Consider the following 65,188-nt stretch of genomic DNA (forward strand, 5'->3'; position numbering starts at 1 on the left):
TGTTGTTGTTGTTGTCCTTGTCCTTGTTGTTCTTGTTGTTGTTGTCCTTGTTGTTCTTGTTGTGCTTGTTGATCTTGTTGTTCTTGTTGTTCTTGTTGCTCTTGTTGCTCTTGTTGCTCTTGTTGTTCTTGTTGTTCTTGTTGTTCTTGTTGTTCTTGTTGTTCTTGTTGTTGTTCTTGTTGTTCTTGTTGTTGTTCTTGTTGTTGTTGTTCTTGTTGTTCTTGTTGATCTCGTTGTTCTCGTTGTTCTCGTTGTTCTCGTTGTCCTCGTTGTCCTCGTTGTTCTCGTTGTTCTCGTTGCTCTCGTTGGTCTCGCTGTTCTCGTTGTTCTTGTTGTTCTTGTTGTTCTTGTTGTTCTTGTTGTTCTTGTTGTTCTTGTTGTTCTTGTTGTTGTTGTTCTTGTTGTTCTCGTTGTTCTTGTTCTTCTCGTTGTTCTTGTTGTTCTTGTTGCTCTTACTGTTCACGTTGTTCTTGTTGTTGTTGTTGATGATGTTGTCCTTGTTGTTCTTGTTGTTCTTGTTCTTCTTGTTGCTCTTGTTGTTCTTGTTGTTCTTACTGTTCATGTTGTTCTTGTTGTTGTTGTTGATGATGTTGTCCTTGTTGTTCTTGTTGTTGTTGTTGATGATGTTGTCCTTGTTGTTCTTGTTGTTGTTGTCCTTGTTGTTCTTGTTGTGCTTGTTGTTCTTGTTGTTCTTGTTGTTCTTGTTGTTCTTGTTGTTCTTACTGGTCATGTTGTTCTTGTTGTTGTTGTTGATGATGGTGTCCTTGTTGTTCTTGTTGTTGTTGTTGATGATGTTGTCCTTGTTGTTCTTGTTGTTGTTGTCCTTGTTGTTCTTGTTGTGCTTGTTGTTCTTGTTGTTCCTGTTGATCTTGTTGCTCTTGTTGCTCTTGTTGCTCTTGTTGTTCTTGTTGCTCTTGTTGTTCTTGTTGTTCTCGTTGTTCTCGTTGTTCTCGTTGTTCTCGTTGTCCTCGTTGTTCTCGTTGTTCTCGTTGTTCTCGTTGTTCTCGTTGTTCTCGTTGTTCTCGTTGTCCTCGTTGTTCTCGTTGTTCTCGTTGTTCTCGTTGGTCTCGCTGTTCTCGTTGTTCTCGTTGTTCTCGTTGTTCTTGTTGTTCTTGTTGTACTTGTTGTTCTTGTTGTTCTTGTTGTTGTTGTTGTTCTTGTTGTTCTCGTTGTTCTTGTTCTTCTCGTTGTTCTTGTTGTTCTTGTTGCTCTTACTGTTCACGTTGTTCTTGTTGTTGTTGTTGATGATGTTGTCCTTGTTGTTCTTGTTGTTCTTGTTCTTCTTGTTGCTCTTGTTGTTCTTGTTGTTCTTACTGTTCATGTTGTTCTTGTTGTTGTTGTTGATGATGTTGTCCTTGTTGTTCTTGTTGTTGTTGTCCTTGTTGTTCTTGTTGTGCTTGTTGTTCTTGTTGTTCTTGTTGTTCTTGTTGTTCTTGTTGTTCTTACTGGTCATGTTGTTCTTGTTGTTGTTGTTGATGATGGTGTCCTTGTTGTTCTAGTTGTTGTTGTTGATGATGTTGTCCTTGTTGTTCTTGTTGTTGTTGTCCTTGTTGTTCTTGTTGTGCTTGTTGTTCTTGTTGTTCCTGTTTATCTTGTTGATCTTGTTGTTCTTGTTGCTCTTGTTGCTCTTGTTGCTCTTGTTGCTCTTGTTGTTCTTGTTGATCTTGTTCTTGTTGTTCTTGTTTATCTTGTTCTTGTTGTTCTTGTTGTTCTTGTTGTTGTTCTTGTTGTTCTTGTTGTTGTTCTTGTTGTTCTCGATGTTCTTGTTGTTCTCGTTGTTCTCGTTGTTCTCGTTGTTCTCGTTGTTGTCGTTGATCTCGTTGTTCTCGTTGATCTCGTTGTTCTCGTTGTTCTCGTTGTTCTCGTTGTTCTCGTTGTTCTCGTTGTTCTCGTTGTTCTCGTTGTTCTCGTTGTTCTCGTTGTTCTCGTTGTTCTCGTTGTTCTCGTTGTCCTCGTTGTTCTCGTTGTCCTCGTTGTTCTCGTTGTTCTCGCTGTTCTCGTTGTTCTCGTTGTTCTCGTTGTTCTTGTTGTTCTTGTTGTTGTTGTTGTTCTTGTTGTCCTCGTTGTTCTTGTTCTTCTCGTTGTTCTTGTTGTTCTTGTTGCTCTTACTGTTCATATTGTTCTTGTTGTTGTTGTTGATGATGTTGTTCTTGTTGTTGTTGTTGTTCTTGTTGTTCTCGTTGTTCTTGTTCTTCTCGTTGTTCTTGTTGTTCTTGTTGCTCTTACTGTTCACGTTGTTCTTGTTGTTGTTGTTGATGATGTTGTCCTTGTTGTTCTTGTTGTTCTTGTTCTTCTTGTTGCTCTTGTTGTTCTTGTTGTTCTTACTGTTCATGTTGTTCTTGTTGTTGTTGTTGATGATGTTGTCCTTGTTGTTCTTGTTGTTGTTGTCCTTGTTGTTCTTGTTGTGCTTGTTGTTCTTGTTGTTCTTGTTGTTCTTGTTGTTCTTGTTGTTCTTACTGGTCATGTTGTTCTTGTTGTTGTTGTTGATGATGGTGTCCTTGTTGTTCTAGTTGTTGTTGTTGATGATGTTGTCCTTGTTGTTCTTGTTGTTGTTGTCCTTGTTGTTCTTGTTGTTCTTGTTGTTCTTGTTGTTCTTGTTGTTCTTGTTGTTCATGTTGTTCTTGTTGTTCTTGTTGTTCTTGTTGTTCTTGTTGTTCTTGTTGTTCTTGTTGTTCTTGTTATTCTTATTGTTCTTGTTGTTCTTGTTGTTCTTGTTGTTCTTGTTGTTCTTGTTGTTCTTGTTGTTCTTGTTGTTCTTGTTCTTGTTGTTCTTGTTGTTGTTGTTGTTCTTGTTGTTCTTGTTGTTGTTGTTCTGGTTGTTCTTGTTGTTCTGGTTGTTCTTGTTGTTCTTGTTGTTCGGGTTGTTCTTGTTGTTCCGGTTGTTATTGTTGTTCTTGTTGTTCTTGTTGCTCTTGTTGTTCTTGTTGTTCTTGTTGTTCTTGTTGTTCTTGTTGTTCTTGTTGCTCTTGTTGCTCTTGTTGCTCTTGTTGCTGTTGTTGTTCTTGTTGTTCTGGTTGTTGATGTTCTTGTTCTTCATGTTGTTGTTGTTCTTGTTGTTCTTGTTGTTGTTGTTGTTGCTCTTGCTGTTCTTGTTGTTCTTGTTGTTGTTATTGTTGTTGTTGTCCTTGTTGTTCTTGTTGTTCTTGTTGTTCTTGTTGTTCTTGTTGTTCTTGTTGTTCTTACTGTTCATGTTGCTCTTGTTGTTGTTGTTGATGATGTTGTGCTTGTTGTTCTTGATGTTCTTGTTGATCTTGTTGATCTTGTTGTTCTTGTTGTTCTTGTTGTTGTTCTTGTTGTTCTTGTTGTTGTTCTTGTTGTTGTTCTTGTTCTTCTTGTTGTTCTTGTTGTTCTCGTTGTTCTCGTTGTTCTCGTTGTTCTTGTTGTTCTTGTTGTTGTTCTCGTTGTTCTTGTTGTTCTTGTTGTTGTTCTTGTTGTTGTTCTTGTTGTTCTTGTTGTTGTTCTTGTTGTTCTTGTTGTTCTTGTTGTTCTCGTTGTTCTCGTTGTTCTCGTTGTTCTCGTTGTCCTCGTTGTCCTCGTTGTCCTCGTTGTTCTCGTTGGTCTCGTTGGTCTCGTTGGTTTCGTTGTTCTCGTTGTTCTCGTTGTTCTCGTTGTTCTCGTTGTTTTCGTTGTTCTTGTTGTTCTTGTTGTTCTTGTTGTTCTTGTTGTTCTTGTTGTTCTTGTTGTTCTTGTTGTTCTTGTTGTTCTTGTTGTTCTTGTTGTTCTTGTTGTTCTTGTTGTTCTTGTTGTTCTTGTTGTTCTTGTTGTTCTTGTTGTTCTTGTTGTTCTTGTTGTTCTTGTTGTTCTTGTTGTTCTTGTTGTTCTTGTTGTTCTTGTTGTTCTTGTTGTTCTTGTTGTTCTTGTTGTTCTTGTTGTTCTTGTTGTTCTTGTTGTTCTTGTTGATCTTACTGTTCTTGTTGATCTTGTTGTTCTTGTTGATCTTGTTGATCTTGTTGTTCTTGTTGTTCTTGTTGATCTTGTTGTTCTTGTTGTTCTTGTTGCTCTTGTTGCCCTTGTTGTTCTTGTTGTTCTTGTTGTTCTTGTTGTTGTTCTTGTTGTTCTTGTTGTTGTTCTTGTTGTTCTTGTTGTTGTTCTTGTTGTTCTCGTTGTTTTCGTTGTTCTCGTTGTTCTCGTTGTTCTCGTTGTCCTCGTTGTCCTCGTTGTTCTCGTTGTTCTCGTTGCTCTCGTTGGTCTCGCTGTTCTCGTTGTTCTCGTTGTTCTTGTTGTTCTTGTTGTTCTTGTTGTTCTTGTTGTTCTTGTTGTTCTTGTTCTCGTTGTTCTCGTTGTTCTCGTTGTTCTCGTTGTCCTCGTTGTTCTCGATGTTCTCGTTGTTCTCGTTGTTCTCGTTGTTCTCGTTGTTCTCGTTGTTCTCGTTGTTCTCGTTGTTCTCGTTGCTCTTGTTGTTCTTGTTGTTCTTGTTGTTCTTGTTGTTGTTGTTGTTCTTGTTGTTGTTGTTGTTGTTGTTGTTGTTCCTGTTGTTCTTGTTGTTCTTGTTGCTCTTGTTGCTCTTGTTGTTCTTGTTGTTCTTGTTGTGCTTGTTGTTCTTGTTGTTCTTGTTGCTGTTGTAGTTCTTGTTGTTCTGGTTGTTGTTGTCCTTGTTGTTCTTGTTGTTCTTGTTCTTCTTGTTGCTCTTTTTGATCTTGTTGTTCTTACTGTTCATGTTGTTCTTGTTGTTGTTGTTGATGATGTTGTCCTTGTTGTTCTTGTTGTTGTTGTCCTTGTTGTTCTTGTTGTGCTTGTTGTTCTTGTTGTTCTTGTTGTTCTTGTTGTTCTTACTGGTCATGTTGTTCTTGTTGTTGTTGTTGATGATGGTGTCCTTGTTGTTCTTGTTGTTGTTGTTGATGATGTTGTCCTTGTTGTTCTTGTTGTTGTTGTCCTTGTTGTTCTTGTTGTGCTTGTTGTTCTTGTTGTTCCTGTTGATCTTGTTGCTCTTGTTGCTCTTGTTGCTCTTGTTGTTCTTGTTGTTCTTGTTGTTCTTGTTCTCCATGTTGTTCTTGTTGTTCTTGTTGTTCTTACTGTTCATGTTGTTCTTGTTGTTCTTGTTGTTGTTGTTGTTGTTGTCCTTGTTGTTCTTGTTGTTGTTGTCATTGTTGTTCTTGTTGTGCTTGTTGTTCTTGTAGATCTTGTTGTTCTTGTTGCTCTTGTTGCTCTTGTTGCTCTTGTTGCTCTTGTTGTTCTTGTTGTTCTTGTTGCTCTTGTTGCTCTTGTTGCTCTTGTTGCTTTTGTTGCTCTTGTTGCTCTTGTTGCTGTTGTTGTTCTTGTTGTTCTGGTTGTTGATGTTCTTGTTGTTCATGTTCTTGTTGTTCTTGTTGTTGTTGTTGTTGTTGTCCTTGTCCTTGTTGTTCTTGTTGTTGTTGTCCTTGTTGTTCTTGTTGTGCTTGTTGATCTTGTTGTTCTTGTTGTTCTTGTTGCTCTTGTTGCTCTTGTTGCTCTTGTTGTTCTTGTTGTTCTTGTTGTTCTTGTTGTTCTTGTTGTTCTTCTTGTTGTTCTTGTTGTTGTTCTTGTTGTTGTTGTTCTTGTTGTTCTTGTTGATCTCGTTGTTCTCGTTGTTCTCGTTGTTCTCGTTGTCCTCGTTGTCCTCGTTGTTCTCGTTGTTCTCGTTGCTCTCGTTGGTCTCGCTGTTCTCGTTGTTCTTGTTGTTCTTGTTGTTCTTGTTGTTCTTGTTGTTCTTGTTGTTCTTGTTGTTCTTGTTGTTGTTGTTCTTGTTGTTCTCGTTGTTCTTGTTCTTCTCGTTGTTCTTGTTGTTCTTGTTGCTCTTACTGTTCACGTTGTTCTTGTTGTTGTTGTTGATGATGTTGTCCTTGTTGTTCTTGTTGTTCTTGTTCTTCTTGTTGCTCTTGTTGTTCTTGTTGTTCTTACTGTTCATGTTGTTCTTGTTGTTGTTGTTGATGATGTTGTCCTTGTTGTTCTTGTTGTTGTTGTCCTTGTTGTTCTTGTTGTGCTTGTTGTTCTTGTTGTTCTTGTTGTTCTTGTTGTTCTTGTTGTTCTTACTGGTCATGTTGTTCTTGTTGTTGTTGTTGATGATGGTGTCCTTGTTGTTCTTGTTGTTGTTGTTGATGATGTTGTCCTTGTTGTTCTTGTTGTTGTTGTCCTTGTTGTTCTTGTTGTGCTTGTTGTTCTTGTTGTTCCTGTTGATCTTGTTGCTCTTGTTGCTCTTGTTGCTCTTGTTGTTCTTGTTGCTCTTGTTGTTCTTGTTGTTCTCGTTGTTCTCGTTGTTCTCGTTGTTCTCGTTGTCCTCGTTGTTCTCGTTGTTCTCGTTGTTCTCGTTGTTCTCGTTGTTCTCGTTGTTCTCGTTGTCCTCGTTGTTCTCGTTGTTCTCGTTGTTCTCGTTGGTCTCGCTGTTCTCGTTGTTCTCGTTGTTCTCGTTGTTCTTGTTGTTCTTGTTGTACTTGTTGTTCTTGTTGTTCTTGTTGTTGTTGTTGTTCTTGTTGTTCTCGTTGTTCTTGTTCTTCTCGTTGTTCTTGTTGTTCTTGTTGCTCTTACTGTTCACGTTGTTCTTGTTGTTGTTGTTGATGATGTTGTCCTTGTTGTTCTTGTTGTTCTTGTTCTTCTTGTTGCTCTTGTTGTTCTTGTTGTTCTTACTGTTCATGTTGTTCTTGTTGTTGTTGTTGATGATGTTGTCCTTGTTGTTCTTGTTGTTGTTGTCCTTGTTGTTCTTGTTGTGCTTGTTGTTCTTGTTGTTCTTGTTGTTCTTGTTGTTCTTGTTGTTCTTACTGGTCATGTTGTTCTTGTTGTTGTTGTTGATGATGGTGTCCTTGTTGTTCTAGTTGTTGTTGTTGATGATGTTGTCCTTGTTGTTCTTGTTGTTGTTGTCCTTGTTGTTCTTGTTGTGCTTGTTGTTCTTGTTGTTCCTGTTTATCTTGTTGATCTTGTTGTTCTTGTTGCTCTTGTTGCTCTTGTTGCTCTTGTTGCTCTTGTTGTTCTTGTTGATCTTGATCTTGTTGTTCTTGTTTATCTTGTTCTTGTTGTTCTTGTTGTTCTTGTTGTTGTTCTTGTTGTTCTTGTTGTTGTTCTTGTTGTTCTCGATGTTCTTGTTGTTCTCGTTGTTCTCGTTGTTCTCGTTGTTCTCGTTGTTGTCGTTGATCTCGTTGTTCTCGTTGATCTCGTTGTTCTCGTTGTTCTCGTTGTTCTCGTTGTTCTCGTTGTTCTCGTTGTTCTCGTTGTTCTCGTTGTTCTCGTTGTTCTCGTTGTTCTCGTTGTTCTCGTTGTCCTCGTTGTTCTCGTTGTCCTCGTTGTTCTCGTTGTTCTCGCTGTTCTCGTTGTTCTCGTTGTTCTCGTTGTTCTTGTTGTTCTTGTTGTTGTTGTTGTTCTTGTTGTCCTCGTTGTTCTTGTTCTTCTCGTTGTTCTTGTTGTTCTTGTTGCTCTTACTGTTCATATTGTTCTTGTTGTTGTTGTTGATGATGTTGTTCTTGTTGTTGTTGTTGTTCTTGTTGTTCTCGTTGTTCTTGTTCTTCTCGTTGTTCTTGTTGTTCTTGTTGCTCTTACTGTTCACGTTGTTCTTGTTGTTGTTGTTGATGATGTTGTCCTTGTTGTTCTTGTTGTTCTTGTTCTTCTTGTTGCTCTTGTTGTTCTTGTTGTTCTTACTGTTCATGTTGTTCTTGTTGTTGTTGTTGATGATGTTGTCCTTGTTGTTCTTGATGTTGTTGTCCTTGTTGTTCTTGTTGTGCTTGTTGTTCTTGTTGTTCTTGTTGTTCTTGTTGTTCTTGTTGTTCTTACTGGTCATGTTGTTCTTGTTGTTGTTGTTGATGATGGTGTCCTTGTTGTTCTAGTTGTTGTTGTTGATGATGTTGTCCTTGTTGTTCTTGTTGTTGTTGTCCTTGTTGTTCTTGTTGTTCTTGTTGTTCTTGTTGTTCATGTTGTTCTTGTTGTTCTTGTTGTTCTTGTTGTTCTTGTTGTTCTTGTTGTTCTTGTTGTTCTTGTTATTCTTATTGTTCTTGTTGTTCTTGTTGTTCTTGTTGTTCTTGTTGTTCTTGTTGTTCTTGTTGTTCTTGTTGTTCTTGTTCTTGTTGTTCTTGTTGTTGTTGTTGTTCTTGTTGTTCTTGTTGTTGTTGTTCTGGTTGTTCTTGTTGTTCTGGTTGTTCTTGTTGTTCTTGTTGTTCGGGTTGTTCTTGTTGTTCCGGTTGTTATTGTTGTTCTTGTTGTTCTTGTTGCTCTTGTTGTTCTTGTTGTTCTTGTTGTTCTTGTTGTTCTTGTTGTTCTTGTTGCTCTTGTTGCTCTTGTTGCTCTTGTTGCTGTTGTTGTTCTTGTTGTTCTGGTTGTTGATGTTCTTGTTCTTCATGTTGTTGTTGTTCTTGTTGTTCTTGTTGTTGTTGTTGTTGCTCTTGCTGTTCTTGTTGTTCTTGTTGTTGTTATTGTTGTTGTTGTCCTTGTTGTTCTTGTTGTTCTTGTTGTTCTTGTTGTTCTTGTTGTTCTTGTTGTTCTTGTTGTTCTTGTTGTTCTTACTGTTCATGTTGCTCTTGTTGTTGTTGTTGATGATGTTGTGCTTGTTGTTCTTGATGTTCTTGTTGATCTTGTTGATCTTGTTGTTCTTGTTGTTCTTGTTGTTGTTCTTGTTGTTCTTGTTGTTGTTCTTGTTGTTGTTCTTGTTCTTCTTGTTGTTCTTGTTGTTCTCGTTGTTCTCGTTGTTCTCGTTGTTCTTGTTGTTCTTGTTGTTGTTCTCGTTGTTCTTGTTGTTCTTGTTGTTGTTCTTGTTGTTGTTCTTGTTGTTCTTGTTGTTGTTCTTGTTGTTCTTGTTGTTCTTGTTGTTCTCGTTGTTCTCGTTGTTCTCGTTGTTCTCGTTGTCCTCGTTGTCCTCGTTGTCCTCGTTGTTCTCGTTGGTCTCGTTGGTCTCGTTGGTTTCGTTGTTCTCGTTGTTCTCGTTGTTCTCGTTGTTCTCGTTGTTTTCGTTGTTCTTGTTGTTCTTGTTGTTCTTGTTGTTCTTGTTGTTCTTGTTGTTCTTGTTGTTCTTGTTGTTCTTGTTGTTCTTGTTGTTCTTGTTGTTCTTGTCGTTCTTGTTGTTCTTGTTGTTCTTGTTGTTCTTGTTGTTCTTGTTGTTCTTGTTGTTCTTGTTGTTCTTGTTGTTCTTGTTGTTCTTGTTGTTCTTGTTGTTCTTGTTGTTCTTGTTGTTCTTGTTGTTCTTGTTGTTCTTGTTGTTCTTGTTGTTCTTGTTGTTCTTGTTGTTCTTGTTGTTCTTGTTGTTCTTGTTGTTCTTGTTGTTCTTGTTGATCTTACTGTTCTTGTTGATCTTGTTGATCTTGTTGTTCTTGTTGATCTTGTTGATCTTGTTGTTCTTGTTGTTCTTGTTGATCTTGTTGATCTTGTTGTTCTTGTTGTTCTTGTTGCTCTTGTTGCCCTTGTTGTTCTTGTTGTTCTTGTTGTTCTTGTTGTTGTTCTTGTTGTTCTTGTTGTTGTTCTTGTTGTTCTTGTTGTTGTTCTTGTTGTTCTCGTTGTTTTCGTTGTTCTCGTTGTTCTCGTTGTTCTCGTTGTCCTCGTTGTCCTCGTTGTTCTCGTTGTTCTCGTTGCTCTCGTTGGTCTCGCTGTTCTCGTTGTTCTCGTTGTTCTTGTTGTTCTTGTTGTTCTTGTTGTTCTTGTTGTTCTTGTTGTTCTTGTTGTTGTTGTTCTTGTTGTTCTCGTTGTTCTTGTTCTTCTCGTTGTTCTTGTTGTTCTTGTTGCTCTTACTGTTCACGTTGTTCTTGTTGTTGTTGTTGATGATGTTGTCCTTGTTGTTCTTGTTGTTCTTGTTCTTCTTGTTGCTCTTTTTGTTCTTGTTGTTCTTACTGTTCATGTTGTTCTTGTTGTTGTTGTTGATGATGTTGTCCTTGTTGTTCTTGTTGTTGTTGTCCTTGTTGTTCTTGTTGTGCTTGTTGTTCTTGTTGTTCTTGTTGTTCTTGTTGTTCTTACTGGTCATGTTGTTCTTGTTGTTGTTGTTGATGATGGTGTCCTTGTTGTTCTTGTTGTTGTTGTTGATGATGTTGTCCTTGTTGTTCTTGTTGTTGTTGTCCTTGTTGTTCTTGTTGTGCTTGTTGTTCTTGTTGTTCCTGTTGATCTTGTTGCTCTTGTTGCTCTTGTTGCTCTTGTTGTTCTTGTTGCTCTTGTTGTTCTTGATGTTCTTACTGTTCATGTTGTTCTTGTTGTTGTTGTTGATGATGTTGTCCTTGTTGTTCTTGTTGTTGTTGTCCTTGTTGTTCTTGTTGCTCTTGTTGCTCTTGTTGTTCTTGTTGTTCTTGTTTTGCTTGTTGTTCTTGTTGTTCTTGTTGCACTTGTTGCTCTTGTTGCTCTTGTTGCTCTGGTTGTTGATGTTCTTGTTGTTAATGTTGTTGTTGTTCCTGCTGTTCTTGTTGTTGTTGTTCTTGTTGTTCTTGTTGTTCTTGTTGTTCTTGTTGATCTTGTAGTTCTTGTTGCTCTCGTTGCTGTTGTAGTTCTTGTTGTTCTGGTTGTTGTTGTTCTTGTTGTTCTTCTTGTTCTTGTTCTAGTTGTTCTTGTTGTTGTTGTTCTGGTTTTTCTTGTCGTTCTTGTTGTTCCGGTTGTTCTTGTTGTTCTTGTTGTTCTTGTTGTTCTTGTTGTTCTTGTTGCTCTTGTTGTTCTTGTTGTTCTTGTTGTTCTTGTTCTCCATGTTGTTCTTGTTGTTCTTGTTGTTCTTACTGTTCATGTTGTTCTTGTTGTTCTTGTTGTTGTTGTTGTTGTTGTCCTTGTTGTTCTTGTTGTTGTTGTCATTGTTGTTCTTGTTGTGCTTGTTGTTCTTGTAGATCTTGTTGTTCTTGTTGCTCTTGTTGCTCTTGTTGCTCTTGTTGCTCTTGTTGTTCTTGTTGTTCTTGTTGCTCTTGTTGCTCTTGTTGCTCTTGTTGCTTTTGTTGCTCTTGTTGCTCTTGTTGCTGTTGTTGTTCTTGTTGTTCTTGTTGTTGATGTTCTTCTTGTTCATGTTCTTGTTGTTCTTGTTGTTGTTGTTGTTGTTGTCCTTGTCCTTGTTGTTCTTGTTGTTGTTGTCCTTGTTGTTCTTGTTGTGCTTGTTGATCTTGTTGTTCTTGTTGTTCTTGTTGTTCTTGTTGCTCTTGTTGCTCTTGTTGCTCTTGTTGTTCTTGTTGTTCTTGTTGTTCTTGTTGTTCTTGTTGTTGTTCTTGTTGTTCTTGTTGTTGTTCTTGTTGTTGTTGTTCTTGTTGTTCTTGTTGATCTCGTTGTTCTCGTTGTTCTCGTTGTTCTCGTTGTCCTCGTTGTCCTCGTTGTTCTCGTTGTTCTCGTTGCTCTCGTTGGTCTCGCTGTTCTCGTTGTCCTTGTTGTTCTTGTTGTGCTTGTTGTTCTTGTTGTTCTTGTTGTTCTTGTTGTTCTTGTTGTTCTTACTGGTCATGTTGTTCTTGTTGTGGTTGTTGATGATGGTGTCCTTGTTGTTCTTGTTGTTGTTGTTGATGATGTTGTCCTTGTTGTTCTTGTTGTTGTTGTCCTTGTTGTTCTTGTTGTGCTTGTTGTTCTTGTTGTTCCTGTTGATCTTGTTGCTCTTGTTGCTCTTGTTGCTCTTGTTGTTCTTGTTGCTCTTGTTGTTCTTGTTGTTCTCGTTGTTCTCGTTGTTCTCGTTGTTCTCGTTGTCCTCGTTGTTCTCGTTGTTCTCGTTGTTCTCGTTGATCTCGTTGTCCTTGTTGTTCTTGTTGTTCTTGTTCTTCTTGTTGCTCTTGTTGTTCTTGTTGTTCTTACTGTTCATGTTGTTCTTGTTGTTGTTGTTGATGATGTTGTCCTTGTTGTTCTTGTTGTTGTTGTCCTTGTTGTTCTTGTTGTGCTTGTTGTTCTTGTTGTTCTTGTTGTTCTTGTTGTTCTTGTTGTTCTTACTGGTCATGTTGTTCTTGTTGTTGTTGTTGATGATGGTGTCCTTGTTGTTCTAGTTGTTGTTGTTGATGATGTTGTCCTTGTTGTTCTTGTTGTTGTTGTCCTTGTTGTTCTTGTTGTGCTTGTTGTTCTTGTTGTTCCTGTTTATCTTGTTGATCTTGTTGTTCTTGTTGCTCTTGTTGCTCTTGTTGCTCTTGTTGCTCTTGTTGTTCTTGTTGATCTTGTTCTTGTTGTTCTTGTTTATCTTGTTCTTGTTGTTCTTGTTGTTCTTGTTGTTGTTCTTGTTGTTCTTGTTGTTGTTCTTGTTGTTCTCGATGTTCTTGTTGTTCTCGTTGTTCTCGTTGTTCTCGTTGTTCTCGTTGTTGTCGTTGATCTCGTTGTTCTCGTTGATCTCGTTGTTCTCGTTGTTCTCGTTGTTCTCGTTGTTCTCGTTGTTCTCGTTGTTCTCGTTGTTCTCGTTGTTCTCGTTGTTCTCGTTGTTCTCGTTGTTCTCGTTGTCCTCGTTGTTCTCGTTGTCCTCGTTGTTCTCGTTGTTCTCGCTGTTCTCGTTGTTCTCGTTGTTCTCGTTGTTCTTGTTGTTCTTGTTGTTGTTCTTGTTGTCCTCGTTGTTCTTGTTCTTCTCGTTGTTCTTGTTGTTCTTGTTGCTCTTACTGTTCATATTGTTCTTGTTGTTGTTGTTGATGATGTTGTTCTTGTTGTTGTTGTTGTTCTTGTTGTTCTCGTTGTTCTTGTTCTTCTCGTTGTTCTTGTTGTTCTTGTTGCTCTTACTGTTCACGTTGTTCTTGTTGTTGTTGTTGATGATGTTGTCCTTGTTGTTCTTGTTGTTCTTGTTCTTCTTGTTGCTCTTGTTGTTCTTGTTGTTCTTACTGTTCATGTTGTTCTTGTTGTTGTTGTTGATGATGTTGTCCTTGTTGTTCTTGTTGTTGTTGTCCTTGTTGTTCTTGTTGTGCTTGTTGTTCTTGTTGTTCTTGTTGTTCTTGTTGTTCTTACTGGTCATGTTGTTCTTGTTGTTGTTGTTGATGATGGTGTCCTTGTTGTTCTAGTTGTTGTTGTTGATGATGTTGTCCTTGTTGTTCTTGTTGTTGTTGTCCTTGTTGTTCTTGTTGTTCTTGTTGTTCTTGTTGTTCTTGTTGTTCTTGTTGTTCATGTTGTTCTTGTTGTTCTTGTTGTTCTTGTTGTTCTTGTTGTTCTTGTTGTTCTTGTTGTTCTTGTTATTCTTATTGTTCTTGTTGTTCTTGTTGTTCTTGTTGTTCTTGTTGTTCTTGTTGTTCTTGTTGTTCTTGTTGTTCTTGTTCTTGTTGTTCTTGTTGTTGTTGTTGTTCTTGTTGTTCTTGTTGTTGTTGTTCTGGTTGTTCTTGTTGTTCTGGTTGTTCTTGTTGTTCTTGTTGTTCGGGTTGTTCTTGTTGTTCCGGTTGTTATTGTTGTTCTTGTTGTTCTTGTTGCTCTTGTTGTTCTTGTTGTTCTTGTTGTTCTTGTTGTTCTTGTTGTTCTTGTTGTTCTTGTTGCTCTTGTTGCTCTTGTTGCTCTTGTTGTTCTTGTTGTTCTGGTTGTTGATGTTCTTGTTCTTCATGTTGTTGTTGTTCTTGTTGTTCTTGTTGTTGTTGTTGTTGCTCTTGCTGTTCTTGTTGTTCTTGTTGTTGTTATTGTTGTTGTTGTCCTTGTTGTTCTTGTTGTTCTTGTTGTTCTTGTTGTTCTTGTTGTTCTTGTTGTTCTTGTTGTTCTTGTTGTTCTTACTGTTCATGTTGCTCTTGTTGTTGTTGTTGATGATGTTCTGCTTGTTGTTCTTGATGTTCTTGTTGATCTTGTTGATCTTGTTGTTCTTGTTGTTCTTGTTGTTGTTCTTGTTGTTCTTGTTGTTGTTCTTGTTGTTGTTCTTGTTCTTCTTGTTGTTCTTGTTGTTCTCGTTGTTCTCGTTGTTCTCGTTGTTCTTGTTGTTCTTGTTGTTGTTCTCGTTGTTCTTGTTGTTCTTGTTGTTGTTCTTGTTGTTGTTCTTGTTGTTCTTGTTGTTGTTCTTGTTGTTCTTGTTGTTCTTGTTGTTCTCGTTGTTCTCGTTGTTCTCGTTGTTCTCGTTGTCCTCGTTGTCCTCGTTGTCCTCGTTGTTCTCGTTGGTCTCGTTGGTCTCGTTGGTTTCGTTGTTCTCGTTGTTCTCGTTGTTCTCGTTGTTCTCGTTGTTTTCGTTGTTCTTGTTGTTCTTGTTGTTCTTGTTGTTCTTGTTGTTCTTGTTGTTCTTGTTGTTCTTGTTGTTCTTGTTGTTCTTGTTGTTCTTGTTGTTCTTGTTGTTCTTGTTGTTCTTGTTGTTCTTGTTGTTCTTGTTGTTCTTGTTGTTCTTGTTGTTCTTGTTGTTCTTGTTGTTCTTGTTGTTCTTGTTGTTCTTGTTGTTCTTGTTGTTCTTGTTGTTCTTGTTGTTCTTGTTGTTCTTGTTGTTCTTGTTGTTCTTGTTGATCTTACTGTTCTTGTTGATCTTGTTGATCTTGTTGTTCTTGTTGCTCTTGTTGCCCTTGTTGTTCTTGTTGTTCTTGTTCTTGTTGTTGTTCTTGTTGTTCTTGTTGTTGTTCTTGTTGTTCTTGTTGTTGTTCTTGTTGTTCTCGTTGTTTTCGTTGTTCTCGTTGTTCTCGTTGTTCTCGTTGTCCTCGTTGTCCTCGTTGTTCTCGTTGTTCTCGTTGCTCTCGTTGGTCTCGCTGTTCTCGTTGTTCTCGTTGTTCTTGTTGTTCTTGTTGTTCTTGTTGTTCTTGTTGTTCTTGTTGTTCTTGTTGTTGTTGTTCTTGTTGTTCTCGTTGTTCTTGTTCTTCTCGTTGTTCTTGTTGTTCTTGTTGCTCTTACTGTTCACGTTGTTCTTGTTGTTGTTGTTGATGATGTTGTCCTTGTTGTTCTTGTTGTTCTTGTTCTTCTTGTTGCTCTTTTTGTTCTTGTTGTTCTTACTGTTCATGTTGTTCTTGTTGTTGTTGTTGATGATGTTGTCCTTGTTGTTCTTGTTGTTGTTGTCCTTGTTGTTCTTGTTGTGCTTGTTGTTCTTGTTGTTCTTGTTGTTCTTGTTGTTCTTACTGGTCATGTTGTTCTTGTTGTTGTTGTTGATGATGGTGTCCTTGTTGTTCTTGTTGTTGTTGTTGATGATGTTGTCCTTGTTGTTCTTGTTGTTGTTGTCCTTGTTGTTCTTGTTGTGCTTGTTGTTCTTGTTGTTCCTGTTGATCTTGTTGCTCTTGTTGCTCTTGTTGCTCTTGTTGTTCTTGTTGCTCTTGTTGTTCTTGTTGTTCTTACTGTTCATGTTGTTCTTGTTGTTGTTGTTGATGATGTTGTCCTTGTTGTTCTTGTTGTTGTTGTCCTTGTTGTTCTTGTTGCTCTTGTTGCTCTTGTTGTTCTTGTTGTTCTTGTTTTGCTTGTTGTTCTTGTTGTTCTTGTTGCACTTGTTGCTCTTGTTGCTCTTGTTGCTCTGGTTGTTGATGTTCTTGTTGTTAATGTTGTTGTTGTTCCTGCTGTTCTTGTTGTTGTTGTTCTTGTTGTTCTTGTTGTTCTTGTTGATCTTGTTGTTCTTGTTGCTCTCGTTGCTGTTGTAGTTCTTGTTGTTCTGGTTGTTGTTGTTCTTGTTGTTCTTCTTGTTCTTGTTCTAGTTGTTCTTGTTGTTGTTGTTCTGGTTTTTCTTGTCGTTCTTGTTGTTCCGGTTGTTCTTGTTGTTCTTGTTGTTCTTGTTGTTCTTGTTGTTCTTGTTGCTCTTGTTGTTCTTGTTGTTCTTGTTATTCTTCTTCTCCATGTTGTTCTTGTTGTTCTTGTTGTTCTTACTGTTCATGTTGTTCTTGTTGTTCTTGTTGTTGTTGTTGTTGTTGTCCTTGTTGTTCTTGTTGTTGTTGTCATTGTTGTTCTTGTTGTGCTTGTTGTTCTTGTAGATCTTGTTGTTCTTGTTGCTCTTGTTGCTCTTGTTGCTCTTGTTGCTCTTGTTGTTCTTGTTGTTCTTGTTGCTCTTGTTGCTCTTGTTGCTCTTGTTGCTTTTGTTGCTCTTGTTGCTCTTGTTGCTGTTGTTGTTCTTGTTGTTCTTGTTGTTGATGTTCTTCTTGTTCATGTTCTTGTTGTTCTTGTTGTTGTTGTTGTTGTTGTCCTTGTCCTTGTTGTTCTTGTTGTTGTTGTCCTTGTTGTTCTTGTTGTGCTTGTTGATCTTGTTGTTCTTGTTGTTCTTGTTGTTCTTGTTGCTCTTGTTGCTCTTGTTGCTCTTGTTGTTCTTGTTGTTCTTGTTGTTCTTGTTGTTCTTGTTGTTGTTCTTGTTGTTCTTGTTGTTGTTCTTGTTGTTGTTGTTCTTGTTGTTCTTGTTGATCTCGTTGTTCTCGTTGTTCTCGTTGTTCTCGTTGTCCTCGTTGTCCTCGTTGTTCTCGTTGTTCTCGTTGCTCTCGTTGGTCTCGCTGTTCTCGTTGTCCTTGTTGTTCTTGTTGTGCTTGTTGTTCTTGTTGTTCTTGTTGTTCTTGTTGTTCTTGTTGTTCTTACTGGTCATGTTGTTCTTGTTGTTGTTGTTGATGATGGTGTCCTTGTTGTTCTAGTTGTTGTTGTTGATGATGTTGTCCTTGTTGTTCTTGTTGTTGTTGTCCTTGTTGTTCTTGTTGTGCTTGTTGTTCTTGTTGTTCCTGTTTATCTTGTTGATCTTGTTGTTCTTGTTGCTCTTGTTGCTCTTGTTGCTCTTGTTGCTCTTGTTGTTCTTGTTGATCTTGTTCTTGTTGTTCTTGTTTATCTTGTTCTTGTTGTTCTTGTTGTTCTTGTTGTTGTTCTTGTTGTTCTTGTTGTTGTTCTTGTTGTTCTCGATGTTCTTGTTGTTCTCGTTGTTCTCGTTGTTCTCGTTGTTCTCGTTGTTGTCGTTGATCTCGTTGTTCTCGTTGATCTCGTTGTTCTCGTTGTTCTCGTTGTTCTCGTTGTTCTCGTTGTTCTCGTTGTTCTCGTTGTTCTCGTTGTTCTCGTTGTTCTCGTTGTTCTCGTTGTTCTCGTTGTTCTCGTTGTCCTCGTTGTTCTCGTTGTCCTCGTTGTTCTCGTTGTTCTCGCTGTTCTCGTTGTTCTCGTTGTTCTCGTTGTTCTTGTTGTTCTTGTTGTTGTTGTTGTTCTTGTTGTCCTCGTTGTTCTTGTTCTTCTCGTTGTTCTTGTTGTTCTTGTTGCTCTTACTGTTCATATTGTTCTTGTTGTTGTTGTTGATGATGTTGTTCTTGTTGTTGTTGTTGTTCTTGTTGTTCTCGTTGTTCTTGTTCTTCTCGTTGTTCTTGTTGTTCTTGTTGCTCTTACTGTTCACGTTGTTCTTGTTGTTGTTGTTGATGATGTTGTCCATGTTGTTCTTGTTGTTCTTGTTCTTCTTGTTGCTCTTGTTGTTCTTGTTGTTCTTACTGTTCATGTTGTTCTTGTTGTTGTTGTTGATGATGTTGTCCTTGTTGTTCTTGTTGTTGTTGTCCTTGTTGTTCTTGTTGTGCTTGTTGTTCTTGTTGCTCTTGTTGTTCTTGTTGTTCTTGTTGTTCTTACTGGTCATGTTGTTCTTGTTGTTGTTGTTGATGATGGTGTCCTTGTTGTTCTAGTTGTTGTTGTTGATGATGTTGTCCTTGTTGTTCTTGTTGTTGTTGTCCTTGTTGTTCTTGTTGTTCTTGTTGTTCTTGTTGTTCTTGTTGTTCTTGTTGTTCATGTTGTTCTTGTTGTTCTTGTTGTTCTTGTTGTTCTTGTTGTTCTTGTTGTTCTTGTTGTTCTTGTTGTTCTTGTTGTTCTTGTTATTCTTATTGTTCTTGTTGTTCTTGTTGTTCTTGTTGTTCTTGTTGTTCTTGTTGTTCTTGTTGTTCTTGTTGTTCATGTTGTTCTTGTTGTTCTTGTTCTTGTTGTTCTTGTTGTTGTTGTTGTTCTTGTTGTTCTTGTTGTTGTTGTTCTGGTTGTTCTTGTTGTTCTGGTTGTTCTTGTTGTTCTTGTTGTTCGGGTTGTTCTTGTTGTTCCGGTTGTTATTGTTGTTCTTGTTGTTCTTGTTGCTCTTGTTGTTCTTGTTGTTCTTGTTGTTCTTGTTGTTCTTGTTGTTCTTGTTGCTCTTGTTGCTCTTGTTGCTCTTGTTGCTGTTGTTGTTCTTGTTGTTCTGGTTGTTGATGTTCTTGTTCTTCATGTTGTTGTTGTTCTTGTTGTTCTTGTTGTTGTTGTTGTTGCTCTTGCTGTTCTTGTTGTTCTTGTTGTTGTTATTGTTGTTGTTGTCCTTGTTGTTCTTGTTGTTCTTGTTGTTCTTGTTGTTCTTGTTGTTCTTGTTGTTCTTGTTGTTCTTGTTGTTCTTGTTGTTCTTACTGTTCATGTTGCTCTTGTTGTTGTTGTTGATGATGTTGTGCTTGTTGTTCTTGATGTTCTTGTTGATCTTGTTGATCTTGTTGTTCTTGTTGTTCTTGTTGTTGTTCTTGTTGTTCTTGTTGTTGTTCTTGTTGTTGTTCTTGTTCTTCTTGTTGTTCTTGTTGTTCTCGTTGTTCTCGTTGTTCTCGTTGTTCTTGTTGTTCTTGTTGTTGTTCTTGTTGTTGTTCTTGTTGTTCTTGTTGTTGTTCTTGTTGTTCTTGTTGTTCTTGTTGTTCTCGTTGTTCTCGTTGTTCTCGTTGTTCTCGTTGTCCTCGTTGTCCTCGTTGTCCTCGTTGTTCTCGTTGGTCTCGTTGGTCTCGTTGGTTTCGTTGTTCTCGTTGTTCTCGTTGTTCTCGTTGTTCTCGTTGTTTTCGTTGTTCTTGTTGTTCTTGTTGTTCTTGTTGTTCTTGTTGTTCTTGTTGTTCTTGTTGTTCTTGTTGTTCTTGTAGTTCTTGTTGTTCTTGTTGTTCTTGTTGTTCTTGTTGTTCTTGTTGTTCTTGTTGTTCTTGTTGTTCTTGTTGTTCTTGTTGTTCTTGTTGTTCTTGTTGTTCTTGTTGTTCTTGTTGTTCTTGTTGTTCTTGTTGTTCTTGTTGTTCTTGTTGTTCTTGTTGTTCTTGTTGTTCTTGTTGTTCTTGTTGTTCTTGTTGTTCTTGTTGTTCTTGTTGTTCTTGTTGTTCTTGTTGATCTTACTGTTCTTGTTGATCTTGTTGATCTTGTTGTTCTTGTTGATCTTGTTGATCTTGTTGTTCTTGTTGTTCTTGTTGATCTTGTTGATCTTGTTGTTCTTGTTGTTCTTGTTGCTCTTGTTGCCCTTGTTGTTCTTGTTGTTCTTGTTGTTCTTGTTGTTGTTCTTGTTGTTCTTGTTGTTGTTCTTGTTGTTCTTGTTGTTGTTCTTGTTGTTCTCGTTGTTTTCGTTGTTCTCGTTGTTCTCGTTGTTCTCGTTGTCCTCGTTGTCCTCGTTGTTCTCGTTGTTCTCGTTGCTCTCGTTGGTCTCGCTGTTCTCGTTGTTCTCGTTGATCTCGTTGTTCTCGTTGATCTCGTTGTTCTCGTTGTTCTCGTTGTTCTCGTTGTTCTCGTTGTTCTCGTTGTTCTCGTTGTTCTCGTTGTTCTCGTTGTTCTCGTTGTTCTCGTTGTTCTCGTTGTTCTCGTTGTTCTTGTTGTTCTTGATGTTCTTGCTGTTCTTGTTGTTGTTGTTGTTCTTGTTGTTCTCGTTGTTCTTGTTCTTCTCGTTGTTCTTGTTGTTCTTGTTGCTCTTACTGTTCATGTTGTTCTTGTTGTTGTTGTTGTTGATGATGTTGTCCTTGTTGTTCTTGTTGTCCTTGTTCTTCTTGTTGCTCTTGTTGTTCTTGTTGTTCTTACTGTTCATGTTGTTCTTGTTGTTGTTGTTGATGATGTTGTCCTTGTTGTTCTTGTTGTTGTTGTCCTTGTTGTTCTTGTTGCTCTTGTTGCTCTTGTTGTTCTTGTTGTTCTTGTTTTGCTTGTTGTTCTTGTTGTTCTTGTTGCACTTGTTGCTCTTGTTGCTCTGGTTGTTGATGTTCTTGTTGTTAATGTTGTTGTTGTTCTTGCTGTTCTTGTTGTTGTTGTTCTTGTTGTTCTTGTTGTTCTTGTTGATCTTGTTGTTCTTGTTGCTCTCGTTGCTGTTGTAGTTCTTGTTGTTCTGGTTGTTGTTGTTCTTGTTGTTCTTCTTGTTCTTGTTCTAGTTGTTCTTGTTGTTGTTGTTCTGGTTTTTCTTGTCGTTCTTGTTGTTCCGGTTGTTCTTGTTGTTCTTGTTGTTCTTGTTGTTCTTGTTGCTCTTGTTGTTCTTGTTGTTCTTGTTGTTCTTGTTCTCCATGTTGTTCTTGTTGTTCTTGTTGTTCTTACTGTTCATGTTGTTCTTGTTGTTCTTGTTGTTGTTGTTGTTGTTGTCCTTGTTGTTCTTGTTGTTGTTGTCATTGTTGTTCTTGTTGTGCTTGTTGTTCTTGTAGATCTTGTTGTTCTTGTTGCTCTTGTTGCTCTTGTTGCTCTTGTTGCTCTTGTTGTTCTTGTTGATCTTGTTGCTCTTGTTGCTCTTGTTGCTCTTGTTGCTTTTGTTGCTCTTGTTGCTCTTGTTGCTGTTGTTGTTCTTGTTGTTCTGGTTGTTGATGTTCTTGTTGTTCATGTTCTTGTTGTTCTTGTTGTTGTTGTTGTTGTTGTCCTTGTCCTTGTTGTTCTTGTTGTTGTTGTCCTTGTTGTTCTTGTTGTGCTTGTTGATCTTGTTGTTCTTGTTGTTCTTGTTGTTCTTGTTGCTCTTGTTGCTCTTGTTGCTCTTGTTGTTCTTGTTGTTCTTGTTGTTCTTGTTGTTGTTCTTGTTGTTCTTGTTGTTGTTCTTGTTGTTGTTGTTCTTGTTGTTCTTGTTGTTCTCGTTGTTCTCGTTGTTGTCGTTGTTCTCGTTGATCTCGTTGTTCTCGTTGTTCTCGTTGTTCTCGTTGTCCTCGTTGTCCTCGTTGTTCTCGTTGTTCTCGTTGCTCTCGTTGGTCTCGCTGTTCTCGTTGTTCTCGTTGTTCTCGTTGTTCTTGTTGTTCTTGTTGTTCTTGTTGTTCTTGTTGTTGTTGTTCTTGTTGTTCTCGTTGTTCTTGTTCTTCTCGTTGTTCTTGTTGTTCTTGTTGCTCTTACTGTTCACGTTGTTCTTGTTGTTGTTGTTGATGATGTTGTCCTTGTTGTTCTTGTTGTTCTTGTTCTTCTTGTTGCTCTTGTTGTTCTTGTTGTTCTTACTGTTCATGTTGTTCTTGTTGTTGTTGTTGATGATGTTGTCCTTGTTGTTCTTGTTGTTGTTGTCCTTGTTGTTCTTGTTGTGCTTGTTGTTCTTGTTGTTCTTGTTGTTCTTGTTGTTCTTGTTGTTCTTACTGGTCATGTTGTTCTTGTTGTTGTTGTTGATGATGGTGTCCTTGTTGTTCTTGTTGTTGTTGTTGATGATGTTGTCCTTGTTGTTCTTGTTGTTGTTGTCCTTGTTGTTCTTGTTGTGCTTGTTGTTCTTGTTGTTCCTGTTGATCTTGTTGCTCTTGTTGCTCTTGTTGCTCTTGTTGTTCTTGTTGCTCTTGTTGTTCTTGTTGTTCTCGTTGTTCTCGTTGTTCTCGTTGTTCTCGTTGTCCTCGTTGTTCTCGTTGTTCTCGTTGTTCTCGTTGTTCTCGTTGTTCTCGTTGTTCTCGTTGTCCTCGTTGTTCTCGTTGTTCTCGTTGTTCTCGTTGGTCTCGCTGTTCTCGTTGTTCTCGTTGTTCTCGTTGTTCTTGTTGTTCTTGTTGTACTTGTTGTTCTTGTTGTTCTTGTTGTTCTTGTTGTTCTTGTTGTTCTCGTTGTTCTTGTTCTTCTCGTTGTTCTTGTTGTTCTTGTTGCTCTTACTGTTCACGTTGTTCTTGTTGTTGTTGTTGATGATGTTGTCCTTGTTGTTCTTGTTGTTCTTGTGCTTCTTGTTGCTCTTGTTGTTCTTGTTGTTCTTACTGTTCATGTTGTTCTTGTTGTTGTTGTTGATGATGTTGTCCTTGTTGTTCTTGTTGTTGTTGTCCTTGTTGTTCTTGTTGTGCTTGTTGTTCTTGTTGTTCTTGTTGTTCTTGTTGTTCTTGTTGTTCTTGTTGTTCTTACTGGTCATGTTGTTCTTGTTGTAGTTGTTGATGATGGTGTCCTTGTTGTTCTAGTTGTTGTTGTTGATGATGTTGTCCTTGTTGTTCTTGTTGTTGTTGTCCTTGTTGTTCTTGTTGTGCTTGTTGTTCTTGTTGTTCCTGTTTATCTTGTTGATCTTGTTGTTCTTGTTGCTCTTGTTGCTCTTGTTGCTCTTGTTGCTCTTGTTGTTCTTGTTGATCTTGTTCTTGTTGTTCTTGTTGATCTTGTTCTTGTTGTTCTTGTTGTTCTTGTTGTTGTTCTTGTTGTTCTTGTTGTTGTTCTTGTTGTTCTCGTTGTTCTTGTTGTTCTCGTTGTTCTCGTTGTTTTCGTTGTTCTCGTTGTTGTCGTTGATCTCGTTGTTCTCGTTGATCTCGTTGTTCTCGTTGTTCTCGTTGTTCTCGTTGTTCTCGTTGTTCTCGTTGTTCTCGTTGTTCTCGTTGTTCTCGTTGTTCTCGTTGTTCTCGTTGTTCTCGTTGCCCTCGTTGTTCTCGTTGTCCTCGTTGTTCTCGTTGTTCTCGCTGTTCTCGTTGTTCTCGTTGTTCTTGTTGTTCTTGTTGTTGTTGTTGTTCTTGTTGTCCTCGTTGTTCTTGTTCTTCTCGTTGTTCTTGTTGTTCTTGTAGCTCTTACTGTTCATATTGTTCTTGTTGTTGTTGTTGATGATGTTGTTCTTGTTGTTGTTGTTGTTCTTGTTGTTCTCGTTGTTGATGTTCTTGTTCTTCATGTTGTTGTTGTTCTTGTTGTTCTTGTTGTTGTTGTTGTTGCTCTTGCTGTTCTTGTTGTTCTTGTTGTTGTTATTGTTGTTGTTGTTCTTGTTGTTCTTGTTGTTCTTGTTGTTCTTGTTGTTCTTGTTGTTCTTGTTGTTCTTGTTGTTCTTGTTGTTCTTGTTGTTCTTACTGTTCATGTTGCTCTTGTTGTTGTTGTTGATGATGTTGTGCTTGTTGTTCTTGATGTTCTTGTTGATCTTGTTGATCTTGTTGTTCTTGTTGTTCTTGTTGTTGTTCTTGTTGTTCTTGTTGTTGTTCTTGTTGTTGTTCTTGTTCTTCTTGTTGTTCTTGTTGTTCTCGTTGTTCTCGTTGTTCTCGTTGTTCTCGTTGTTGTTGTTGTTCTTGTTGTTGTTCTTGTTGTTGTTCTTGTTGTTCTTGTTGTTGTTCTTGTTGTTCTTGTTGTTCTTGTTGTTCTCGTTGTTCTCGTTGTTCTCGTTGTTCTCGTTGTTCTTGTTGTTCTTGTTGTTCTTGTTGTTGTTGTTGTTCTTGTTGTTCTTGTTGTTGTTGTTCTGGTTGTTCTTGTTGTTCTGGTTGTTCTTGTTGTTCTTGTTGTTCGGGTTGTTCTTGTTGTTCCGGTTGTTATTGTTGTTCTTGTTGTTCTTGTTGCTCTTGTTGTTCTTGTTGTTCTTGTTGTTCTTGTTGTTCTTGTTGTTCTTGTTGCTCTTGTTGCTCTTGTTGCTCTTGTTGCTGTTGTTGTTCTTGTTGTTCTGGTTGTTGATGTTCTTGTTCTTCATGTTGTTGTTGATCTTGTTGTTCTTGTTGTTGTTGTTGTTGCTCTTGCTGTTCTTGTTGGTCTTGTTGTTGTTATTGTTGTTGTTGTCCTTGTTGTTCTTGTTGTTCTTGTTGATCTTGTTGTTCTTGTTGTTCTTGTTGTTCTTGTTGTTCTTGTTGTTCTTACTGTTCATGTTGCTCTTGTTGTTGTTGTTGATGATGTTGTGCTTGTTGTTCTTGATGTTCTTGTTGATCTTGTTGATCTTGTTGTTCTTGTTGTTCTTGTTGTTGTTCTTGTTGTTCTTGTTGTTGTTCTTGTTGTTGTTCTTGTTCTTCCTGTTGTTCTTGTTGTTCTCGTTGTTCTCGTTGTTCTCGTTGTTCTTGTTGTTCTTGTTGTTGTTGTTGTTGTTGTTCTTGTTGTTCTTGTTGTTGTTCTTGTTGTTCTTGTTGTTCTTGTTGTTCTTGTTGTTCTCGTTGTTCTCGTTGTTCTCGTTGTTCTCGTTGTCCTCGTTGTCCTCGTTGTCCTCGTTGTTCTCGTTGGTCTCGTTGGTCTCGTTGGTTTCGTCGTTCTCGTTGTTCTCGTTGTTCTCGTTGTTCTCGTTGTTTTCGTTGTTCTTGTTGTTCTTGTTGTTCTTGTTGTTCTTGTTGTTCTTGTTGTTCTTGTTGTTCTTGTTGTTCTTGTTGTTCTTGTTGTTCTTGTTGTTCTTGTTGTTCTTGTTGTTCTTGTTGTTCTTGTTGTTCTTGTTGTTCTTGTTGTTCTTGTTGTTCTTGTTGTTCTTGTTGTTCTTGTTGTTCTTGTTGTTCTTGTTGTTCTTGTTGTTCTTGTTGTTCTTGTTGTTCTTGTTGTTCTTGTTGATCTTACTGTTCTTGTTGATCTTGTTGATCTTGTTGTTCTTGTTGATCTTGTTGATCTTGTTGTTCTTGTTGTTCTTGTTGATCTTGTTGATCTTGTTGTTCTTGTTGTTCTTGTTGCTCTTGTTGCCCTTGTTGTTCTTGTTGTTCTTGTTGTTCTTGTTGTTGTTCTTGTTGTTCTTGTTGTTGTTCTTGTTGTTCTTGTTGTTGTTCTTGTTGTTCTCGTTGTTTTCGTTGTTCTCGTTGTTCTCGTTGTTCTCGTTGTCCTCGTTGTCCTCGTTGTTCTCGTTGTTCTCGTTGCTCTCGTTGGTCTCGCTGTTCTCGTTGTTCTCGTTGTTCTTGTTGTTCTTGTTGTTCTTGTTGTTCTTGTTGTTCTTGTTGTTCTTGTTGTTGTTGTTCTTGTTGTTCTCGTTGTTCTTGTTCTTGTCGTTGTTCTTGTTGTTCTTGTTGCTCTTACTGTTCACGTTGTTCTTGTTGTTGTTGTTGATGATGTTGTCCTTGTTGTTCTTGTTGTTCTTGTTCTTCTTGTTGCTCTTTTTGTTCTTGTTGTTCTTACTGTTCATGTTGTTCTTGTTGTTGTTGTTGATGATGTTGTCCTTGTTGTTCTTGTTGTTGTTGTCCTTGTTGTTTTTGTTGTGCTTGTTGTTCTTGTTGTTCTTGTTGTTCTTGTTGTTCTTACTGGTCATGTTGTTCTTGTTGTTGTTGTTGATGATGGTGTCCTTGTTGTTCTTGTTGTTGTTGTTGATGATGTTGTCCTTGTTGTTCTTGTTGTTGTTGTCCTTGTTGTTCTTGTTGTGCTTGTTGTTCTTGTTGTTCCTGTTGATCTTGTTGCTCTTGTTGCTCTTGTTGCTCTTGTTGTTCTTGTTGCTCTTGTTGTTCTTGTTGTTCTCGTTGTTCTCGTTGTTCTCGTTGTTCTCGTTGTCCTCGTTGTTCTCGTTGTTCTCGTTGTTCTCGTTGTTCTCGTTGTTCTCGTTGTTCTCGTTGTCCTCGTTGTTCTCGTTGTTCTCGTTGTTCTCGTTGGTCTCGCTGTTCTCGTTGTTCTCGTTGTTCTCGTTGTTCTTGTTGTTCTTGTTGTACTTGTTGTTCTTGTTGTTCTTGTTGTTGTTGTTGTTCTTGTTGTTCTCGTTGTTTTTGTTCTTCTCGTTGTTCTTGTTGTTCTTGTTGCTCTTACTGTTCACGTTGTTCTTGTTGTTGTTGTTGATGATGTTGTCCTTGTTGTTCTTGTTGTTCTTGTTCTTCTTGTTGCTCTTGTTGTTCTTGTTGTTCTTACTGTTCATGTTGTTCTTGTTGTTGTTGTTGATGATGTTGTCCTTGTTGTTCTTGTTGTTGTTGTCCTTGTTGTTCTTGTTGTTCTTGTTGTTCTTGTTGTTCTTACTGGTCATGTTGTTCTTGTAGTTGTTGTTGATGATGGTGTCCTTGTTGTTCTAGTTGTTGTTGTTGATGATGTTGTCCTTGTTGTTCTTGTTGTTGTTATCCTTGTTGTTCTTGTTGTGCTTGTTGTTCTTGTTGTTCCTGTTTATCTTGTTGATCTTGTTGTTCTTGTTGCTCTTGTTGCTCTTGTTGCTCTTGTTGCTCTTGTTGTTCTTGTTGATCTTGTTCATGTTGTTCTTGTTGTTCTTGTTGTTGTTCTTGTTGTTCTTGTTGTTGTTCTTGTTGTTCTCGTTGTTCTTGTTGTTCTCGTTGTTCTCGTTGTTCTCGTTGTTGTCGTTGATCTCGTTGTTCTCGTTGATCTCGTTGTTCTCGTTGTTCTCGTTGTTCTCGTTGTTCTCGTTGTTCTCGTTGTTCTCGTTGTTCTCGTTGTTCTCGTTGTTCTCGTTGTTCTCGTTGTTCTAGTTGTCCTCGTTGTCCTCGTTGTTCTCGTTGTCCTCGTTGTTCTCGTTGTTCTCGCTGTTCTCGTTGTTCTCGTTGTTCTCGTTGTTCTTGTTGTTCTTGTTGTTGTTGTTGTTCTTGTTGTCCTCGTTGTTCTTGTTCTTCTCGTTGTTCTTGTTGTTCTTGTTGCTCTTACTGTTCATATTGTTCTTGTTGTTGTTGTTGATGATGTTGTGCTTGTTGTTCTTGATGTTCTTGATGTTCTTGTTGATCTTGTTGATCTTGTTGTTCTTGTTGTTCTTGTTGTTGTTCTTGTTGTTCTTGTTGTTGTTCTTGTTGTTGTTCTTGTTCTTCTTGTTGTTCTTGTTGTTCTCGTTGTTCTCGTTGTTCTCGTAGTTCTTGTTGTTCTTGTTGTTGTTCTTGTTGTTGTTCTTGTTGTTCTTGTTGTTGTTCTTGTTGTTCTTGTTGTTCTTGTTGTTCTCGTTGTTCTCGTTGTTCTCGTTGTTCTCGTTGTCCTCGTTGTCCTCGTTGTCCTCGTTGTTCTCGTTGGTCTCGTTGGTCTCGTTGGTTTCGTTGTTCTCGTTGTTCTCGTTGTTCTCGTTGTTCTCGTTGTTTTCATTGTTCTTGTTGTTCTTGTTGTTCTTGTTGTTCTTGTTGTTCTTGTTGTTCTTGTTGTTCTTGTTGTTCTTGTTGATCTTGTTGATCTTGTTGTTCTTGTTGTTCTTGTTGCTCTTGTTGCCCTTGTTGTTCTTGTTGTTCTTGTTGTTCTTGTTGTTCTTGTTGTTGTTCTTGTTGTTCTTGTTGTTGTTCTTGTTGTTCTCGTTGTTTTCGTTGTTCTCGTTGTTCTCGTTGTTCTCGTTGTCCTCGTTGTCCTCGTTGTTCTCGTTGTTCTCGTTGCTCTCGTTGGTCTCGCTGTTCTCGTTGTTCTCGTTGTTCTTGTTGTTCTTGTTGTTCTTGTTGTTCTTGTTGTTCTTGTTGTTCTTGTTGTTCTTGTTGTTGTTGTTCTTGTTGTTCTCGTTGTTCTTGTTCTTCTCGTTGTTCTTGTTGTTCTTGTTGCTCTTACTGTTCACGTTGTTCTTGTTGTTGTTGTTGATGATGTTGTCCTTGTTGTTCTTGTTGTTCTTGTTCTTCTTGTTGCTCTTTTTGTTCTTGTTGTTCTTACTGTTCATGTTGTTCTTGTTGTTGTTGTTGATGATGTTGTCCTTGTTGTTCTTGTTGTTGTTGTCCTTGTTGTTCTTGTTGTGCTTGTTGTTCTTGTTGTTCTTGTTGTTCTTGTTGTTCTTACTGGTCATGTTGTTCTTGTTGTTGTTGTTGATGATGGTGTCCTTGTTGTTCTTGTTGTTGTTGTTGATGATGTTGTCCTTGTTGTTCTTGTTGTTGTTGTCCTTGTTGTTCTTGTTGTGCTTGTTGTTCTTGTTGTTCCTGTTGATCTTGTTGCTCTTGTTGCTCTTGTTGCTCTTGTTGTTCTTGTTGTTCTCGTTGTTCTCGTTGTTCTCGTTGTTCTCGTTGTCCTCGTTGTTCTCGTTGTTCTCGTTGTTCTCGTTGTTCTCGTTGTTCTCGTTGTTCTCGTTGTCCTCGTTGTTCTCGTTGTTCTCGTTGTTCTCGTTGGTCTCGCTGTTCTCGTTGTTCTCGTTGTTCTCGTTGTTCTTGTTGTTCTTGTTGTACTTGTTGTTCTTGTTGTTCTTGTTGTTGTTGTTGTTCTTGTTGTTCTCGTTGTTCTTGTTCTTCTCGTTGTTCTTGTTGTTCTTGTTGCTCTTACTGTTCACGTTGTTCTTGTTGTTGTTGTTGATGATGTTGTCCTTGTTGTTCTTGTTGTTCTTGTTCTTCTTGTTGCTCTTGTTGTTCTTGTTGTTCTTACTGTTCATGTTGTTCTTGTTGTTGTTGTTGATGATGTTGTCCTTGTTGTTCTTGTTGTTGTTGTCCTTGTTGTTCTTGTTGTTCTTGTTGTTCTTGTTGTTCTTGTTGTTCTTACTGGTCATGTTGTTCTTGTTGTTGTTGTTGATGATGGTGTCCTTGTTGTTCTAGTTGTTGTTGTTGATGATGTTGTCCTTGTTGTTCTTGTTGTGCTTGTTGTTCTTGTTGTTCCTGTTTATCTTGTTGATCTTGTTGTTCTTGTTGCTCTTGTTGCTCTTGTTGCTCTTGTTGCTCTTGATGTTCTTGTTGATCTTGTTCTTGTTGTTCTTGTTGTTCTTGTTGTTGTTCTTGTTGTTCTCGTTGTTCTTGTTGTTCTCGTTGTTCTCGTTGTTCTCGTTGTTCTCGTTGTTGTCGTTGATCTCGTTGTTCTCGTTGATCTCGTTGTTCTCGTTGTTCTCGTTGTTCTCGTTGTTCTCGTTGTTCTCGTTGTTCTCGTTGTTCTCGTTGTTCTCGTTGTTCTCGTTGTTCTCGTTGTCCTCGTTGTTCTCGTTGTCCTCGTTGTTCTCGTTGTTCTCGCTGTTCTCGTTGTTCTCGTTGTTCTCGTTGTTCTTGTTGTTCTTGTTGTTGTTGTTGTTCTTGTTGTCCTCGTTGTTCTTGTTCTTCTCGTTGTTCTTGTTGTTCTTGTTGCTCTTACTGTTCATATTGTTCTTGTTGCTGTTGTTGATGATGTTGTCCTTGTTGTTCTTGTTGTTCTTGTTCTTCTTGTTGCTCTTGTTGTTCTTGTTGTTCTTACTGTTCATGTTGTTCTTGTTGTTGTTGTTGCTGATGTTGTCCTTGTTGTTCTTGTTGTTGTTGTCCTTGTTGTTCTTGTTGTGCTTGTTGTTCTTGTTGTTCTTGTTGTTCTTGTTGTTGTTCTTGTTGTTCTTGTTGTTGTTCTTGTTGTTCTTGTTGTTGTTCTTGTTGTTCTCGTTGTTTTCGTTGTTCTCGTTGTTCTCGTTGTTCTCGTTGTCCTCGTTGTCCTCGTTGGTCTCGTTGTCCTCGTTGGTCTCGTTGTTCTCGTTGTTCTCGTTGTTCTCGTTGGTCTCGTTGTTCTCGTTGTTCTCGTTGTTCTCGTTGTTCTCGTTGTTCTCGTTGTTTTTGTTGTCCTTGTTGTTCTTGTTGTTCTAGTTGTTCGTGTTGTTCTTGTTGTTCTTGTTGTTCATGTTGTTCTTGTTGTTCTTCTTGTTGTTATTCTAGTTGTCCTTGTTGTTGTTGTCCTGGTTGTCCTTGTTGTCCTTGTTGTTCTTGTAGTTCCGGTTGTTCTTGTTGTTCTTGTTCTTGTTGTTCTTGTTGTTTTTGCTGTTCATGTTGTCTTGTTGTCCTTGTTGTTCTAGTTGTTCTTGTTGTTCTTGTTGTTCTTGTTGTTGTTGTTCTAGTTGTTCTTGTTGTTGTTGTTCTCGTTGTTCTCGTTGTCCTCGTTCTCGTTGTTCTCGTTGTTCTCGTTGGTCTCGCTGTTCTCGTTGTTCTCGTTGTTCTCGTTGTTCTTGTTGTTCTTGTTGTACTTGTTGTTCTTGTTGTTCTTGTTGTTCTTGTTGTTCTTGTTGTTCTCGTTGTTCTTGTTCTTCTCGTTGTTCTTGTTGTTCTTGTTGCTCTTACTGTTCACGTTGTTCTTGTTGTTGTTGTTGATGATGTTGTCCTTGTTGTTCTTGTTGTTCTTGTGCTTCTTGTTGCTCTTGTTGTTCTTGTTGTTCTTACTGTTCATGTTGTTCTTGTTGTTGTTGTTGATGATGTTGTCCTTGTTGTTCTTGTTGTTGTTGTCCTTGTTGTTCTTGTTGTGCTTGTTGTTCTTGTTGTTCTTGTTGTTCTTGTTGTTCTTGTTGTTCTTACTGGTCATGTTGTTCTTGTTGTTGTTGTTGATGATGGTGTCCTTGTTGTTCTAGTTGTTGTTGTTGATGATGTTGTCCTTGTTGTTCTTGTTGTTGTTGTCCTTGTTGTTCTTGTTGTGCTTGTTGTTCTTGTTGTTCCTGTTTATCTTGTTGATCTTGTTGTTCTTGTTGCTCTTGTTGCTCTTGTTGCTCTTGTTGCTCTTGTTGTTCTTGTTGATCTTGTTCTTGTTGTTCTTGTTGATCTTGTTCTTGTTGTTCTTGTTGTTCTTGTTGTTGTTCTTGTTGTTCTTGTTGTTGTTCTTGTTGTTCTCGTTGTTCTTGTTGTTCTCGTTGTTCTCGTTGTTCTCGTTGTTCTCGTTGTTGTCGTTGATCTCGTTGTTCTCGTTGATCTCGTTGTTCTCGTTGTTCTCGTTGTTCTCGTTGTTCTCGTTGTTCTCGTTGTTCTCGTTGTTCTCGTTGTTCTCGTTGTTCTCGTTGTTCTCGTTGTTCTCGTTGCCCTCGTTGTTCTCGTTGTCCTCGTTGTTCTCGTTGTTCTCGCTGTTCTCGTTGTTCTCGTTGTTCTTGTTGTTCTTGTTGTTGTTGTTGTTCTTGTTGTCCTCGTTGTTCTTGTTCTTCTCGTTGTTCTTGTTGTTCTTGTTGCTCTTACTGTTCATATTGTTCTTGTTGTTGTTGTTGATGATGTTGTTCTTGTTGTTGTTGTTGTTCTTGTTGTTCTCGTTGTTGATGTTCTTGTTCTTCATGTTGTTGTTGTTCTTGTTGTTCTTGTTGTTGTTGTTGTTGCTCTTGCTGTTCTTGTTATTCTTGTTGTTGTTATTGTTGTTGTTGTCCTTGTTGTTCTTGTTGTTCTTGTTGTTCTTGTTGTTCTTGTTGTTCTTGTTGTTCTTGTTGTTCTTGTTGTTCTTGTTGTTCTTGTTGTTCTTACTGTTCATGTTGCTCTTGTTGTTGTTGTTGATGATGTTGTGCTTGTTGTTCTTGATGTTCTTGTTGATCTTGTTGATCTTGTTGTTCTTGTTGTTCTTGTTGTTGTTCTTGTTGTTCTTGTTGTTGTTCTTGTTGTTGTTCTTGTTCTTCTTGTTGTTCTTGTTGTTCTCGTTGTTCTCGTTGTTCTCGTTGTTCTTGTTGTTCTTGTTGTTGTTCTTGTTGTTGTTCTTGTTGTTCTTGTTGTTGTTCTTGTTGTTCTTGTTGTTCTTGTTGTTCTCGTTGTTCTCGTTGTTCTCGTTGTTCTCGTTGTTCTTGTTGTTCTTGTTGTTCTTGTTGTTGTTGTTGTTCTTGTTGTTCTTGTTGTTGTTGTTCTGGTTGTTCTTGTTGTTCTGGTTGTTCTTGTTGTTCTTGTTGTTCGGATTGTTCTTGTTGTTCCGGTTGTTATTGTTGTTCTTGTTGTTCTTGTTGCTCTTGTTGTTCTTGTTGTTCTTGTTGTTCTTGTTGTTCTTGTTGTTCTTGTTGCTCTTGTTGCTCTTGTTGCTCTTGTTGCTGTTGTTGTTCTTGTTGTTCTGGTTGTTGATGTTCTTGTTCTTCATGTTGTTGTTGATCTTGTTGTTCTTGTTGTTGTTGTTGTTGCTCTTGCTGTTCTTGTTGTTCTTGTTGTTGTTATTGTTGTTGTTGTCCTTGTTGTTCTTGTTGTTCTTGTTGATCTTGTTGTTCTTGTTGTTCTTGTTGTTCTTGTTGTTCTTGTTGTTCTTACTGTTCATGTTGCTCTTGTTGTTGTTGTTGATGATGTTGTGCTTGTTGTTCTTGATGTTCTTGTTGATCTTGTTGATCTTGTTGTTCTTGTTGTTCTTGTTGTTGTTCTTGTTGTTCTTGTTGTTGTTCTTGTTGTTGTTCTTGTTCTTCCTGTTGTTCTTGTTGTTCTCGTTGTTCTCGTTGTTCTCGTTGTTCTTGTTGTTCTTGTTGTTGTTGTTGTTGTTGTTCTTGTTGTTCTTGTTGTTGTTCTTGTTGTTCTTGTTGTTCTTGTTGTTCTCGTTGTTCTCGTTGTTCTCGTTGTTCTCGTTGTCCTCGTTGTCCTCGTTGTCCTCGTTGTTCTCGTTGGTCTCGTTGGTCTCGTTGGTTTCGTCGTTCTCGTTGTTCTCGTTGTTCTCGTTGTTCTCGTTGTTTTCGTTGTTCTTGTTGTTCTTGTTGTTCTTGTTGTTCTTGTTGTTCTTGTTGTTCTTGTTGTTCTTGTTGTTCTTGTTGTTCTTGTTGTTCTTGTTGTTCTTGTTGTTCTTGTTGTTCTTGTTGTTCTTGTTGTTCTTGTTGTTCTTGTTGTTCTTGTTGTTCTTGTTGTTCTTGTTGTTCTTGTTGTTCTTGTTGTTCTTGTTGTTCTTGTTGTTCTTGTTGTTCTTGTTGTTCTTGTTGTTCTTGTTGATCTTACTGTTCTTGTTGATCTTGTTGATCTTGTTGTTCTTGTTGATCTTGTTGATCTTGTTGTTCTTGTTGTTCTTGTTGATCTTGTTGATCTTGTTGTTCTTGTTGTTCTTGTTGCTCTTGTTGCCCTTGTTGTTCTTGTTGTTCTTGTTGTTCTTGTTGTTGTTCTTGTTGTTCTTGTTGTTGTTCTTGTTGTTCTTGTTGTTGTTCTTGTTGTTCTCGTTGTTTTCGTTGTTCTCGTTGTTCTCGTTGTTCTCGTTGTCCTCGTTGTCCTCGTTGTTCTCGTTGTTCTCGTTGCTCTCGTTGGTCTCGCTGTTCTCGTTGTTCTCGTTGTTCTTGTTGTTCTTGTTGTTCTTGTTGTTCTTGTTGTTCTTGTTGTTCTTGTTGTTGTTGTTCTTGTTGTTCTCGTTGTTCTTGTTCTTCTCGTTGTTCTTGTTGTTCTTGTTGCTCTTACTGTTCACGTTGTTCTTGTTGTTGTTGTTGATGATGTTGTCCTTGTTGTTCTTGTTCTTCTTGTTGCTCTTTTTGTTCTTGTTGTTCTTACTGTTCATGTTGTTCTTGTTGTTGTTGTTGATGATGTTGTCCTTGTTGTTCTTGTTGTTGTTGTCCTTGTTGTTTTTGTTGTGCTTGTTGTTCTTGTTGTTCTTGTTGTTCTTGTTGTTCTTACTGGTCATGTTGTTCTTGTTGTTGTTGTTGATGATGGTGTCCTTGTTGTTCTTGTTGTTGTTGTTGATGATGTTGTCCTTGTTGTTCTTGTTGTTGTTGTCCTTGTTGTTCTTGTTGTGCTTGTTGTTCTTGTTGTTCCTGTTGATCTTGTTGCTCTTGTTGCTCTTGTTGCTCTTGTTGTTCTTGTTGCTCTTGTTGTTCTTGTTGTTCTCGTTGTTCTCGTTGTTCTCGTTGTTCTCGTTGTCCTCGTTGTTCTCGTTGTTCTCGTTGTTCTCGTTGTTCTCGTTGTTCTCGTTGTTCTCGTTGTCCTCGTTGTTCTCGTTGTTCTCGTTGTTCTCGTTGGTCTCGCTGTTCTCGTTGTTCTCGTTGTTCTCGTTGTTCTTGTTGTTCTTGTTGTACTTGTTGTTCTTGTTGTTCTTGTTGTTGTTGTTGTTCTTGTTGTTCTCGTTGTTCTTGTTCTTCTCGTTGTTCTTGTTGTTCTTGTTGCTCTTACTGTTCACGTTGTTCTTGTTGTTGTTGTTGATGATGTTGTCCTTGTTGTTCTTGTTGTTCTTGTTCTTCTTGTTGCTCTTGTTGTTCTTGTTGTTCTTACTGTTCATGTTGTTCTTGTTGTTGTTGTTGATGATGTTGTCCTTGTTGTTCTTGTTGTTGTTGTCCTTGTTGTTCTTGTTGTTCTTGTTGTTCTTGTTGTTCTTGTTGTTCTTACTGGTCATGTTGTTCTTGTTGTTGTTGTTGATGATGGTGTCCTTGTTGTTCTAGTTGTTGTTGTTGATGATGTTGTCCTTGTTGTTCTTGTTGTTGTTGTCCTTGTTGTTCTTGTTGTGCTTGTTGTTCTTGTTGTTCCTGTTTATCTTGTTGATCTTGTTGTTCTCGTTGCTCTTGTTGCTCTTGTTGCTCTTGTTGCTCTTGTTGTTCTTGTTGATCTTGTTCATGTTGTTCTTGTTGTTCTTGTTGTTGTTCTTGTTGTTCTTGTTGTTGTTCTTGTTGTTCTCGTTGTTCTCGTTGTTCTCGTTGTTCTCGTTGTTCTCGTTGTTCTCGTTGTTGTCGTTGATCTCGTTGTTCTCGTTGATCTCGTTGTTCTCGTTGTTCTCGTTGTTCTCGTTGTTCTCGTTGTTCTCGTTGTTCTCGTTGTTCTCGTTGTTCTCGTTGTTCTCGTTGTTCTCGTTGTTCTAGTTGTCCTCGTTGTCCTCGTTGTTCTCGTTGTCCTCGTTGTTCTCGTTGTTCTCGCTGTTCTCGTTGTTCTCGTTGTTCTCGTTGTTCTTGTTGTTCTTGTTGTTGTTGTTGTTCTTGTTGTCCTCGTTGTTCTTGTTCTTCTCGTTGTTCTTGTTGTTCTTGTTGCTCTTACTGTTCATATTGTTCTTGTTGTTGTTGTTGATGATGTTGTCCTTGTTGTTCTTGTTGTTGTTGTCCTTGTTGTTCTTGTTGTGCTTGTTGTTCTTGTTGTTCCTGTTTATCTTGTTGATCTTGTTGTTCTTGTTGCTCTTGTTGCTCTTGTTGCTCTTGTTGCTCTTGTTGTTCTTGTTGATCTTGTTCTTGTTGTTCTTGTTGATCTTGTTCTTCTTGTTCTTGTTGTTCTTGTTGTTGTTCTTGTTGTTCTTGTTGTTGTTCTTGTTGTTCTCGTTGTTCTTGTTGTTCTCGTTGTTCTCGTTGTTCTCGTTGTTCTCGTTGTTGTCGTTGATCTCGTTGTTCTCGTTGATCTCGTTGTTCTCGTTGTTCTCGTTGTTCTCGTTGTTCTCGTTGTTCTCGTTGTTCTCGTTGTTCTCGTTGTTCTCGTTGTTCTCGTTGTTCTCGTTGTTCTCGTTGTTCTCGTTGTCCTCGTTGTTCTCGTTGTCCTCGTTGTTCTCGTTGTTCTCGCTGTTCTCGTTGTTCTCGTTGTTCTCGTTGTTCTTGTTGTTCTTGTTGTTGTTGTTGTTCTTGTTGTCCTCGTTGTTCTTGTTCTTCTCGTTGTTCTTGTTGTTCTTGTTGCTCTTACTGTTCATATTGTTCTTGTTGTTGTTGTTGATGATGTTGTTCTTGTTGTTGTTGTTGTTCTTGTTGTTCTCGTTGTTCTTGTTCTTCTCGTTGTTCTTGTTGTTCTTGTTGCTCTTACTGTTCACGTTGTTCTTGTTGTTGTTGTTGATGATGTTGTCCTTGTTGTTCTTGTTGTTCTTGTTCTTCTTGTTGCTCTTTTTGTTCTTGTTGTTCTTACTGTTCATGTTGTTCTTGTTGTTGTTGTTGATGATGTTGTCCTTGTTGTTCTTGTTGTTGTTGTCCTTGTTGTTTTTGTTGTGCTTGTTGTTCTTGTTGTTCTTGTTGTTCTTGTTGTTCTTACTGGTCATGTTGTTCTTGTTGTTGTTGTTGATGATGGTGTCCTTGTTGTTCTTGTTGTTGTTGTTGATGATGTTGTCCTTGTTGTTCTTGTTGTTGTTGTCCTTGTTGTTCTTGTTGTGCTTGTTGTTCTTGTTGTTCCTGTTGATCTTGTTGCTCTTGTTGCTCTTGTTGCTCTTGTTGTTCTTGTTGCTCTTGTTGTTCTTGTTGTTCTCGTTGTTCTCGTTGTTCTCGTTGTTCTCGTTGTCCTCGTTGTTCTCGTTGTTCTCGTTGTTCTCGTTGTTCTCGTTGTTCTCGTTGTTCTCGTTGTCCTCGTTGTTCTCGTTGTTCTCGTTGTTCTCGTTGGTCTCGCTGTTCTCGTTGTTCTCGTTGTTCTCGTTGTTCTTGTTGTTCTTGTTGTACTTGTTGTTCTTGTTGTTCTTGTTGTTGTTGTTGTTCTTGTTGTTCTCGTTGTTCTTGTTCTTCTCGTTGTTCTTGTTGTTCTTGTTGCTCTTACTGTTCACGTTGTTCTTGTTGTTGTTGTTGATGATGTTGTCCTTGTTGTTCTTGTTGTTCTTGTTCTTCTTGTTGCTCTTGTTGTTCTTGTTGTTCTTACTGTTCATGTTGTTCTTGTTGTTGTTGTTGATGATGTTGTCCTTGTTGTTCTTGTTGTTGTTGTCCTTGTTGTTCTTGTTGTTCTTGTTGTTCTTGTTGTTCTTGTTGTTCTTACTGGTCATGTTGTTCTTGTTGTTGTTGTTGATGATGGTGTCCTTGTTGTTCTAGTTGTTGTTGTTGATGATGTTGTCCTTGTTGTTCTTGTTGTTGTTGTCCTTGTTGTTCTTGTTGTGCTTGTTGTTCTTGTTGTTCCTGTTTATCTTGTTGATCTTGTTGTTCTTGTTGCTCTTGTTGCTCTTGTTGCTCTTGTTGTTCTTGTTGATCTTGTTCATGTTGTTCTTGTTGTTCTTGTTGTTGTTCTTGTTGTTCTTGTTGTTGTTCTTGTTGTTCTCGTTGTTCTTGTTGTTCTCGTTGTTCTCGTTGTTCTCGTTGTTGTCGTTGATCTCGTTGTTCTCGTTGATCTCGTTGTTCTCGTTGTTCTCGTTGTTCTCGTTGTTCTCGTTGTTCTCGTTGTTCTCGTTGTTCTCGTTGTTCTCGTTGTTCTCGTTGTTCTCGTTGTTCTCGTTGTTCTAGTTGTCCTCGTTTTCCTCGTTGTTCTCGTTGTCCTCGTTGTTCTCGTTGTTCTCGCTGTTCTCGTTGTTCTCGTTGTTCTCGTTGTTCTTGTTGTTCTTGTTGTTGTTGTTGTTCTTGTTGTCCTCGTTGTTCTTGTTCTTCTCGTTGTTCTTGTTGTTCTTGTTGCTCTTACTGTTCATATTGTTCTTGTTGTTGTTGTTGATGATGTTGTCCTTGTTGTTCTTGTTGTTGTTGTCCTTGTTGTTCTTGTTGTGCTTGTTGTTCTTGTTGTTCCTGTTTATCTTGTTGATCTTGTTGTTCTTGTTGCTCTTGTTGCTCTTGTTGCTCTTGTTGCTCTTGTTGTTCTTGTTGATCTTGTTCTTGTTGTTCTTGTTGATCTTGTTCTTCTTGTTCTTGTTGTTCTTGTTGTTGTTCTTGTTGTTCTTGTTGTTGTTCTTGTTGTTCTCGTTGTTCTTGTTGTTCTCGTTGTTCTCGTTGTTCTCGTTGTTCTCGTTGTTGTCGTTGATCTCGTTGTTCTCGTTGATCTCGTTGTTCTCGTTGTTCTCGTTGTTCTCGTTGTTCTCGTTGTTCTCGTTGTTCTCGTTGTTCTCGTTGTTCTCGTTGTTCTCGTTGTTCTCGTTGTTCTCGTTGTTCTCGTTGTTCTCGTTGTCCTCGTTGTTCTCGTTGTCCTCGTTGTTCTCGTTGTTCTCGCTGTTCTCGTTGTTCTCGTTGTTCTCGTTGTTCTTGTTGTTCTTGTTGTTGTTGTTGTTCTTGTTGTCCTCGTTGTTCTTGTTCTTCTCGTTGTTCTTGTTGTTCTTGTTGCTCTTACTGTTCATATTGTTCTTGTTGTTGTTGTTGATGATGTTGTTCTTGTTGTTGTTGTTGTTCTTGTTGTTCTCGTTGTTCTTGTTCTTCTCGTTGTTCTTGTTGTTCTTGTTGCTCTTACTGTTCACGTTGTTCTTGTTGTTGTTGTTGATGATGTTGTCCTTGTTGTTCTTGTTGTTCTTGTTCTTCTTGTTGCTCTTGTTGTTCTTGTTGTTCTTACTGTTCATGTTGTTCTTGTTGTTGTTGTTGATGATGTTGTCCTTGTTGTTCTTGTTGTTGTTGTCCTTGTTGTTCTTGTTGTGCTTGTTGTTCTTGTTGTTCTTGTTGTTCTTGTTGTTATTGTTGTTCTTACTGGTCATGTTGTTCTTGTTGTTGTTGTTGATGATGGTGTCCTTGTTGTTCTAGTTGTTGTTGTTGATGATGTTGTCCTTGTTGTTCTTGTTGTTGTTGTCCTTGTTGTTCTTGTTGTTCTTGTTGTTCTTGTTGTTCTTGTTGTTCTTGTTGTTCATGTTGTTCTTGTTGTTCTTGTTGTTCTTGTTGTTCTTGTTGTTCTTGTTGTTCTTGTTGTTCTTGTTATTCTTATTGTTCTTGTTGTTCTTGTTGTTCTTGTTGTTCTTGTTGTTCTTGTTGTTCTTGTTGTTCTTGTTGTTCTTGTTGTTCTTGTTGTTCTTGTTGTTCTTGTTGTTCTTGTTGTTGTTGTTGTTCTTGTTGTTCTTGTTGTTGTTGTTCTGGTTGTTCTTGTTGTTCTGGTTGTTCTTGTTGTTCTTGTTGTTCGGGTTGTTCTTGTTGTTCCGGTTGTTATTGTTGTTCTTGTTGTTCTTGTTGCTCTTGTTGTTCTTGTTGTTCTTGTTGTTCTTGTTGTTCTTGTTGTTCTTGTTGCTCTTGTTGCTCTTGTTGCTCTTGTTGCTGTTGTTGTTCTTGTTGTTCTGGTTGTTGATGTTCTTGTTCTTCATGTTGTTGTTGTTCTTGTTGTTCTTGTTGTTGTTGTTGTTGCTCTTGCTGTTCTTGTTGTTCTTGTTGTTGTTATTGTTGTTGTTGTCCTTGTTGTTCTTGTTGTTCTTGTTGTTCTTATTGTTCTTGTTGTTCTTGTTGTTCTTGTTGTTCTTGTTGTTCTTACTGTTCATGTTGCTCTTGTTGTTGTTGTTGATGATGTTGTGCTTGTTGTTCTTGATGTTCTTGTTGATCTTGTTGATCTTGTTGTTCTTGTTGTTCTTGTTGTTGTTCTTGTTGTTCTTGTTGTTGTTCTTGTTGTTGTTCTTGTTCTTCTTGTTGTTCTTGTTGTTCTCGTTGTTCTCGTTGTTCTCGTTGTTCTTGTTGTTCTTGTTGTTGTTCTTGTTGTTGTTCTTGTTGTTCTTGTTGTTGTTCTTGTTGTTCTTGTTGTTCTTGTTGTTCTTGTTGTTCTCGTTGTTCTCGTTGTTCTCGTTGTTCTCGTTGTCCTCGTTGTCCTCGTTGTCCTCGTTGTTCTCGTTGGTCTCGTTGGTCTCGTTGGTTTCGTTGTTCTCGTTGTTCTCGTTGTTCTCGTTGTTCTCGTTGTTCTCGTTGTTTTCATTGTTCTTGTTGTTCTTGTTGTTCTTGTTGTTCTTGTTGTTCTTGTTGTTCTTGTTGTTCTTGTTGTTCTTGTTGTTCTTGTTGTTCTTGTTGTTCTTGTTGTTCTTGTTGTTCTTGTTGTTCTTGTTGTTCTTGTTGTTCTTGTTGTTCTTGTTGTTCTTGTTGTTCTTGTTGTTCTTGTTGATCTTACTGTTCTTGTTGATCTTGTTGATCTTGTTGTTCTTGTTGATCTTGTTGATCTTGTTGTTCTTGTTGTTCTTGTTGATCTTGTTGATCTTGTTGTTCTTGTTGTTCTTGTTGCTCTTGTTGCCCTTGTTGTTCTTGTTGTTCTTGTTGTTCTTGTTGTTCTTGTTGTTGTTCTTGTTGTTCTTGTTGTTGTTCTTGTTGTTCTTGTTGTTGTTCTTGTTGTTCTCGTTGTTTTCGTTGTTCTCGTTGTTCTCGTTGTTCTCGTTGTCCTCGTTGTCCTCGTTGTTCTCGTTGTTCTCGTTGCTCTCGTTGGTCTCGCTGTTCTCGTTGTTCTCGTTGTTCTTGTTGTTCTTGTTGTTCTTGTTGTTCTTGTTGTTCTTGTTGTTCTTGTTGTTGTTGTTCTTGTTGTTCTCGTTGTTCTTGTTCTTCTCGTTGTTCTTGTTGTTCTTGTTGCTCTTACTGTTCACGTTGTTCTTGTTGTTGATGTTGATGATGTTGTCCTTGTTGTTCTTGTTGTTCTTGTTCTTCTTGTTGCTCTTTTTGTTCTTGTTGTTCTTACTGTTCATGTTGTTCTTGTTGTTGTTGTTGATGATGTTGTCCTTGTTGTTCTTGTTGTTGTTGTCCTTGTTGTTCTTGTTGTGCTTGTTGTTCTTGTTGTTCTTGTTGTTCTTGTTGTTCTTACTGGTCATGTTGTTCTTGTTGTTGTTGTTGATGATGGTGTCCTTGTTGTTCTTGTTGTTGTTGTTGATGATGTTGTCCTTGTTGTTCTTGTTGTTGTTGTCCTTGTTGTTCTTGTTGTGCTTGTTGTTCTTGTTGTTCCTGTTGATCTTGTTGCTCTTGTTGCTCTTGTTGCTCTTGTTGTTCTTGTTGCTCTTGTTGTTCTTGTTGTTCTCGTTGTTCTCGTTGTTCTCGTTGTTCTCGTTGTCCTCGTTGTTCTCGTTGTTCTCGTTGTTCTCGTTGTTCTCGTTGTTCTCGTTGTTCTCGTTGTCCTCGTTGTTCTCGTTGTTCTCGTTGTTCTCGTTGGTCTCGCTGTTCTCGTTGTTCTCGTTGTTCTCGTTGTTCTTGTTGTTCTTGTTGTACTTGTTGTTCTTGTTGTTCTTGTTGTTGTTGTTGTTCTTGTTGTTCTCGTTGTTCTTGTTCTTCTCGTTGTTCTTGTTGTTCTTGTTGCTCTTACTGTTCACGTTGTTCTTGTTGTTGTTGTTGATGATGTTGTCCTTGTTGTTCTTGTTGTTCTTGTTCTTCTTGTTGCTCTTGTTGTTCTTGTTGTTCTTACTGTTCATGTTGTTCTTGTTGTTGTTGTTGATGATGTTGTCCTTGTTGTTCTTGTTGTTGTTGTCCTTGTTGTTCTTGTTGTTCTTGTTGTTCTTGTTGTTCTTGTTGTTCTTACTGGTCATGTTGTTCTTGTTGTTGTTGTTGATGATGGTGTCCTTGTTGTTCTAGTTGTTGTTGTTGATGATGTTGTCCTTGTTGTTCTTGTTGTTGTTGTCCTTGTTGTTCTTGTTGTGCTTGTTGTTCTTGTTGTTCCTGTTTATCTTGTTGATCTTGTTGTTCTTGTTGCTCTTGTTGCTCTTGTTGCTCTTGTTGCTCTTGTTGTTCTTGTTGATCTTGTTCTTGTTGTTCTTGTTGTTGTTCTTGTTGTTCTCGTTGTTCTCGTTGTTCTCGTTGTTCTCGTTGTTCTCGTTGTTCTCGTTGTTGTCGTTGATCTCGTTGTTCTCGTTGATCTCGTTGTTCTCGTTGTTCTCGTTGTTCTCGTTGTTCTCGTTGTTCTCGTTGTTCTCGTTGTTCTCGTTGTTCTCGTTGTTCTCGTTGTTCTCGTTGTCCTCGTTGTTCTCGTTGTCCTCGTTGTTCTCGTTGTTCTCGCTGTTCTCGTTGTTCTCGTTGTTCTCGTTGTTCTTGTTGTCCTCGTTGTCCTCGTTGTCCTCGTTGTTCTCGTTGGTCTCGTTGGTCTCGTTGGTTTCGTTGTTCTCGTTGTTCTCGTTGTTCTCGTTGTTCTCGTTGTTCTCGTTGTTTTCATTGTTCTTGTTGTTCTTGTTGTTCTTGTTGTTCTTGTTGTTCTTGTTGTTCTTGTTGTTCTTGTTGTTCTTGTTGTTCTTGTTGTTCTTGTTGTTCTTGTTGTTCTTGTTGTTCTTGTTGTTCTTGTTGTTCTTGTTGTTCTTGTTGTTCTTGTTGTTCTTGTTGTTCTTGTTGTTCTTGTTGATCTTACTGTTCTTGTTGATCTTGTTGATCTTGTTGTTCTTGTTGATCTTGTTGATCTTGTTGTTCTTGTTGTTCTTGTTGATCTTGTTGATCTTGTTGTTCTTGTTGTTCTTGTTGCTCTTGTTGCCCTTGTTGTTCTTGTTGTTCTTGTTGTTCTTGTTGTTCTTGTTGTTGTTCTTGTTGTTCTTGTTGTTGTTCTTGTTGTTCTTGTTGTTGTTCTTGTTGTTCTCGTTGTTTTCGTTGTTCTCGTTGTTCTCGTTGTTCTCGTTGTCCTCGTTGTCCTCGTTGTTCTCGTTGTTCTCGTTGCTCTCGTTGGTCTCGCTGTTCTCGTTGTTCTCGTTGTTCTTGTTGTTCTTGTTGTTCTTGTTGTTCTTGTTGTTCTTGTTGTTCTTGTTGTTGTTGTTCTTGTTGTTCTCGTTGTTCTTGTTCTTCTCGTTGTTCTTGTTGTTCTTGTTGCTCTTACTGTTCACGTTGTTCTTGTTGTTGATGTTGATGATGTTGTCCTTGTTGTTCTTGTTGTTCTTGTTCTTCTTGTTGCTCTTTTTGTTCTTGTTGTTCTTACTGTTCATGTTGTTCTTGTTGTTGTTGTTGATGATGTTGTCCTTGTTGTTCTTGTTGTTGTTGTCCTTGTTGTTCTTGTTGTGCTTGTTGTTCTTGTTGTTCTTGTTGTTCTTGTTGTTCTTACTGGTCATGTTGTTCTTGTTGTTGTTGTTGATGATGGTGTCCTTGTTGTTCTTGTTGTTGTTGTTGATGATGTTGTCCTTGTTGTTCTTGTTGTTGTTGTCCTTGTTGTTCTTGTTGTGCTTGTTGTTCTTGTTGTTCCTGTTGATCTTGTTGCTCTTGTTGCTCTTGTTGCTCTTGTTGTTCTTGTTGCTCTTGTTGTTCTTGTTGTTCTCGTTGTTCTCGTTGTTCTCGTTGTTCTCGTTGTCCTCGTTGTTCTCGTTGTTCTCGTTGTTCTCGTTGTTCTCGTTGTTCTCGTTGTTCTCGTTGTTCTCGTTGTCCTCGTTGTTCTCGTTGTTCTCGTTGTTCTCGTTGGTCTCGCTGTTCTCGTTGTTCTCGTTGTTCTCGTTGTTCTTGTTGTTCTTGTTGTACTTGTTGTTCTTGTTGTTCTTGTTGTTGTTGTTGTTCTTGTTGTTCTCGTTGTTCTTGTTCTTCTCGTTGTTCTTGTTGTTCTTGTTGCTCTTACTGTTCACGTTGTTCTTGTTGTTGTTGTTGATGATGTTGTCCTTGTTGTTCTTGTTGTTCTTGTTCTTCTTGTTGCTCTTGTTGTTCTTGTTGTTCTTACTGTTCATGTTGTTCTTGTTGTTGTTGTTGATGATGTTGTCCTTGTTGTTCTTGTTGTTGTTGTCCTTGTTGTTCTTGTTGTTCTTGTTGTTCTTGTTGTTCTTGTTGTTCTTACTGGTCATGTTGTTCTTGTTGTTGTTGTTGATGATGGTGTCCTTGTTGTTCTAGTTGTTGTTGTTGATGATGTTGTCCTTGTTGTTCTTGTTGTTGTTGTCCTTGTTGTTCTTGTTGTGCTTGTTGTTCTTGTTGTTCCTGTTTATCTTGTTGATCTTGTTGTTCTTGTTGCTCTTGTTGCTCTTGTTGCTCTTGTTGCTCTTGTTGTTCTTGTTGATCTTGTTCTTGTTGTTCTTGTTGTTGTTCTTGTTGTTCTCGTTGTTCTCGTTGTTCTCGTTGTTCTCGTTGTTCTCGTTGTTCTCGTTGTTGTCGTTGATCTCGTTGTTCTCGTTGATCTCGTTGTTCTCGTTGTTCTCGTTGTTCTCGTTGTTCTCGTTGTTCTCGTTGTTCTCGTTGTTCTCGTTGTTCTCGTTGTTCTCGTTGTTCTCGTTGTCCTCGTTGTTCTCGTTGTCCTCGTTGTTCTCGTTGTTCTCGCTGTTCTCGTTGTTCTCGTTGTTCTCGTTGTTCTTGTTGTTCTTGTTGTTGTTGTTGTTCTTGTTGTCCTCGTTGTTCTTGTTCTTCTCGTTGTTCTTGTTGTTCTTGTTGCTCTTACTGTTCATATTGTTCTTGTTGTTGTTGTTGATGATGTTGTCCTTGTTGTTCTTGTTGTTCTTGTTCTTCTTGTTGCTCTTGTTGTTCTTGTTGTTCTTACTGTTCATGTTGTTCTTGTTGTTGTTGTTGCTGATGTTGTCCTTGTTGTTCTTGTTGTTGTTGTCCTTGTTGTTCTTGTTGTGCTTGTTGTTCTTGTTGTTCTTGTTGTTCTTGTTGTTGTTCTTGTTGTTCTTGTTGTTGTTCTTGTTGTTCTTGTTGTTGTTCTTGTTGTTCTCGTTGTTTTCGTTGTTCTCGTTGTTCTCGTTGTTCTCGTTGTCCTCGTTGTCCTCGTTGGTCTCGTTGTCCTCGTTGGTCTCGTTGTTCTCGTTGTTCTCGTTGTTCTCGTTGGTCTCGTTGTTCTCGTTGTTCTCGTTGTTCTCGTTGTTCTCGTTGTTCTCGTTGTTTTTGTTGTCCTTGTTGTTCTTGTTGTTCTAGTTGTTCGTGTTGTTCTTGTTGTTCTTGTTGTTCATGTTGTTCTTGTTGTTGTTCTTGTTGTTGTTCTAGTTGTCCTTGTTGTTGTTGTTCTGGTTGTCCTTGTTGTCCTTGTTGTTCTTGTAGTTCCGGTTGTTCTTGTTGTTCTTGTTCTTGTTGTTCTTGTTGTTTTTGCTGTTCATGTTGTCTTGTTGTCCTTGTTGTTCTAGTTGTTCTTGTTGTTCTTGTTGTTCTTGTTGTTGTTGTTCTAGTTGTTCTTGTTGTTGTTGTTCTGGTTGTTCTTGTTGTTCTTGTTGTTCTTGTTGTTGTTGTTGTTCTTATTTTTGTTGTTGTTGTTGTTGTTATTGTTGTTGTTGTCCTTGTTGTTCTTGTTGTTCTTTTTGTTCTTGATGTTCTTGTTGTTCTTGTTGTTCTTGTTGTTCTTGTTGTTCTTGTTGTTCTTGTTGTTCTTGTTGTTCTTGTTGTTCTTGTTGCTCTTGTTGTTCTTGTTGTTCTTGTTGTTTTTGTTGTTCATGTTGTTCTTGTTGTTCTTCTTGTTGTTGTTCTAGTTGTCCTTGTTGTTGTTCTTGTCGTTGTGGTTCTTGTTGTTCCTGTTGTTGTTGTTGTTCTTGTTGTTCTTGTTGTTGTTGTTCATGTGGTTCTAGTTGTTGTTGCTCTTGCTGTTCTTGTTCTTGTTGCCCTTGTTGTTCTTTCTGTTCTTGTTGTTTTTGTTGTTGTTGTTGTTGTTGTTGTTGTTGTCCTTGCCGTTCTTGTTGTTCTTGTTGTTCTTGTTGTTCTTGTTGTTCTTGTTGTTCTTCTTGTTCTTGTTCTAGTTGTTCTTGTTGTTGTTGTTCTGGTTTTTCTTGTCGTTCTTGTTGTTCCGGTTGTTCTTGTTGTTCTTGTTGTTCTTGTTGCTCTTGTTGTTCTTGTTGTTCATGTTGTTCTCGTTGTTCTCGTTGTTCTCGTTGGTCTCGTTGTTCTCGTTGTTCTCGTTGTTCTCGTTGTTCTCGTTGTTCTCGTTGTTCTCGTTGTTTTTGTTGTTCTTGTTGTTCTTGTTGTCCTTGTTGTTGTTGTTGTTATTGTCCTTGTTGTTCTTGTTGTTGTTGTCATTGTTGTTCTTGTTGTTCTTGTTGTTCTTTTTGTTCTTGATGTTCTTGTTGTTCTTGTTGTTCTTGTTGTTCTTGTTGTTCTTGTTGTTCTTGTTGTTCTTGTTGTTCTTGTTGCTCTTGTTGTTCTTGTTGTTCTTGTTGTTTTTGTTGTTCATGTTGTTCTTGTTGTTCTTCTTGTTGTTGTTCTAGTTGTCCTTGTTGTTGTTGTTGTCCTTGTTGTTCTTGTTGATCTTGTTGTTCTTGTTGCTCTTGTTGCTGTTGTTGTTCTCGTTGCTCTTGTTGTTCTTGTTGTTCTTACTGTTCATGTTGTTGTTGTTGTTGTTGTTGATGATGTTGTTCTTGTTGTTGTTGTCCTTGTTGTTCTTGTTGTGCTTGTTGTTCTTGTTGTTCTTGTTGTTCTTGTTGTTCTTACTGGTCATGTTGTTCTTGTTGTTGTTGTTGATGATGGTGTCCTTGTTGTTCTTGTTGTTGTTGTTGATGATGTTGTCCTTGTTGTTCTTGTTGTTGTTGTCCTTGTTGTTCTTGTTGTGCTTGTTGTTCTTGTTGTTCCTGTTGATCTTGTTGCTCTTGTTGCTCTTGTTGCTCTTGTTGTTCTTGTTGCTCTTGTTGTTCTTGTTGTTCTCGTTGTTCTCGTTGTTCTCGTTGTTCTCGTTGTCCTCGTTGTTCTCGTTGTTCTCGTTGTTCTCGTTGTTCTCGTTGTTCTCGTTGTTCTCGTTGTCCTCGTTGTTCTCGTTGTTCTCGTTGGTCTCGCTGTTCTCGTTGTTCTCGTTGTTCTCGTTGTTCTTGTTGTTCTTGTTGTTCTTGTTGTTCTTGTTGTTCTTGTTGTTGTTGTTGTTCTTGTTGTTCTCGTTGTTCTTGTTCTTCTCGTTGTTCTTGTTGTTCTTGTTGCTCTTACTGTTCACGTTGTTCTAGTTGTTGTTGTTGATGATGTTGTCCTTGTTGTTCTTGTTGTTCTTGTTCTTCTTGTTGCTCTTGTTGTTCTTGTTGTTCTTACTGTTCATGTTGTTCTTGTTGTTGTTGTTGATGATGTTGTCCTTGTTGTTCTTGTTGTTGTTGTCCTTGTTGTACTTGTTGTGCTTGTTGTTCTTGTTGTTCTTACTGGTCATGTTGTTCTTGTTGTTGTTGTTGATGATGGTGTCCTTGTTGTTCTAGTTGTTGTTGTTGATGATGTTGTCCTTGTTGTTCTTGTTGTAGTTGTCCTTGTTGTTCTTGTTGTGCTTGTTGTTCTTGTTGTTCCTGTTTATCTTGTTGATCTTGTTGTTCTTGTTGCTCTTGTTGCTCTTGTTGCTCTTGTTGCTCTTGTTGTTCTTGTTGATCTTGTTCTTGTTGTTCTTGTTGTTCTTGTTGTTGTTCTTGTTGTTCTTGTTGTTGTTCTTGTTGTTCTCGTTGTTCTTGTTGTTCTCGTTGTTCTCGTTGTTCTCGTTGTTCTCGTTGTTGTCGTTGATCTCGTTGTTCTCGTTGATCTCGTTGTTCTCGTTGTTCTCGTTGTTCTCGTTGTTCCCGTTGTTCTCGTTGTTCTCGTTGTTCTCGTTGTTCTCGTTGTTCTCGTTGTTCTCGTTGTCCTCGTTGTTCTCGTTGTCCTCGTTGTTCTCGTTGTTCTCGCTGTTCTCGTTGTTCTCGTTGTTCTCGTTGTTCTTGTTGTTCTTGTTGTTGTTGTTGTTCTTGTTGTTCTCGTTGTTCTTGTTCTTCTCGTTGTTCTTGTTGTTCTTGTTGCTCTTACTGTTCATATTGTTCTTGTTGCTGTTGTTGATGATGTTGTCCTTGTTGTTCTTGTTGTTCTTGTTCTTCTTGTTGCTCTTGTTGTTCTTGTTGTTCTTACTGTTCATGTTGTTCTTGTTGTTGTTGTTGCTGATGTTATCCTTGTTGTTCTTGTTGTTGTTGTCCTTGTTGTTCTTGTTGTGCTTGTTGTTCTTGTTGTTCTTGTTGTTCTTGTTGTTCTTGTTGTTCTTGTTGTTCTTGTTGTTCTTGTTGTTCTTGTTGATCTTGTTGATCTTGTTGTTCGTGTTGTTCTTGTTGCTCTGGTTGCTCTTGTTGCTCTTGTTGCTCTTGTTGCTCTTGTTGCTCTTGTCGTTCTTGTTGTTCGTGTTGTTCTTGTTGTTCTTGTTGTTCTTGTTGTTCTTGTTGTTGTTCTTGTTGTTCTTGTTGTTGTTCTTGTTGTTCTTGTTGTTCTTGTTGTTCTCGTTGTTCTCGTTGTTCTCGTTGTTCTCGTTGATCTCGTTGATCTCGTTGTTCTCGTTGTTCTCGTTGTACTCGTTGTTCTCGTTGTTCTCGTTGTTCTCGTTGTTCTCGTTGTCCTGGTTGTTCTCGTTGTTCTCGTTGTTCTCGTTGTTCTCGTTGTTCTCGTTGTTCTAGTTGTTCTCGTTGTTCTCGTTGCTCTTGTTGTTCTTGTTGTTCTTGTTGTTCTTGTTGTTGTTGTTGTTCTTGTTGTTGTTGTTGTTGTTGTTGTTGTTGTTCCTGTTGTTCTTGTTGTTCTTGTTGCTCTTGTTGCTCTTGTTGTTCTTGTTGTTCTTGTTGTGCTTGTTGTTCTTGTTGTTCTTGTTGCACTTGTTGCTCTTGTTGCTCTTGTTGCTCTGGTTGTTGATGTTCTTGTTGTTAATGTTGTTGTTGTTCTTGCTGTTCTTGTTGTTGTTGTTCTTGTTGTTCTTGTTGTTCTTGTTGATCTTGTTGTTCTTGTTGCTCTCGTTGCTGTTGTAGTTCTTGTTGTTCTGGTTGTTGTTGTTCTTGTTGTTCTTCTTGTTCTTGTTCTAGTTGCTCTTGTTGTTGTTGTTCTGGTTTTTCTTGTCGTTCTTGTTGTTCCGGTTGTTCTTGTTGTTCTTGTTGTTATTGTTGTTCTTGTTGTTCTTGTTGTTATTGTTGCTCTTGTTGTTCTTGTTGTTCTTGTTGTTCTTGTTCTCCATGTTGTTCTTGTTGATCTTGTTGTTCTTACTGTTCATGTTGTTCTTGTTGTTCTTGTTGTTGTTGTTGTTGTTGTCCTTGTTGTTCTTGTTGTAGTTGTCATTGTTGTTCTTGTTGTGCTTGTTGTTCTTGTAGATCTTGTTGTTCTTGTTGCTCTTGTTGCTCTTGTTGCTCTTGTTGTTCTTGTTGCTCTTGTTGCTCTTGTTGCTTTTGTTGCTCTTGTTGCCCTTTTGCTGTTGTTGTTCTTGTTGTTCTGGTTGTTGATGTTCTTGTTGTTCATGTTGTTGTTGTTCTTGTTGTTGTTGTTGTTGTTGTTGTTCTTGTCCTTGTTGTTCTTGTTGTTGTTGTCCTTGTTGTTCTTGTTGTGCTTGTTGATCTTGTTGTTCTTGTTGTTCTTGTTGTTCTTGTTGCTCTTGTTGCTCTTGTTGCTCTTGTTGTTCTTGTTGTTCTTGTTGTTCTTGTTGTTGTTCTTGTTGTTCTTGTTGTTGTTCTTGTTGTTCTTGTTGTTCTTGTTGTTCTTGTTGTTCTCGTTATTCTCGTTGTTCTCGTTGTTCTCGTTGATCTCGTTGTTCTCGTTGTTCTCGTTGTTCTCGTTGTTCTCGTTGTTCTCGTTGTTCTCGTTGTTCTCGTTGTTCTCGTTGTTCTCGTTGTTCTCGTTGTTCTCGTTGTTCTCGTTGTCCTCGTTGTTCTCGTTGTTCTCGCTGTTCTCGTTGTTCTCGTTGTTCTCGTTGTTCTTGTTGTTCTTGTTGTTCTTGATGTTCTTGCTGTTCTTGTTGTTGTTGTTGTTCTTGTTGTTCTCGTTGTTCTTGTTCTTCTCGTTGTTCTTGTTGTTCTTGTTGCTCTTACTGTTCATGTTGTTCTTGTTGTTGTTGTTGTTGATGATGTTGTCCTTGTTGTTCTTGTTGTCCTTGTTCTTCTTGTTGCTCTCGTTGCTGTTGTAGTTCTTGTTGTTCTGGTTGTTGTTGTTCTTGTTGTTCTTCTTGTTCTTGTTCTAGTTGTTCTTGTTGTTGTTGTTCTGGTTTTTCTTGTCGTTCTTGTTGTTCCGGTTGTTCTTGTTGTTCTTGTTGTTCTTGTTGTTCTTGTTGCTCTTGTTGTTCTTGTTGTTCTTGTTGTTCTTGTTCTCCATGTTGTTCTTGTTGTTCTTGTTGTTCTTACTGTTCATGTTGTTCTTGTTGTTCTTGTTGTTGTTGTTGTTGTCCTTGTTGTTCTTGTTGTTGTTGTCATTGTTGTTCTTGTTGTGCTTGTTGTTCTTGTAGATCTTGTTGTTCTTGTTGCTCTTGTTGCTCTTGTTGCTCTTGTTGCTCTTGTTGTTCTTGTTGTTGTTGTTGCTCTTGTTGCTCTTGTTGCTCTTGTTGCTTTTGTTGCTCTTGTTGCTCTTGTTGCTGTTGTTGTTCTTGTTGTTCTGGTTGTTCATGTTCTTGTTATTCATGTTCTTGTTGTTCTTGTTGTTGTTGTTGTTGTTGTCCTTGTCCTTGTTGTTCTTGTTGTTGTTGTCCTTGTTGTTCTTGTTGTGCTTGTTGATCTTGTTGTTCTTGTTGTTCTTGTTGTTCTTGTTGCTCTTGTTGCTCTTGTTGCTCTTGTTGTTCTTGTTGTTCTTGTTGTTCTTGTTGTTCTTGTTGTTGTTCTTGTTGTTCTTGTTGTTGTTCTTGTTGTTGTTGTTCTTGTTGTTCTTGTTGTTCTCGTTGTTCTCGTTGTTGTCGTTGTTCTCGTTGATCTCGTTGTTCTCGTTGTTCTCGTTGTTCTCGTTGTTCTCGTTGTTCTCGTTGTTCTCGTTGTTCTCGTTGTTCTCGTTGTTCTCGTTGTTCTCGTTGTCCTCGTTGTTCTCGTTGTTCTCGTTGTTCTCGTTGGTCTCGCTGTTCTCGTTGTTCTCGTTGTTCTCGTTGTTCTCGTTGTTCTTGTTGTTCTTGTTATTCTTGTTGTTGTTGTTGTTCTTGTTGTTCTCGTTGTTCTTGTTCTTCTCGTTGTTCTTGTTGTTCTTGTTGCTCTTACTGTTCATGTTGTTCTTGTTGTTGTTGTTGATGATGTTGTCCTTGTTGTTCTTGTTGTTCTTGTTCTTCTTGTTGCTCTTGTTGTTCTTGTTGTTCTTACTGTTCATGTTGTTCTTGTTGTTGTTGTTGATGATGTTGTCCTTGTTGTTCTTGTTGTTGTTGTCCTTGTTGTTCTTGTTGTGCTTGTTGTTCTTGTTGTTCTTGTTGTTCTTGTTGATCTTGTTGATCTTGTTGGTCTTGTTGTTCTTGTTGTTCTTGTTGCTCTTGTTGCTCTTGTTGCTCTTGTTGCTCTTGTTGCTCTTGTTGCTCTTGTCGTTCTTGTTGTTCTCGTTGTTCTTGTTGTTCTTGTTGTTCTTGTTGTTGTTGTTCTAGTTTTCCTTGTTGTTGTTGTTCTGGTTGTCCTTGTTGTCCTTGTTGTTCTTGTTGTTCCGGTTGTTCTTGTTGTTCTTGTTCTTGTTGTTCTTGTTGTTTTTGCTGTTCATGTTGCCTTGTTGTCCTTGTTGTTCTAGTTGTTCTCGTTGTTCTCGTTGTTCTCGTTGTTCTTGTTGTTCTTGTTGTCGTTGTTGTTCTTGTTGTTCTCGTTGTTCTTGTTCTTCTCGTTGTTCTTGTTGTTCTTGTTGCTCTTACTGTTCATATTGTTCTTGTTGTTGCTGTTGATGATGTTGTCCTTGTTGTTCTTGTTGTTGTTGTCCTTGTTGTTCTTGTTGTGCTTGTTGTTCTTGTTGTTCTTGTTGTTCTTGTTGTTCTTGTTGATCTTGTTGATCTTGTTGTTCTTGTTGTTCTTGTTGCTCTGGTTGCTCTTGTTGCTCTTGTTGCTCTTGTTGATCTTGTTGCTCTTGTCGTTCTTGTTGTTCGTGTTGTTCTTGTTGTTCTTGTTGTTCTTGTTGTTCTTGTTGTTGTTCTTGTTGTTCTTGTTGTTGTTCTTGTTGTTCTTGTTGTTCTTGTTGTTCTTGTTGATCTCGTTGTTCGCGTTGTTCTCGTTGTTCTCGTTGATCTCGTTGATCTCGTTGTTCTCGTTGTTCTCGTTGTACTCGTTGTTCTCGTTGTTCTCGTTGTTCTCGTTGTTCTCGTTGTCCTCGTTGTTCTCGTTGTTCTCGTTGTTCTCGTTGTTCTCGTTGTTCTCGTTGTTCTCGTTGTTCTCGTTGCTCTTGTTGTTCTTGTTGTTCTTGTTGTTCTTGTTGTTGTTGTTGTTGTTCTTGTTGTTGTTGTTGTTGTTGTTCTTGTTGTTCTTGTTGCTCTTGTTGCTCTTGTTGTTCTTGTTGTTCTTGTTGTGCTTGTTGTTCTTGTTGTTCTTGTTGCACTTGTTGCTCTTGTTGCTCTTGTTGCTCTGGTTGTTGATGTTCTTGTTGTTAATATTGTTGTTGTTCTTGCTGTTCATGTTGTTGTTGTTCTTGTTGTTCTTGTTGTTCTTGTTGATCTTGTTGTTCTTGTTGCTCTCGTTGCTGTTGTAGTTCTTGTTGTTCTGGTTGTTGTTGTTCTTGTTGTTCTTCTTGTTCTTGTTCTAGTTGTTCTTGTTGTTGTTGTTCTGGTTTTTTCTTGTCGTTCTTGTTGTTCCGTTTGTTCTTGTTGTTCTTGTTGTTCTTGTTGTTCTTGTTGTTCTTGTTGTTCTTGTTGCTCTTGTTGTTCTTGTTGTTCTTGTTGTTCTTGTTCTCCATGTTGTTCTTGTTGTTCTTGTTGTTCTTACTGTTCATGTTGTTTTTGTTGTTCTTGTTGTTGTTGTTGTTGTTGTCCTTGTTGTTCTTGTTGTAGTTGTCATTGTTGTTCTTGTTGTGCTTGTTGGTCTTGTAGATCTTGTTGTTCTTGTTGCTCTTGTTGCTCTTGTTGTTCTTGTTGCTCTTGTTGCTCTTGTTGCTTTTGTTGCTCTTGTTGCTCTTGTTGTTCTGGTTGTTGATGTTCTTGTTGTTCACGTTGTTGTTGTTCTTGTTGTTGTTGTTGTTGTTGTCCTTGTCCTTGTTGTTCTTTTTTTTGTTGTCCTTGTTGTTCTTGTTGTGCTTGTTGATCTTGTTGTTCTTGTTGTTCTTGTTGTTCTTGTTGCTCTTGTTGCTCTTGTTGCTCTTGTTGTTCTTGTTGTTCTCGTAGTTCTCGTTGTTCTCGTTGTTCTCGTTGATCTCGTTGATCTCGTTGTTCTCGTTGTTCTCGTTGTACTCGTTGTTCTCGTTGTTCTCGTTGTTCTCGTTGTTCTCGTTGTCCTCGTTGTTCTCGTTGTTCTCGTTGTTCTCGTTGTTCTCGTTGTTCTCGTTGTTCTCGTTGTTCTCGTTGCTCTTGTTGTTCTTGTTGTTCTTGTTGTTCTTGTTGTTGTTGTTGTTGTTCTTGTTGTTGTTGTTCTTGTTGTTGTTGTTGTTGTTGTTGTTGTAGTTGTTGTTCCTGTTGTTCTTGTTGTTCTTGTTGCTCTTGTTGCTCTTGTTGTTCTTGTTGTTCTTGTTGTGCTTGTTGTTCTTGTTGTTCTTGTTGCACTTGTTGCTCTTGTTGCTCTTGTTGCTCTGGTTGTTGATGTTCTTGTTGTTAATGTTGTTGTTGTTCTTGCTGTTCTTGTTGTTGTTGTTCTTGTTGTTCTTGTTGTTCTTGTTGATCTTGTTGTTCTTGTTGCTCTCGTTGCTGTCGTAGTTCTTGTTGTTCTGGTTGTTGTTGTTCTTGTTGTTCTTCTTGTTCTTGTTCTAGTTGTTCTTGTTGTTGTTGTTCTGGTTTTTTCTTGTCGTTCTTGTTGTTCCGTTTGTTCTTGTTGTTCTTGTTGTTCTTGTTGTTCTTGTTGTACTTGTTGTTCTTGTTGCTCTTGTTGCTCTTGTTGTTCTTGTTGTTCTTGTTGTTCTTGTTCTCCATGTTGTTCTTGTTGTTCTTATTGTTCTTACTGTTCATGTTGTTCTTGTTGTTCTTGTTGTTCTTGTTGTTGTTGTTGTTGTTGTCCTTGTTGTTCTTGTTGTAGTTGTCATTGTTGTTCTTGTTGTGCTTGTTGGTCTTGTAGATCTTGTTGTTCTTGTTGCTCTTGTTGCTCTTGTTGTTCTTGTTGCTCTTGTTGCTCTTGTTGCTTTTGTTGCTCTTGTTGCTCTTGATGTTCTTGTTGTTCTTACTGTTCATGTTGTCCTTGTTGTTCTTGTTGTTCTTGTTGTGCTTGTTGTTCTTGTTGTTCTTGTTGTTCTTGTTGTTGTTCTTGTTGTTCTTGTTGTTGTTCTTGTTGTTCTTGTTGTTGTTCTTGTTGTTCTTGTTGTTGTTCTTGTTGTTCTCGTTGTTCTCGTTGTCCTCGTTGTCCTCGTTGGTCTCGTTGTTCTCGTTGTTCTCGTTGTTCTCGTTGTTCTCGTTGTTCTCGTTGGTCTCGTTGTTCTCGTTGTTCTCGTTGTTCTCGTTGTTCTCGTTGTTTTTGTTGTCCTTGTTGTTCTTGTTGTTCTAGTTGTTCTTGTTGTTCTTACTGTTCATGTTGTTCTTGTTGTTGTTGTTGATGATGTTGTCCTTGTTGTTCTTGTTGTTGTTGTCCTTGTTGTTCTTGTTGTGCTTGTTGTTCTTGTTGTTCTTGTTGTTCTTGTTGATCTTGTTGATCTTGTTGGTCTTGTTGTTCTTGTTGTTCTTGTTGCTCTTGTTGCTCTTGTTGCTCTTGTTGCTCTTGTTGCTCTTGTCGTTCTTGTTGTTCTCGTTGTTCTTGTTGTTCTTGTTGTTCTTGTTGTCGTTGTTGTTCTTGTTGTTCTCGTTGTTCTTGTTCTTCTCGTTGTTCTTGTTGTTCTTGTTGCTCTTACTGTTCATATTGTTCTTGTTGTTGCTGTTGATGATGTTGTCCTTGTTGTTCTTGTTGTTGTTGTCCTTGTTGTTCTTGTTGTGCTTGTTGTTCTTGTTGTTCTTGTTGTTCTTGTTGTTCTTGTTGATCTTGTTGATCTTGTTGTTCTTGTTGTTCTTGTTGCTCTGGTTGCTCTTGTTGCTCTTGTTGCTCTTGTTGATCTTGTTGCTCTTGTCGTTCTTGTTGTTCGTGTTGTTCTTGTTGTTCTTGTTGTTCTTGTTGTTCTTGTTGTTGTTCTTGTTGTTCTTGTTGTTGTTCTTGTTGTTCTTGTTGTTCTTGTTGTTCTTGTTGATCTCGTTGTTCGCGTTGTTCTCGTTGTTCTCGTTGATCTCGTTGATCTCGTTGTTCTCGTTGTTCTCGTTGTACTCGTTGTTCTCGTTGTTCTCGTTGTTCTCGTTGTTCTCGTTGTCCTCGTTGTTCTCGATGTTCTCGTTGTTCTCGTTGTTCTCGTTGTTCTCGTTGCTCTTGTTGTTCTTGTTGTTCTTGTTGTTCTTGTTGTTGTTGTTGTTGTTCTTGTTGTTGTTGTTGTTGTTGTTCTTGTTGTTCTTGTTGCTCTTGTTGCTCTTGTTGTTCTTGTTGTTCTTGTTGTGCTTGTTGTTCTTGTTGTTCTTGTTGCACTTGTTGCTCTTGTTGCTCTTGTTGCTCTGGTTGTTGATGTTCTTGTTGTTAATATTGTTGTTGTTCTTGCTGTTCTTGTTGTTGTTGTTCTTGTTGTTCTTGCTGCTCTCGTTGCTGTTGTAGTTCTTGTTGTTCTGGTTGTTGTTGTTCTTGTTGTTCTTCTTGTTCTTGTTCTAGTTGTTCTTGTTGTTGTTGTTCTGGTTTTTTCTTGTCGTTCTTGTTGTTCCGTTTGTTCTTGTTGTTCTTGTTGTTCTTGTTGTTCTTGTTGTTCTTGTTGTTCTTGTTGCTCTTGTTGTTCTTGTTGTTCTTGTTGTTCTTGTTCTCCATGTTGTTCTTGTTGTTCTTGTTGTTCTTACTGTTCATGTTGTTTTTGTTGTTCTTGTTGTTGTTGTTGTTGTTGTCCTTGTTGTTCTTGTTGTAGTTGTCATTGTTGTTCTTGTTGTGCTTGTTGGTCTTGTAGATCTTGTTGTTCTTGTTGCTCTTGTTGCTCTTGTTGTTCTTGTTGCTCTTGTTGCTCTTGTTGCTTTTGTTGCTCTTGTTGCTCTTGTTGTTCTGGTTGTTGATGTTCTTGTTGTTCACGTTGTTGTTGTTCTTGTTGTTGTTGTTGTTGTTGTCCTTGTCCTTGTTGTTCTTTTTTTTGTTGTCCTTGTTGTTCTTGTTGTGCTTGTTGATCTTGTTGTTCTTGTTGTTCTTGTTGTTCTTGTTGCTCTTGTTGCTCTTGTTGCTCTTGTTGTTCTTGTTGTTCTCGTTGTTCTCGTTGTTCTCGTTGTTCTCGTTGTTCTCGTTGTTCTCGTTGTTCTCGTTGTCCTCGTTGTTCTCGTTGTCCTCGTTGTTCTCGTTGTTCTCGCTGTTCTCGTTGTTCTCGTTGTTCTCGTTGTTCTTGTTGTTCTTGTTGTCGTTGTTGTTCTTGTTGTTCTCGTTGTTCTTGTTCTTCTCGTTGTTCTTGTTGTTCTTGTTGCTCTTACTGTTCATATTGTTCTTGTTGTTGTTGTTGATGATGTTGTCCTTGTTGTTCTTGTTGTTCTTGTTCATCTTGTTGCTCTTATTGTTCTTGTTGTTCTTACTGTTCATGTTGTTCTTGTTGTTGCTGTTGATGATGTTGTCCTTGTTGTTCTTGTTGTTGTTGTCCTTGTTGTTCTTGTTGTGCTTGTTGTTCTTGTTGTTCTTGTTGTTCTTGTTGTTCTTGTTGATCTTGTTGATCTTGTTGTTCTTGTTGTTCTTGTTGCTCTGGTTGCTCTTGTTGCTCTTGTGGCTCTTGTTGCTCTTGTTGCTCTTGTCGTTCTTGTTGTTCGTGTTGTTCTTGTTGTTCTTGTTTTCCTTGTTGTTCTTGTTGTTGTTCTTGTTGTTCTTGTTGTTGTTCTTGTTGTTCTTGTTGTTCTTGTTGTTCTTGTTGTTCTCGTTGTTCTCGTTGTTCTCGTTGTTCTCGTTGATCTCGTTGATCTCGTTGTTCTCGTTGTTCTCGTTGTACTCGTTGTTCTCGTTGTTCTCGTTGTTCTCGTTGTTCTCGTTGTCCTCGTAGTTCTCGTTGTTCTCGTTGTTCTCGTTGTTCTCGTTGTTCTCGTTGTTCTCGTTGTTCTCGTTGCTCTTGTTGTTCTTGTTGTTCTTGTTGTTCTTGTTGTTGTTGTTGTTGTTCTTGTTGTTGTTGTTGTTCTTGTTGTTGTTGTTGTTGTTGTTGTTGTAGTTGTTGTTCCTGTTGTTCTTGTTGTTCTTGTTGCTCTTGTTGCTCTTGTTGTTCTTGTTGTTCTTGTTGGGCTTGTTGTTCTTGTTGTTCTTGTTGCACTTGTTGCTCTTGTTGCTCTTGTCGCTCTGGTTGTTGATGTTCTTGTTGTTAATGTTGTTGTTGTTCTTGCTGTTCTTGTTGTTGTTGTTCTTGTTGTTCTTGTTGTTCTTGTTGTTCTTGTTGATCTTGTTGTTCTTGTTGCTCTCGTTGCTGTTGTAGTTCTTGTTGTTCTGGTTGTTGTTGTTCTTGTTGTTCTTCTTGTTCTTGTTCTAGTTGTTCTTGTTGTTGTTGTTCTGGTTTTTTCTTGTCGTTCTTGTTGTTCCGTTTGTTCTTGTTGTTCTTGTTGTTCTTGTTGTTCTTGTTGTACTTGTTGTTCTTGTTGTTCTTGTTGTTCTTGTTGTTCATGTTGTTCTTGTTGTTCTTCTTGTTGTTGTTCTAGTTGTCCTTGTTGTTGTTCTTGTTGTTCTCGTTGTTCTTGTTGTTCTCGTTGTTCTCGTTGTTCTCGTTGTTCTCGTTGTTGTCGTTGATCTCGTTGTTCTCGTTGATCTCGTTGTTCTCGTTGTTCTCGTTGTTCTCGTTGTTCTCGTTGTTCTCGTTGTTCTCGTTGTTCTCGTTGTTCTCGTTGTTCTCGTTGTCCTCGTTGTTCTCGTTGTCCTCGTTGTTCTCGTTGTTCTCGCTGTTCTCGTTGTTCTCGTTGTTCTCGTTGTTCTTGTTGTTCTTGTTGTTGTTGTTGTTCTTGTTGTTCTCGTTGTTCTTGCTCTTCTCGTTGTTCTTGTTGTTCTTGTTGCTCTTACTGTTCACGTTGTTCTTGTTGTTGTTGTTGATGATGTTGTCCTTGTTGTTCTTGTTGTTCTTGTTCTTCTTGTTGCTCTTGTTGTTCTTGTTGTTCTTACTGTTCATGTTGTTCTTGTTGTTGTTGTTGATGATGTTGTCCTTGTTGTTCTTGTTGTTGTTGTCCTTGTTGTTCTTGTTGTGCTTGTTGTTCTTGTTGTTCTTGTTGTTCTTGTTGTTCTTACTGGTCATGTTGTTCTTGTTGTTGTTGTTGATGATGGTGTCCTTGTTGTTCTAGTTGTTGTTGTTGATGATGTTGTCCTTGTTGTTCTTGTTGTTGTTGTCCTTGTTGTTCTTGTTGTGCTTGTTGTTCTTGTTGTTCCTGTTTATCTTGTTGATCTTGTTGTTCTTGTTGCTCTTGTTGCTCTTGTTGCTCTTGTTGCTCTTGTTGTTCTTGTTGATCTTGTTCTTGTTGTTCTTGTTGTTCTTGTTGTTGTTCTTGTTGTTCTTGTTGTTGTTCTTGTTGTTCTCGTTGTTCTTGTTGTTCTCGTTGTTCTCGTTGTTCTCGTTGTTCTCGTTGTTGTCGTTGATCTCGTTGTTCTCGTTGATCTCGTTGTTCTCGTTGTTCTCGTTGTTCTCGTTGTTCTCGTTGTTCTCGTTGTTCTCGTTGTTCTCGTTGTTCTCGTTGTTCTCGTTGTTCTCGTTGTTCTCGTTGTTCTCGTTGTTCTCGTTGTCCTCGTTGTTCTCGTTGTCCTCGTTGTTCTCGTTGTTCTCGCTGTTCTCGTTGTTCTCGTTGTTCTCGTTGTTCTTGTTGTTCTTGTTGTTGTTGTTGTTCTTGTTGTTCTCGTTGTTCTTGTTCTTCTCGTTGTTCTTGTTGTTCTTGTTGCTCTTACTGTTCATATTGTTCTTGTTGTTGTTGTTGATGATGTTGTCCTTGTTGTTCTTGTTGTTCTTTTTCTTCTTATTGCTCTTGTTGTTCTTGTTGTTCTTACTGTTCATGTTGTTCTTGTTGTTGTTGTTGCTGATGTTATCCTTGTTGTTCTTGTTGTTGTTGTCCTTGTTGTTCTTGTTGTGCTTGTTGTTCTTGTTGTTCTTGTTGTTCTTGTTGTTCTTGTTGTTCTTGTTGTTCTTGTTGTTCTTGTTGATCTTGTTGATCTTGTTGTTCGTGTTGTTCTTGTTGCTCTGGTTGCTCTTGTTGCTCTTGTTGCTCTTGTTGCTCTTGTTGCTCTTGTCGTTCTTGTTGTTCGTGTTGTTCTTGTTGTTCTTGTTGTTCTTGTTGTTCTTGTTGTTGTTCTTGTTGTTCTTGTTGTTGTTCTTGTTGTTCTTGTTGTTCTTGTTGTTGTTGTTGTTCTTGTTGTTGTTGTTGTTGTTGTTGTTGTTGTTGTTCCTGTTGTTCTTGTTGTTCTTGTTGCTCTTGTTGCTCTTGTTGTTCTTGTTGTTCTTGTTGTGCTTGTTGTTCTTGTTGTTCTTGTTGCACTTGTTGCTCTTGTTGCTCTTGTTGCTCTGGTTGTTGATGTTCTTGTTGTTAATGTTGTTGTTGTTCTTGCTGTTCTTGTTGTTGTTGTTCTTGTTGTTCTTGTTGATCTTGTTGTTCTTGTTGCTCTCGTTGCTGTTGTAGTTCTTGTTGTTCTGGTTGTTGTTGTTCTTGTTGTTCTTCTTGTTCTTGTTCTAGTTGCTCTTGTTGTTGTTGTTCTGGTTTTTCTTGTCGTTCTTGTTGTTCCGGTTGTTCTTGTTGTTCTTGTTGTTATTGTTGTTCTTGTTGTTCTTGTTGTTCTTGTTGCTCTTGTTGTTCTTGTTGTTCTTGTTGTTCTTGTTCTCCATGTTGTTCTTGTTGATCTTGTTGTTCTTACTGTTCATGTGGTTCTTGTTGTTCTTGTTGTTGTTGTTGTTGTTGTCCTTGTTGTTCTTGTTGTAGTTGTCATTGTTGTTCTTGTTGTGCTTGTTGTTCTTGTAGATCTTGTTGTTCTTGTTGCTCTTGTTGCTCTTGTTGCTCTTGTTGTTCTTGTTGCTCTTGTTGCTCTTGTTGCTTTTGTTGCTCTTGTTGCTCTTGTTGCTTTTGTTGCTCTTGTTGCCCTTTTGCTGTTGTTGTTCTTGTTGTTCTGGTTGTTGATGTTCTTGTTGTTCATGTTGTTGTTGTTCTTGTTGTTGTTGTTGTTGTTGTCCTTGTCCTTGTTGTTCTTGTTGTTGTTGTCCTTGTTGTTCTTGTTGTGCTTGTTGATCTTGTTGTTCTTGTTGTTCTTGTTGTTCTTGTTGCTCTTGTTGCTCTTGTTGCTCTTGTTGTTCTTGTTGTTCTTGTTGTTCTTGTTGTTGTTCTTGTTGTTCTTGTTGTTGTTCTTGTTGTTCTTGTTGTTCTTGTTGTTCTTGTTGTTCTCGTTATTCTCGTTGTTCTCGTTGTTCAAGTTGATCTCGTTGTTCTCGTTGTTCTCGTTGTTCTCGTTGTTCTCGTTGTTCTCGTTGTTCTCGTTGTTCTCGTTGTTCTCGTTGTTCTCGTTGTTCTCGTTGTTCTCGTTGTTCTCGTTGTTCTCGTTGTTCTCGTTGTCCTCGTTGTTCTCGTTGTTCTCGCTGTTCTCGTTGTTCTCGTTGTTCTCGTTGTTCTTGTTGTTCTGGTTGTTCTTGATGTTCTTGCTGTTCTTGTTGTTGTTGTTGTTCTTGTTGTTCTCGTTGTTCTTGTTCTTCTCGTTGTTCTTGTTGTTCTTGTTGCTCTTACTGTTCATGTTGTTCTTGTTGTTGTTGTTGTTGATGATGTTGTCCTTGTTGTTCTTGTTGTCCTTGTTCTTCTTGTTGCTCTTGTTGCTCTTGTTGTTCTTGTTGTTCTTGTTGTTCTTGTTGTTCTTGTTGTTGTTCTTGTTGTTCTTGTTGTTGTTCTTGTTGTTGTTGTTCTTGTTGTTCTTGTTGTTCTCGTTGTTCTCGTTGTTGTCGTTGTTCTCGTTGATCTCGTTGTTCTCGTTGTTCTCGTTGTTCTCGTTGTTCTCGTTGTTCTCGTTGTTCTCGTTGTTCTCGTTGTTCTCGTTGTTCTCGTTGTCCTCGTTGTTCTCGTTGTTCTCGTTGTTCTCGTTGGTCTCGCTGTTCTCGTTGTTCTCGTTGTTCTCGTTGTTCTCGTTGTTCTTGTTGTTCTTGTTGTTCTTGTTGTTGTTGTTGTTCTTGTTGTTCTCGTTGTTCTTGTTCTTCTCGTTGTTCTTGTTGTTCTTGTTGCTCTTACTGTTCATGTTGTTCTTGTTGTTGTTGTTGATGATGTTGTCCTTGTTGTTCTTGTTGTTCTTGTTCTTCTTGTTGCTCTTGTTGTTCTTGTTGTTCTTACTGTTCATGTTGTTCTTGTTGTTGTTGTTGATGATGTTGTCCTTGTTGTTCTTGTTGTTGTTGTCCTTGTTGTTCTTGTTGTGCTTGTTGTTCTTGTTGTTCTTGTTGTTCTTGTTGATCTTGTTGATCTTGTTGGTCTTGTTGTTCTTGTTGTTCTTGTTGCTCTTGTTGCTCTTGTTGCTCTTGTTGCTCTTGTTGCTCTTGTCTTTCTTGTTGTTCTCGTTGTTCTTGTTGTTCTTGTTGTTCTTGTTGTTGTTGTTCTAGTTGTCCTTGTTGTTGTTGTTCTGGTTGTCCTTGTTGTCCTTGTTGTTCTTGTTGTTCCGGTTGTTCTTGTTGTTCTTGTTCTTGTTGTTCTTGTTGTTTTTGCTGTTCATGTTGTCTTGTTGCCTTGTTGTTCTAGTTGTTCTTGTTGTTCTCGTTGTTCTCGTTGTTCTTGTTGTTCTTGTTGTCGTTGTTGTTCTTGTTGTTCTCGTTGTTCTTGTTCTTCTCGTTGTTCTTGTTCTTCTCGTTGTTCTTGTTGTTCTTGTTGCTCTTACTGTTCATATTGTTCTTGTTGTTGTTGTTGATGATGTTGTCCTTGTTGTTCTTGTTGTTCTTGTTCATCTTGTTGCTCTTGTTGTTCTTGTTGTTCTTACTGTTCATGTTGTTCTTGTTGTTGCTGTTGATGATGTTGTCCTTGTTGTTCTTGTTGTTGTTGTCCTTGTTGTTCTTGTTGTGCTTGTTGTTCTTGTTGTTCTTGTTGTTCTTGTTGATCTTGTTGATCTTGTTGTTCTTGTTGTTCTTGTTGCTCTGGTTGCTCTTGTTGCACTTGTTGCTCTTGTTGATCTTGTTGCTCTTGTCGTTCTTGTTGTTCGTGTTGTTCTTGTTGTTCTTGTTGTTCTTGTTGTTCTTGTTGTTGTTCTTGTTGTTCTTGTTGTTGCTCTTGTTGCTCTGGTTGTTGATGTTCTTGTTGTTAATATTGTTGTTGTTCTTGCTGTTCTTGTTGTTGTTGTTCTTGTTGTTCTTGTTGTTCTTGTTGATCTTGTTGTTCTTGTTGCTCTCGTTGCTGTTGTAGTTCTTGTTGTTCTGGTTGTTGTTGTTCTTGTTGTTCTTCTTGTTCTTGTTCTAGTTGTTCTTGTTGTTGTTGTTCTGGTTTTTTCTTGTCGTTCTTGTTGTTCCGTTTGTTCTTGTTGTTCTTGTTGTTCTTGTTGTTCTTGTTGTTCTTGTTGTTCTTGTTGCTCTTGTTGTTCTTGTTGTTCTTGTTGTTCTTGTTCTCCATGTTGTTCTTGTTGTTCTTGTTGTTCTTACTGTTCATGTTGTTCTTGTTGTTCTTGTTGTTGTTGTTGTTGTTGTTGTCCTTGTTGTTCTTGTTGTAGTTGTCATTGTTGTTCTTGTTGTGCTTGTTGGTCTTGTAGATCTTGTTGTTCTTGTTGCTCTTGTTGCTCTTGTTGTTCTTGTTGCTCTTGTTGCTCTTGTTGCTTTTGTTGCTCTTGTTGCTCTTGTTGTTCTGGTTGTTGATGTTCTTGTTGTTCACGTTGTTGTTGTTCTTGTTGTTGTTGTTGTTGTTGTCCTTGTCCTTGTTGTTCTTTTTTTTGTTGTCCTTGTTGTTCTTGTTGTGCTTGTTGTCCTCGCTGTTCTCGTTGTTCTCGTTGTTCTCGTTGTTCTTGTTGTTCTTGTTGTCGTTGTTGTTGTTGTTGTCCTTGTCGTTGTTGTTGTTGTTGTCCTTGTTGTTCTTGTTGTAGTTGTCATTGTTGTTCTTGTTGTGCTTGTTGGTCTTGTAGATCTTGTTGTTCTTGTTGCTCTTGTTGCTCTTGTTGTTCTTGTTGTTCTTACTGCTCATGTTGTTCTTGTTGTTGCTGTTGATGATGTTGTCCTTGTTGTTCTTGTTGTTGTTGTCCTTGTTGTTCTTGTTGTGCTTGTTGTTCTTGTTGTGCTTGTTGATCTTGTTGTTCTTGTTGTTCTTGTTGTTCTTGTTGCTCTTGTTGCTCTTGTTGCTCTTGTTGTTCTTGTTGTTCTCGTTGTTCTCGTTGTTCTCGTTGTTCTCGTTGTTCTCGTTGTTCTCGTTGTTCTCGTTGTCCTCGTTGTTCTCGTTGTCCTCGTTGTTCTCGTTGTTCTCGCTGTTCTCGTTGTTCTCGTTGTTCTCGTTGTTCTTGTTGTTCTTGTTGTCGTTGTTGTTGTTGTTGTCCTTGTTGTTCTTGTTGTAGTTGTCATTGTTGTTCTTGTTGTGCTTGTTGGTCTTGTAGATCTTGTTGTTCTTGTTGCTCTTGTTGCTCTTGTTGTTCTTGTTGTTCTTACTGTTCATGTTGTTCTTGTTGTTGCTGTTGATGATGTTGTCCTTGTTGTTCTTGTTGTTGTTGTCCTTGTTGTTCTTGTTGTGCTTGTTGTTCTTGTTGTTCTTGTTGTTCTTGTTGTTCTTGTTGATCTTGTTGATCTTGTTGTTCTTGTTGTTCTTGTTGCTCTGGTTGCTCTTGTTGCTCTTGTTGCTCTTGTTGCTCTTGTTGCTCTTGTCGTTCTTGTTGTTCGTGTTGTTCTTGTTGTTCTTGTTGTTCTTGTTGTTCTTGTTGTTGTTCTTGTTGTTCTTGTTGTTGTTCTTGTTGTTCTTGTTGTTCTCGTTGTTCTCGTTGTTCTCGTTGTCCTCGTTGTTCTCGTTGTCCTCGTTGTTCTCGTTGTTCTCGCTGTTCTCGTTGTTCTCGTTGTTCTCGTTGTTCTTGTTGTTCTTGTTGTTGTTGTTGTTGTTGTTGTCCTTGTTGTTCTTGTTGTAGTTGTCATTGTTGTTCTTGTTGTGCTTGTTGGTCTTGTAGATCTTGTTGTTCTTGTTGCTCTTGTTGCTCTTGTTGTTCTTGTTGCTCTTGTTGCTCTTGTTGTTCTTTTTGTTCTTGTTGTTCTTGTTGTTCTTGTTGTCCTTGTTGTTCTTTTTGTTCTTGTTGTTCTTGTTGATCTTGTTGATCTTGTTGATCTTGTTGATCTTGTTGATCTCGTTGATCTCGTTGATCTCGTTGTTCTCGTTGTTGTCGTTGTACTCGTTGTTCTCGTTGTTCTCGTTGTTCTCGTTGTTCTCGTTGTCCTCGTTGTTCTCGTTGTTCTCGTTGTTCTCGTTGTTCTCGTTGTTCTCGTTGTTCTCGTTGGTCTCGCTGTTCTCGTTGTTCTCGTTGTTCTCGTTGTTCTTGTTGTTCTTGTTGTTCTTGTTGTTCTTGCTGTTCTTGTTGTTGTTGTTGTTCTTGTTGTTCTCGTTGTTCTTGTTCTTCTCGTTGTTCTTGTTGTTCTTGTTGCTCTCACTGTTCATGTTGTTCTTGTTGTTGTTGTTGATGATGTTGTCCTTGTTGTTCTTGTTGTTCTTGTTCTTCTTGTTGCTCTTGTTGTTCTTGTTGTTCTTACTGTTCACGTTGTTCTTGTTGTTGTTGTTGGTGATGTTGTCCTTGTTGTTCTTGTTGTTGTTGTCCTTGTTGTTCCTGTTGTTCTTGTTGTTCTTGTTGTTCTTGTTGCTCTTGCTGCTCTTGTTGTTCTTGTTGTTCTTGTTGTGCTTGTTGTTCTTGTTGTTCTTGTTGCACTTGTTGCTCTTGTTGCTCTTGTTGCTCTGGTTGTTGATGTTCTTGTTGTTAATGTTGTTGTTGTTCTTGCTGTTCTTGTTGTTGTTGTTCTTGTTGTTCTTGTTGTTCTTGTTGATCTTGTTGTTCTTGTTGCTCTCGTTGCTGTTGTAGTTCTTGTTGTTCTGGTTGTTGTTGTTCTTGTTGTTCTTCTTGTTCTTGTTCTAGTTGTTCTTGTTGTTGTTGTTCTGGTTTTTCTTGTCGTTCTTGTTGTTCCGGTTGTTCTTGTTGTTCTTGTTGTTCTTGTTGTTCTTGTTGTTCTTGTTGTTCTTGTTGTTCTTGTTGTTCTTGTTGTTCTTGTTGTTCTTGTTGTTCTTGTTGCTCTTGTTGTTCTTGTTGTTCTTGTTGTTCTTGTTCTCCATGTTGTTCTTGTTGTTCTTGTTGTTCTTACTGTTCATGTTGTTCTTGTTGTTCTTGTTGTTGTTGTTGTTGTTGTTGTCCTTGTTGTTCTTGTTGTAGTTGTCATTGTTGTTCTTGTTGTTCTTGTTGTTCTTGTTGCTCTTGTTGCTCTTGTTGCTCTTGTTGCTTTTGTTGCTCTTGTTGCTCTTGTTGCTGTTGTTGTTCTTGTTGTTCTGGTTGTTGATGTTCTTGTTGTTCATGTTGTTGTTGTTCTTGTTGTTGTTGTTGTTGTTGTCCTTGTCCTTGTTGTTCTTGTTGTTGTTGTCCTTGTTGTTCTTGTTGTGCTTGTTGATCTTGTTGTTCTTGTTGTTCTTGTTGTTCTTGTTGCTCTTGTTGCTCTTGTTGCTCTTGTTGTTCTTGTTGTTCTTGTTCTCCTTGTTGTTCTTGTTGTTCTTGTTGTTCTTACTGTTCATGTTGTTCTTGTTGTTCTTGTTGTTGTTGTTGTTGTTGTCCTTGTTGTTCTTGTTGTTGTTGTCATTGTTGTTCTTGTTGTGCTTGTTGTTCTTGTAGATCTTGTTGTTCTTGTTGTTCTTGTTGCTCTTGTTGTTCTCGTTGTTCTTGTTTTTCTTGTTGTTGTTCTTGTTGTTCTTGTTGTTGTTCTCGTTGTTCTTGTTGTTCTTGTTGGTCTTGTTCTTGTTGTTCTTGTTGTTTTTGCTGTTCATGTTGTCTTGTTGTCCTTGTTGTTCTAGTTGTTCTTGTTGTTCTTGTTGTTCTTGTTGTTCTTGCTGTTCTTGTTCTTGTTTTTCTTGCTGTTCATGCTGTTCTTGCTGTTCATGTTGTTCTTGTTGTTGTTGTTGTTCTTATTTTTGTTGTTGTTGTTGTTGTTATTGTTGTTGTTGTCCTTGTTGTTCTTGTTGTTCTTTTTGTTCTTGATGTTCTTGTTGTTCTTGTTGTTCTTGTTGTTCTTGTTGTTCTTGTTGCTCTTGTTGCTCTTGTTGCTCTTGTTGCTTTTGTTGCTCTTGTTGCTCTTGTTGCTGTTGTTGTTCTTGTTGTTCTGGTTGTTGATGTTCTTGTTGTTCATGTTGTTGTTGTTCTTGTTGTTGTTGTTGTTGTCCTTGTCCTTGTTGTTCTTGTTGTTGTTGTCCTTGTTGTTCTTGTTGTGCTTGTCCTTGTTGTTCTTGTTGTGCTTGTTGATCTTGTTGTTCTTGTTGTTCTTGTTGTTCTTGTTGCTCTTGTTGCTCTTGTTGTTCCTGTTGTTCTTGTTGTTCTTGTTGTTGTTCTTGTTGTTCTTGTTGTTCTTGCTGTTCTTGTTGTTGTTGTTGTTCTTGTTGTTCTCGTTGTTCTTGTTCTTCTCGTTGTTCTTGTTGTTCTTGTTGCTCTCACTGTTCATGTTGTTCTTGTTGTTGTTGTTGATGATGTTGTCCTTGTTGTTCTTGTTGTTCTTGTTCTTCTTGTTGCTCTTGTTGTTCTTGTTGTTCTTACTGTTCACGTTGTTCTTGTTGTTGTTGTTGATGATGTTGTCCTTGTTGTTCTTGTTGTTGTTGTCCTTGTTGTTCCTGTTGTTCTTGTTGTTCTTGTTGCTCTTGCTGCTCTTGTTGTTCTTGTTGTTCTTGTTGTGCTTGTTGTTCTTGTTGTTCTTGTTGCACTTGTTGCTCTTGTTGCTCTTGTTGCTCTGGTTGTTGATGTTCTTGTTGTTAATGTTGTTGTTGTTCTTGCTGTTCTTGTTGTTGTTGTTCTTGTTGTTCTTGTTGGTCTTGTTGATCTTGTTGTTCTTGTTGCTCTCGTTGCTGTTGTAGTTCTTGTTGTTCTGGTTGTTGTTGTTCTTGTTGTTCTTCTTGTTCTTGTTCTAGATGTTCTTGTTGTTGTTGTTCTGGTTTTTCTTGTCGTTCTTGTTGTTCCGGTTGTTCTTGTTGTT

Source organism: Megalopta genalis, unplaced genomic scaffold, assembly GCF_051020955.1.
Source record: "Megalopta genalis isolate 19385.01 unplaced genomic scaffold, iyMegGena1_principal scaffold0035, whole genome shotgun sequence".
NCBI classification, from domain to species: domain Eukaryota; kingdom Metazoa; phylum Arthropoda; class Insecta; order Hymenoptera; family Halictidae; genus Megalopta; species Megalopta genalis.